General features: G+C 41.1%; 2 protein-coding genes across 3 annotated transcripts; both read left to right on the forward strand.

The window, feature by feature from the left end:
• The first annotated feature begins 8,655 nt into the window (after positions 1 to 8,655).
• On the forward strand, positions 8,656 to 35,047 carry gabra2a (gamma-aminobutyric acid type A receptor subunit alpha2a). Its single transcript, XM_078277398.1, has 9 exons — positions 8,656 to 8,723; positions 12,465 to 12,577; positions 14,518 to 14,585; positions 25,057 to 25,277; positions 25,647 to 25,729; positions 26,393 to 26,536; positions 29,298 to 29,450; positions 32,844 to 33,046; positions 34,742 to 35,047. The coding sequence occupies exons 1-9, from the start codon at positions 8,656 to 8,658 to the stop codon at positions 35,045 to 35,047; spliced, it is 1,359 nt and encodes a 452-aa protein (XP_078133524.1).
• Positions 35,048 to 45,899: 10,852 nt separating this feature from the next.
• Positions 45,900 to 57,469, forward strand: gabrg1 (gamma-aminobutyric acid type A receptor subunit gamma1). Of its 2 annotated transcripts, XM_078277383.1 has the most exons (9): positions 45,900 to 45,976; positions 51,229 to 51,389; positions 52,615 to 52,682; positions 53,392 to 53,612; positions 53,922 to 54,004; positions 55,460 to 55,597; positions 55,730 to 55,882; positions 56,438 to 56,640; positions 57,188 to 57,469. In XM_078277383.1, exons 1-9 carry the CDS (start codon positions 45,900 to 45,902, stop codon positions 57,467 to 57,469), a joined length of 1,386 nt encoding a protein of 461 aa, XP_078133509.1. The 2 variants fall into 2 exon arrangements, with proteins under 2 accessions (XP_078133509.1, XP_078133510.1); XM_078277384.1 differs by lacking the exons at positions 45,900 to 45,976; positions 51,229 to 51,389; positions 52,615 to 52,682 and having other exon boundaries at positions 53,485 to 53,612; positions 57,191 to 57,469.
• Positions 57,470 to 72,089: the final 14,620 nt, after the last annotated feature.

A 72,089-nucleotide genomic window follows, 5' to 3' on the forward strand; every position in this document is an offset into this window, starting at 1 on the left:
CCCTTCCACAGGGCTTTGGAGTTGGATCATCATCTGTGTCCTGACCCGGGGGTCTCTTTCCCTCACCCAATGTCTTCCCTAACCCTGTCATGGCCTTTAAACAATGCGTTTAAGGACTTGTGATAGATGAGCTAAAATTAGGATTTTATGTGCACAGACACATGCTCATACGTGCATGCTTCTAATGCATGTCAGCCTACCCTCAGCCTGGTGGGTTCACCTTCCTGCCAGCTCATTGGAATCATTCATATGCATGACTTAAACAGTATATGTGCGTTTTTTGTTACTGTTTTTGTACACACTCTCTCCTGAATGAAAGAGCAGTGTGCTTGAATCTCCTTTTTACAAGATACTGAGGACTCCAACACTCCTGCATAAGAAATACTGGATGTGCAAGTCTGGACCTCATTCATGAATAGGCCACGATTTTGGAAGTTTAGCAGGCTACTTTACCAAAACAGTGTAGGACATTTTGAGCTAAGGGTGGAAGGTGAACGTGTATAAGTCGTCACCAGTCTTGTGTCACTAACCCAGTATTCCAGGAGCTTCCTGGGCAAAGCTGATCCAAAGATGGAGCACTCCAGATAGCCTCAGGTGGATTCTTCGTACTGGACTGAAGCTGTCACAATTCATCTGGCTTTAACATTCAGCTATAAGTAGAGCACCATGGCTGGTGTTGGCAGAGCCGTTTCTTCGTACAGGCGGGCTATGCAGATGCATTGGGCCCCTGTAGCCACTATGGGGCCCCCCAAGCTACAAGTTCAGCCCGTTCAACCTCAATATATTTAGGGAGAAATAATTTGTAGCCACTAGCAAGTAGCCTTCTTTGTTCTAAACATTTTAAAATAAACCTGTTTGAGGAAAATCCTGCATCTGTTGCATTTATTGACGTAGAGGAGCCTCATTGTTAACTTTTTTATTATCATTTTCTGTAGGTTTAAATTGCTTGGGTCAACTTGAGAGGTTTAATTTGAATTTGAGAGTGTTTTTTACGAATCTAGCCTATTTTCCTCCTAAAGTGTAACAGATTGATGCATCGCTACGGATCATCTTAAAGGTTTGAATCTCTCCCCCCCCCCGCCCCATCGTAGTTTGACAAAATAAGGGCCCCGAAACACGGCCCTGGGTGTTGGTGTCATCTATGAAACGGCTATCCAGGAGCTTGAGACAGGTTTGCTAGGATTTAGTCTATATCCACGACGTTCCACTTCAGTTGTTCTTTGTCTGGGAATTTAAACAGGACTTCCAGACAGGAAGAGTCTAATGAAAGACTTAATTCAATTCCAGTGTTTAAGTAGTTTGACCTAAACTAGGGAATAAAAATCAGGATATCTTCTTTTCTGCTGCTTCGATTTTTGACCATTCCCTTTGAAATCTGTCCCAACTTTATTAACGGACAACAATAGTCTATATTCACGACGTTCCACTTCCGTGATTGCTGCCGGAAATTCCGCTGGATCATGCGTTCATGCGATCACACGTTCCACCCAAACAAGTTCCTTCCTGAGGCTATTTTGCAGAAGCGCCGTTGCTCCATGCGCCGCCCAAGACGATTGTGATTGGTTTAAAGAAATGGCAATAAACCAGAGCACGTTTTTCTCCCATGCCAGAATGCTGTGTGGACTAGCCAGACCCTCCTCTGCAGCGCTGTGGAGAAACGTCTGGCAGTGCGAGACTGGGAAGGATTTGATTGAAAAACATTCAAAGAAAAGAATTTACATGAGTATTATGTAGATGTGATTGATGAATGAAAGTTAGATATGAAGCTTATAACGTAAGTTCAGCCAGGAAGACTATCTTACGTTCATCACTCATTCTCATTCCCCTCTGTCCTCTCCCTCTCCCTTATCAGCTGTTAGGGGCATTTACTGTCTTAGTTAAACCAACCAGATGTAGCTACAATCTCTATCAGCCAATCACATCATTGCTGTCGATATTTAAAATTTCTCCTCTCTGTTGCTGTCATTTTATGTTTGTATTTTTGTTTGTCTGTAAGTGTGCTGTGTCCATAACGTACAGTGTTTGTGACAAAGAATTTCAATTTGGGCACAATGAAGTCTAAAGTCTAACAGTCTCTCGTTTCAGTGTGAATCGTCCCGACCCTCGCCCTCCACGTTCACAGCCAGCGCCCAGGTCTGAGATCACCAGATCTCCGCATCCTCTTCATTCAGCACCATCACCACCAGTGTCTAGCAGTGCTGTAATGTAACTAAGTACATTTACTCAAGTACTGCACTTAAGTACAAATTTGAGGTATTTGTACTTTACTTGAGTCTTTTCTTTTCATGCCACTTTCTAGTTCTACTCAGTTACATTTCAGAGAGAAATATTGTACTTTTTTGTCTAATCTGAAAGCTTTAGTTAGGCTACAAGTTACACACACACACACACACACACACACACACACTCTGTCTTTTTTAATGTTAATGCAGGTCACTGTGACTGTGCCTATGACTAAACATTTACACTTGATGCCTGGATCCACTCCATCAGTCATCAGCACTGGCAGGAGAATGCACGTGCAGCCCGAGGCCACATCTGTCAACTCCCTGTTAGTTCTTCTAATCAAAATATATTCTGTCACGCCTTAAACTGCATGAAGGTTTGTGTGTAAAAAACAAACAAATGCTTACTTAATAACCTTTACCTAGCATGAAGCCGACTGATTTTAGCATATTCTATCCCTCCAGTTGCAGCTGTTTGGTTGGGAGTGAAGACAATTATCTTAATTTACTGGTTGATCTACAGCATGTTCCAACCCTCACCTTCAGCAAGACGATTTGGGTAATGACTGAACGAATGAGATCGCAATTACAAGTGAGATAAATGGGTTTCCTTCGCAGGGTAGCTAGGCTCACCCTTAAGGCTGATTTATGGAGTTCTGCGGAGGCTCCACACAGAGCTCTCGCCGTAGCCTACATAAGTGGCCTGAAGTTTATACTTGTGCATCGGTGTCTGCGTCGATCTCTTTAAGAGAATAGTAGGGCCGGCATGTGTGTGTGTGCGTGGGGAGTGTGTGGTAGAGCGAGTGAGAGAGTGTCAGGGATTATGGAGCGAGGACTCTAGAGAGGCATAACGGGAGAAACAAAGTGTCTCCCCTGTACTTTCTGACCACGGTCGGAAATCTGTAGCAGGAAAAGTTAACCCTCTCCTTGATTTCATGTTGTTTATGGAGAAGGAGAACCAGGAAATGAGTCGGGGGAAATGCAACGCTAACAAGCCACGGCCGATTGACGTGCGTCACCTCGACATGTAGTTAAATTTTTTTAAGGGGCACGTCAGGCTACTGCGTAGGGTCGCTATCTCCATGTTTACATACGCGGATATACCAGGACTATTCTGCATTGTTTTAAACATTCGGTATGATAATATTAGCCGTTAGCTTAGCGGTAAATGAGACATTAAATATAACTGCGGTCCTTTCTCCGCTCTGCTCTGAAGCAGTGGCGCTCGTGCACGTCTGTGTGTGGGTCGGATCCCCGAGGGCAGGGGGACGGGTTAGACCAGACCTGGGCATTGTACGGCCCCCTGGCCACATCCGGCCCTTTGGGCAGCCCTAACGGGCCCGCGTGAGGTCAATGAGAAGTTAGCAATCAAACGTAAATAAGTGTACATCATGCATGGAATACAACTGCATTGCTTTTATTTTGAAGGCGACTGTTTTTTTGTTGTTGCGTTTTTTTTGTGTGAAAGTATGCAGCTTTATCTTCTCTGGTTGCAAGTCACAATTAAAAAGACGTAGAAGAAGAACTGCAATGTGTCGGACCCCCATGTCGGCGAGCCGCGAACTGAGCTCACAAGAGATGTTAGCATGGACGTGAATGAGCTGTCACGGAATGCAAGACAGTCACGTTCTCGTATACAGGCGGCCGCCGACTTGGGAGCTACTGTCTTTCTAAACTCTCTTTTTAAGATAAACTGTCTCAAGTTCTCAATGCTTCGGTTAACATTTAGGGACCCTCGTTATGCTACCGTTGAAGTGTGGTGATATTTTGAGCCTTTTTAGTGGTATAAATAGCGATTTGTTTTTACTTTCCCTGTGCCCCGAATACTAGCATTGTAAGCTAATCAGCGGTCCGTGCTAGCTTGTTTCAAGCTACAAACACATTTGATTAGCATGAAATCGTGTCCTAGAGAGCGACAGAGTGGGTACACATCTGTTATTAACCCCTAGGGTTCGTTTTGCGCTGAATTGTCCTTTAAAGGATTATAATTTGAATCGCCACTACAATACCAAACACGCAGAGAAATACAACAACTTGACTGATGCAGAGCGGCCACGGACATCTGAAGCTTTGCTAGTTAAGCTGCAAAAGCAACAAGGCTTTTTAACCAGGCGTCAAGACCAGCTTTGTGATATCCCACAAAATCGCTAAAAACAGTAAGCCATTTTCTGAAGGGGGAGTTTATTAAAGAGTGTTTGGTGGACTCTGCTGCGCTAATATGCCCAGAGAACAACATTAAATTAATATTGAGCAGTATTGAGTTTAGCCTATAGGTCCGGTCCTTAACAGCAGTCCCTGTTTCTCATGTGGCCCCTTGGGAAAATTAATTGCCCACCCCTGGGTTAGACGTAGCCCAGGGGAGATGCTACTTTCAAATCTTACTAGCTTTTCAACATTACTAACCCTGTCTTTAAATGTCAACCATCTACTGAGCATTAGTGATATTGGAGTCCAAAGGATAATAAAAGACAATTGCCACCCAGCCACAGCCTTCACCCTGCTGCTGTCTGGCCTGAGATACATATCGGCTGTTGCACCACGAGACTAGAAAAGCTCCTTTCCTCAGGCTGTATGACTTCTCAACCTAACTCCACCATAAAAAGAAGTTTTATTTTGATTCTTGTGGAGCATAAAGGGACTACAACTTGCATTCCGTTGTGTAACCCTGTGTTAAACAATGACAATAAATTAACCTTGAACATACAAGGCTGTCCCACTGAATATGGCTGTTTTTTTGAATATCTGAGCACTTGACCTTTTGCAGGTCCATTGTTTTTATCTGATAGCAGTGTATTTTTCTTTCCTTGCAGCCACCCCCTGACATATGTTAACATCAGATCTTGGAGCATCTTTAGTGACACCAAAGCCCTGCTGGCAGGGCAGGAGATAGATGCACACCCAAAGGTCTACATATTTCCCTGTGTGTTTTGGAACAGGTAGTACTGTTCCTATCTTGTTTGGGAAGGTTGCCGCCGTCACTGACTATTACTTGAGACATTTGCGACCTTTCAGGTCTTGGTGCCTTTACAATTCATCTCCTGCTGTTGTGTGAACCCAAAGTGTGTTCACGCAATTGTGGAAATAGCAGTTACTCTATATTGCACTTATTGGTGTTGTTAAGTTCCAGGAAGTTGAGGACCAAAAGGCAGAGAGCAGGCAGGCAGGCAGGCAGGAGAAAGTTGAAGTTGAGGATTTATTAAACCAAAACACAAAAAATAACCAAGGGAGTCCAGAGAATAGCTGACACAGAGAAACACAACCAGAACAAACACACACATAATGATCTGACACAGAGAACAAAGGGAACACAACGACTAAATACAGAGGGTAACGAGGTAACAAGAGGCAGGTGACACAAGGGCTGGGAAACAGGTGGAAAACATCAGGCAATCAGAAGAGCGGGAAAACACAGGAAGTAAAACCAGACAAGACAAGACAGAGAACAGACTATCAAAATAAAACAGGAAACAGAACATAAAACAAGACCAGTAATCACACAACAGAAGGAAACAAGACATGACAGAAAACTAGGCTACAAAAATGACAAGAAAACAGACTACGATAAGACAAGACAAAACACCAAAACCATAACAAGTGTTAGCTTTTAGCTATAATGCAAAGAATCATATTTTTTAAAAAAGTGCTAGTTTTTAAAAATGGAAACAGAGGACAACCAGGGTTCCTCTGAGATAAATAATAATAATAATAATAATAATAATAATAATAATAATAATAACTATTTCTATAGCACCTTTAAAAACAATAGTTCACAAAGTGCTATATCCATGGAAATAAAGGACAAACAAATCAATACACATACACATTAAATCAACTCATACACACATAAATACACAACATTGTCATAGTGAAAAAGGACAGATGTGTCAGCTCTAAAAGGACAAAATGACAAACAAAAAACATGAAGAGACAAACTCCTAACTCTTTGTCGATACCACAACACCACATTATGCTATGCTGAAGGCCTAGGAAAAGAAAAAAACAAAACAATTGATATGCTATTGTCTGTACAACGCATTCTAATGAACAAGTCCATATGATATCGTACGAAAATGTATGCACACCAAAACGTATGATATCCTACATAATTAGGAGACTGCCGGCTGGTCACGTGACGCCGGCTGACTACGAGCTCCATGACGGCGAGTGGCAGTTCTTAGTTGTTTAAGCTTACAGAGCTTCATGACCCGGGCTACAGACCACCGTTGTATCAGCGGTAGTTGGTGGCTCAGTTACCCGAAAATATGTGACTTTGAGCTGGGTACAAAGCACCACAACAGCTGGTCGTTTCGGCGGACATTGCGGTTAAATTTAGTCCACAAAATGTGAGCATTTTGCTGCGACGAAAATTAAGATTAGGCACCAAAACGACTCGTTAAAGCTTTAATGCATAACTTTTTGATAGTAATGAACGGCCGTTACATTCAAGCCGTGGCCAAATGAGTTGCTACAAAGCTATTAAGACTATCAGCTCCACACAACTCTCTCTGTATTGCTCAGTATGACTGTGTTCAGAAGATTGTGGCGTCCGGTGACTTTCCTGCTCAGAAACTCAAGTGAAGATAATGACCTCTTCTGAAGAGTCCATCAGGTTTTTTTAATCCTCCGTGTCCTCCTTGGCTACTAGCAACTGCGTGGAGGCGGGGTGGGGGCGCGTGCGCAATCACGGAAGGCTTGTATCATGTGGATGCGCAGACAGTGTTGTTGTCATTACTTTGAATTCCTCATGGGGGGGGGGGGCGACAGAAACTACGCACTATAGCTTTAAGATTAGGAAAAAGATCGTAATTTGGATTAAAACACTCCTAAAGAACACACATTTCCTGGGTGAAAGGCTTTAGTTTTCCCCGGGAAGTGAACTCCACTCTCTGGCTTGAAAGTCCTGTATGTTAACGCCCACCTATCCAGTGGGTTCAAAACGTGAAACGAACTAATTACACATTAGTCACTTAACAGCCTTCTATTAAATGGCGTAGCCGTTATCTCTGTAATCCAAACAGAAAATGCATGGTTTACTCTCAAACACAAGGAGTAAAATGTTACAATTGACCCCATTGTCTTTATTTTATGTTGAAAAAGCCGATTAAAACTGCAAACAACCATTCAATCAAAATAAAACTTTCCTCTTATTTGTGAAATGAGCATGTGACTCGATTCAACTCCACCCCTCAAATAATCGCAAACGAGAATCAATAAGAACCTGAATCAAAAGGAAGAATCGGAACTGGAATCAGAATTGTTCAAATCCAAACGATGCCCAAACCTAGCGGCATCCATCACTGATAGAGTGACCCTGGAGACACTGATACAGATATACAGATATAGGGAAATATGACTCATGATTCAAGTATAGCAGTTGGAATAGTGAACAGTGGCAATTATAGTAACAATAAAGATAGTGGAACTATGAGTAGAAATAAGAGTTGTCACAATATATTTACACTTTCAAGCAATAAGTGTAAATAGCAACAACAACAAAATAATGAACCAAGTCAAATGTTATTGAAATAACATTATCAAAAATAGTAACTGCATGTTTCTTTTCATGAATTAGTTTTGGCTTTGCGAATTCTGCTTGAGGTCCTCAAAGGACTTGTCAGGATCTGGATTATTATGATCCCTAAAATTCAGATTTGGCAATGTTCTTCTCTTTTCCTTCTTTTTACATTTAATTAATTAAAGTAGTAACTAGCCTATATCACCTATTGACATCCATACATGTGATTTGACGCGCTTTTTTAAATGCAATGTGCACGTTGGTTTCCATCGTGCGCAGTGGTGCGCATTGATAAATATCTCATTAGCAGGAAATGGAGGCTTTCCGAGCGGCGGAGCCCTGCGCCTCTGTATTTATCCGCCAGTGTGCTGCTGTGCTACAGTAGGACGCTGCTCTTTGTACACTTTGCTCTCAGGTTAGTCTCTGGCTAAAATGTGGGGACTCCCTGTTGGAGGAGCTGACAGAATGGACGGACAGTAAACGCATCTCTCTGGGTTGCTGTACTCTCTCTATTTTTTTCTGCCGAAGGCTTTTTCATCTCCACTGTGTTTAGTCACTGTTCAGTCTCTCTTGGCAACCCCGGGGACACCTGTCGCGTGTCAGGTAGGCAGAATCAGTCAATAATGACACTTAATTGGGCGCATTGAAATATTCTTTTTAAAAAGCGCTGGAGAAAGCTCATTGTTCAGCCAGTTTTTGGATCGGGAGTTGGGCTTGCAGATTCTTGGATTAACACTGAAGAGAACCCCAGTTTTAAGTAGACTAAGCCGGTGTAATGTCTGTCTTTATGGAGGCAGATATCGGCGCTGGGTCCGTTTATTTGCAACAGCTGTAAGGCGGTTTGTGCCGTTTTTTACCCTGTAATTTACGCGCTCTGAAAGAAACCGTTTCCCGTCTTGTTTGCAGGTTTCAGCAATGAGAGGACGATGGAGCTCACATTCCATCTCTGTATTGGTCTCTTTGATCGTACTGTGGCAGACACGGTAAGTTGGATATCCGTGATATGTGTTTTTTTTCTTCTTTTTCTAATTATAAATTAATACCACCGCTCGGACGGCAGACTGACCGCGCGCACAGGCGGCGTAGCCTTAACGGCTCTTTGGCTTTCAACCGAAAGGCCAGTTAACGGGATGTTATGTTAAGCAACCTAGTAGTCTAACCTCAATCAGCCACGTTTACAATAGGATGTCCTTTCCATGACGGTTGCTCTGAGCGCAGTTCATCCCCACGTTCGAAGCGCAACACCAAACCTCGTTGATAAATCTATCTACTAAAGGATTATTTGCATATTAGGAAAAGATCACACATAGCTCAATGCTTTATGCAGTTCCATAAGAGTTGTTTAGACGTGCGGGGAAGTTCGGCTCCTCGATATTAGACAACGCATCCATTTATTGAGAGAAATCTCAACTTGTGGTGCACTTCGACGAAAAAGATGGTAGGCTAGTAAAAGGGCAACCCGTTTTCAAAAGTTTAAATCCTAATTCATATTAATTCAAGCAACACATTGGTACCCCATTGATCTGTATGGTATTACATGGGGTGTTTAGCCTACACCGCTTGTAGAAATAATAGAGCAGCTGTGATAATTAAAACAAGTTATCCCCCATTAAACTGAAAATAGGCCTAATATTCTATGGGAATTAATTTACCTAATTATTTGTTTTCCTTAAAAAAAAAAGGAGAAAGAAAAGACAAAAGAAATTCAGTTTGAGACTTTTGTGTTTAAAGGGTCAACAAATAGAAGATTAGGCATTTTGTCACAATGTTCTGCCTCAGTGCATCACAATCCTTTTATTTTTCATAATGGATTAAGTAGCCTAATACATTACTGTGTTAGATTTTTGTTAACAAGTAAATATTAGTGTTACTTCTTACTTTATAAATGGCTAAAGTAGACTGAATCTGTAACAAGCTGCCCTACCAACGCGTCACTCCACTCATGACAATTAAAAACATTGGTAACACTTTAGAATACAGTCGGCAGCAGAGTAATTCTTCCCAATTCTCAGTGTAAGGTGTTGTACGGAGTACTAACTAGGACAGTAGTCTATGTACTGATAGTACCTGCAGCTACAAGGCAACAAATAAAGTAAGGGAATACGGGGGGTAAGAATCTGTGGACTTAAGAATTATTCATACTGTTGGCATTTGTTAAATAACATTTAGGCCACAAGATCCAATATTACGGGGTTAACCTACCAAGGAACTCTAGCACTTTATAGATATGCTGTGATTTATTTCAAAATCACCCTATACCGCTTACCAACACTAGAGGGGTACAGATGATAACAAAATGAGGATAGGCAAACCACATATTTCCTATATAACTACAGGGCAATTTTATGTTTATACCTAATACAAACAGTGGTTGAGGGAACATACTGTAGGTATATATAGCCTATGTGTAAGTTGTAAAGTAGGCCTACTTTCAGTATTGGGTTCAACATTATACGTAATGACTCAAAGGCTTTGAGTCAACTGTGCCTGCCAAGCCTCCGTCCCTGAAGTCAGACTATAGCCACATGTCATTTTTTTAATGCCACGATATTTAATATGCATCGCACGCACGCACGCACACACGCACGCATTTGACTTGCGATTGGTCGGGCGGGTGTATGGGCGGGACTTTGATATTGCTGCTCCACCGCCTGATTACTGCGCAGACTGTGGCTTAAAAATTACAAGATGGCGGTGCTCCGATCCGGGATATTTTGCCTTCACTTCTGTACAGCGGGAGGACGTGGGGACGCGTCATCCATCTTTATATACAGTCTATAGCTGTGTTCGAAACCAAACCCTATCACGGAAATAGTGCACTATAGCCTATAGTGTGTTCGCCATTTTATAGTGGTGTTCAAATTACTTTCATTCACTATGTATAGTCCACTATAAAATACCCACAATGCACTGCTAATATGAGTGTACATACGATGTACCCTACATTTTACTCCTGTATACCACAATGCAACGCGGCCGTGTTTTTCCAGCGGAGAAGAAGAAGAAGCGCCTGCGAAAACCTGTAAAGGAAAAATGGAGCGGGTTTTCATTTCTAAACGATAGAAATGTAACATGCAACATATATAATATACAAGCTTTTACTCTCCTCCTGATTGTTGGTTTGTTTCAGGGACGTATATATTTTCAGTGAAGGTCTGAAATCTCGTTTGGTCGCTCCCTAGTTCACTATTTAATAAACACTGTATAGGGAATAGTGAGTGAGTGAACGAGGGAACGGTTTCGAACACAGCTCATGTTACACACGCACACACACAATGTTGGCAACTTTCTCAGCGGCTCCTCTGGCAGCAGCACAGCCTCTCTTCCTGCCTCTGCTCTCTCGCCGTGCGCACGCAGGCAGGACTCAGTTACTATGGTTACGGGCATCTGTGTCGCCAGGTCATTTTGTCAGGGCTTAACCCTGAATGTTTTGAGCGTAGACCCGGAAATCATTGTAAATGTAAGCCAGTGTGTGTGAATTTGATGTCAAAATAAGTGTAAAATAAAGATTCTACATTTTTTTACACAACTATTCATAATTAATCTGGAAAGTACACAACAGTTTTTAAAGTACACACCTACATTTTTCAATGGTTGAGACATGTACTTTGTATGTACATAAGGTGCCACAGTGCATGAAAAAGCATCAAAATAGAGCTTGTTTATCCCAAAATGGAACTCTAGTCATTGCACTATATCTTAATTCAAATATGATTTCATGAGCTATGGGTCTTGTCATAGCTTTCAAACTCAGCATGTCTCTGTTAACGATATTTTAACATCAAACTATTTCGACGTTCATCCAAAACTGAGCGGACCTAATGCCAGATCCGTAGGCAAACATGTCTCTATGGTAACCCTCAACAACAGCTCCACGGAAGACAGTCACAGCTGCCACTCTCTTCACCAGCAGATGTTGATGGTTCTCAAGGATAGTCCCGCTTTTGTACTAAGTAATATTATGTACCCGGCCGGTAGTTCAAAATGACTTAGAGAATAAGTTCTCTTTAAATTCCTCCCAAACACCAGATTGTCGCACACGAGGACATAGCCTACTGTTCGCCATAATAATAGAATTAGTACCCGTTCAATGGCATTCATTGTTTTTTGTTTGTTCATGTTTAACCTGAACCGGACCATAAAACAATGATGGCAATCATATCACATCCATACAGGGATAGTAGTATACAGCTGTTAAAACATAGTAAAATATATGTGTATATATAAATATATATGTATTTTCTAACACGCTGGTATCAGATTGGTTCTCGGTATTGGCCGATATGCAAGTTCAGGTATCGGAATCGGTATCGGAAGGAAAAAATAGTATTAGAACATCCCCACTTCAAATTAGGTTTTATGGTATAGGACATTATTTTCTTTGTTTATTTTGTAATGTTTACCTATGTAGCTCTTTTAAAATACACGTTGACGTAAGCTTCCTCAGTTTGATCCGGACCGAGACTACCTCTTTTGGTCAGACCAAATTTCGTCCGTTTACGTAGTCTGAAAAGCCTACGTAAGCGTAGTGAAAGCCCCCTTAGTCTGTAAATTGTAGAGCTTTTAATTCATTGAAAAAAATAGTTTGTTGGGATAAAATGTATGTGATATAGCAGGTAAACATTACCAAGATGTGTCATGACCCACAGTTCTTAGTAATCAGTATATTTCTGTAGCTGATTTAGAGGTGTGTGTCCATAATCACACGTTTGTCTTTTATGTAGGTCAAAAGCAGATTCCAATTCAACACGTAACTTCAAAGACATCACAACCTTCACCAAGATCCTGGACAGTCTGCTGGATGGATATGACAACAGACTGAGACCTGGCCTGGGAGGTAAGAAAGGGAAGACCATTCACTTACTTGGTGTGTGCAACAGTAAAGGGCTTCTCCAGTGATTTACTATTGCCCTAGTCTTGCTTTGCCAGACCTTCCTCCACAGTGCTGCGGGGGAGGGTCTGGCGAGTCCACACAGCATTCCTGGATGGGAGAAAAACGTGCTCTGGTTTATTGGCATTTCTTTAAACCAATCACAATTGTCATGGGCGGCGCTAAGCGCCCAACAGAGCCACGGTGCCTCTGCAAAATAGCCTCGGGAAGGAACTTGTTTTGGTGGAAGGTGTGTAAGTTCAAAAGTTGTTTTAGTCGTACAACAGAAAACTCAGATTGGACAGATAGTCTAGCTAGCTGTCTGGATTTACCCTGCAGAGATCTGAGGAGCAGTTAACCATAGTCCTCATAAACCCACCAGAGAGTAGAATTACAACACAAAGAAAGTGGACGGTAACGGATATCCGGGTGAAAAGAGCATGATCCAGCGGAATTTTCCGGCAGCACCGGAGCAATCACGGAAGTGGAATGTCGTGAATATACTACTATTGCCCTTTAATAAAGTTGGGACAGATTTCAAAAGAAATTGGTCAAAAATCGAAGCAGCAGAAAAGGAGATATCATGACTTTTATTCCCTAGTTTAGGTCAAACTACTTAAACACTGGATCCTACATTCTCCTTAATGCAATTGAATTAAGTCTTTCATTAGACTCTTCCTTTCTGGAGCAACGACAGTACATTTCCAGGATAATTGCCTCACATTCCCGATGTCCCTTACCTTCCGCTCTCTGTGTGTTGGAAAGAGCAAATGAGGTTTAGCCATGTATTCAGCTAATTCAAATAGCTCACGTTACTCTATTGTGTGAACGGTTAACTTCATTTAATATTGTATGTGGCATTTTCTTTTGCATGGGTGCAAATGTTCCATCAAAACAAGTTCCTTCCCGGCACCATTTAGCAGAGCCACCACCTCTGCGTCTGGAGCTTAGCGCTGCCCAAGACGATTGTGAATGGTTTAAAGAAATGCCAACAACCCAGAGCGTTTTTTTTTCTCCTCTCCTGGAATGTAGCGCTGCGGAGATAGGTCTGGCAATGCGAGACTAGACTCTTCCTGTCTGGTGAATACCCAGGTCTTTCAAACTCCAAACCTGCAGTTTGTAAGTCAAGCTTTCTGTTATAAAGTTTAAGTCTCCAAGACCAGGATGACATAACCCAAGGTTTTTCCTGCATAGAGGAATTTTTGGCACCCCCCCAAAGAGATTTTAGCCAGCCCCAAAGGAGCGCCAAAATGGTAAGAATTAAGATAAAAACTAGCAATTCAAATCCTCTTCGACTGTGTTGTTTTCAACAGTTGAAAAGCAGAACATGAAGTTGAAAAGGAGAGCTAATCTCAGTTTTACCGTCCAGAGTCTGGCTGTGTTGGACTCTCCTGGTGATTTTAACGGTGGTATTTAAATAATATTTATTTTTAAGCAGTTTTGTTGATTGGGGTGACATTAACTCAAGCGTAATCAAAACATTTTAAATCAAATTTTCAGAAATAACAGTACGCGGACCAATCATGCTTCCTGCCGTGCGTAGTCACCCCCCCTCCAAAAGCCCATTGAGCCAGGAAAAACCCTGCATAACCCTGATGACATCACTACGACATCATCATGGATCGTTTTCACACACAGAGTAGGACTCAATAGTAAACTGATTACCATGTGTAAAACGTCCAGAGCTTAAGGCATGAATGTACAGCATATAATCTCCATGAAAAAGATTTTTCAGTTGTTTTTTTTAACCAAAGCTTAAAATGATCAATAAATATAAACGTGCAGGCTGTTTGTAGCCAATTGTAGAGACTTAAAATCTTGCTAAACTGTCCAATGCCCCGTCCTCAGAGCAGGGACTTATAGCAGCTATGATTTTCTATGATGAATTTCACTCTTTGTCATCGCAGACCGAGTGACGGAAGTGAAGACTGACATCTATGTGACCAGTTTTGGTCCAGTGTCTGACACAGATATGGTAAGTCTCACAGCTCATCTCAGAATGCATCTTCTCAGGACCCGAGACAACACACACTAAGTGTAAAATGAAAAAGGCTTCAGCTCTTTGAAAGCCCCGTCTGCACACTCCAAGCTGTCAAAATAAAGGTGCAGTTAGAGATGTAACAATTCCACATTTTGCTGCACAATTAATTGTCTCAGAAATAACTGCGATTATTATAATAATAATAATAATAATAATAATAATAATAATAATAACACATTTTTATTTGTAGAGCACTTTTCATTGAAAAATCAATCCCAAAGTGCTACAGGAGTTTAGGAACAGGGTAAAAACAGATGCAAACCAAAGAAATAAAGATAAAGAAATAAAGAAAAAAATAAAGATTTACGCGAAAGCTCGCTCAAAAAGAGGTTTTTAGGCCCTTCTTGAATGAGTCAGTGGTTTGTGGAGCCCTCAGGTGGTCTGGGAGGGAATTCCATAGGCGAGGAGCCGCAGAGCATAAAGCCCGATTCCCCCATGGTGCGGAGCATGATGATTAACAATATAATTGTTGCTTTCAGTCAAATTTAAAAAGATGTATTTGTTTATTACTTTTTCAAACAAATTAAAGTTTTGAATGAATTCTGAATGAGTTATGTGACCCAGCTAAAATACAAAGACACGTAAACCATGCCTCTTTATTATCATAACTCCTTATTATCATAAAAACATTTTGTCTAACTGTATCCCCCACCCCCCCTTGTCATTTTCGTTGCTATGAACGTGTATAGGGTGCCAACAACTAACAATTGAAATAATAATAAAAATATATAGTCCGACCAATAATCACTTACATAATTACAATTTGGCAAGTCTAAACTAAATCAACAATTACCAGTCATATAGTCAGATAGACAGTACCGTTCGCGTATACAGGCAGGCGCCATCTTTGGAAAACAGTCTCGACCAGTCAAACCACGAACGCCGTGCTTGAGCTATGTTACTGGTTACTGGTTGCACGGCGTTCGTGGTTCGACTGGTCATGACTGTTTTCCGAAGATGGTGCCCGCCTGTATGTGCGAACGGTCTTAATAAACTATCTTTTTAATAAACTGTCTGTACACATACAAAGTTCTCAATGCTTCAGTTTACATGTATGGACCCTCATCATGCTACCGTGGAAGTGTGGTGATATTTTGAGCCTTGTTAGTGGTGTAGAAATAGCGATTTCTTTTTACTTCATCCATGCGCTGACTACTAGCGTTATAAGCTAATTAGCGGTTCACGCTAAAACTAGGCACATTCAATTAGCATGAAAACAATGTGTTATTAATCCCTAGGTTCAATTAATTGCGGTTAAACAAAGAAACCGCCGACAGTTATGTAATGATTGTAACAGGCCTAGGTGCAGTTTCAAACACATATCACTTGGTTTGAAAATGCTTGTAGGATTCTTGCTCCAGGTGTAACCAAGGAACTTGACAAAATTGCAAAATGTAATATGTGGAAGGCTCTGAGGCACCGACAGCTAAAAGAAATTAGGAAATGTCTCTAAGAGAGTAAATATATCAGGAAGATCGAGCTTGTTAGGAAAGACAATCAAATTCTTAGGATGAAATGGGGGGGATGTTTCAGTAAGGTTCATATCAATAGCAAACAAAAGTCAAATGGACTGCATTTATATAGAGCCTTTTTACCTCACCAGACAAAGCGGTAAACAATTTGCCTCTCATTCTCACACATTTATACTAAGGGCTGGGTACCAAATTCAGTACTATTTAGGCTCCAACCGAATTGCATCTAAAGTATCGAGTATCGAAAAATGCCTCGTCATTCAATACCCAAATTCAATACCTAAGGAGTAGATCTCATCAGAGTCAGTGAGCCAATAAGCACGCAGCATGCTTTTACCAAGATGTAATCATGTTTGATTGGCTGTCTAACTTTACACGTCGTAGCGACACGCAGGTAAAACTCTACGTTACACAAACGTAGTAGGAGCTGATATAGTATAGGTATAGGGAGGTTGGTGGTGGTGGATGGGTCAAACAACACAGGCCTTTCACCCAGGAGACCGGGGATCATGTCCCGCGTGTCACGTTTACTAAACCCAACCGTCCCGTTCTTCTTTACCTAAACCCAACCGTCGCTTTCTTCTTTTCTTAAACCTAACCGTCCCGTTCTTCTTTTCCTAAACCCAACCGTCCCGTTCTTCCCACGTGTCATGGAAACGTAAGCCCACCCACAAACTTTTCCTTAACCTAACTCCGTCAAAAGTGACGCAAATAGTCTTAGATTATCTTAGAACTTAGATCTTAGTTTAGATAAAGCGCGTTTAGATATGATACTAAAGGAGACTTTTAGCCACCCGCAGCGCTACCATTGGGCCCACCCATTTCAGGTCCGGGCCCGCCCATTTTGACCCAGGCCTATAGTGAGTAGTGAGTGATTTTCATTCTAGCAGTTCATCCAATAAGCAGCCCGAGAAAAGCTTTGAGTGAAAGCTTCTCAGCCAATCAGCAGCTTCTACCCCACGTGTGGACTCTTAAGCCTGCCCACAGGCTGCATCGTCACCAGCAAGTGATCCAATGAAATGAATGACGTTGGCGCGCAAGCTTTTCAAGCAAGCTCAATGAGACACACACAGACGGTAGCTATTAGCTAATATGAAACGCAAAGCAAAGTAGCTTGTTTTCATTTAAATTCATCAAGAAACGCTCCGAGGAGCAGGAGGACTAAACTCCTGCCATTTTAAGTAACGCGGTTACAAGTGACGAGTTACCATCCTGCTCGGCCGCCCTCTCCCCATCAAGTCCTCCCGCAGCCACCCCCTCACACCAGCAAGGCAAGTAGGCAACAGTTAGGCTAACGTTTAGCCGCTTTCCGACCAAGTAGTTACAGGAACGTAGTTATAGGAAATGTCCACTTCTAAACAGATCTAGTAACTACTCTCCCCCAAAACTGTGTCTGGCTGTAATAATTCCGTTTCAGTCTTTTTGTGTATTGAACGTTCAAAAGAGATAAATGAAGTTAGGCTTACTGCCAAGGTCTATGTCTTTGTCCGCTTCAGCACTGAGCTGAGGACAGCCACACAAGAGCCACACAGGTAGGCTACTGAGTCGCTGTCCTTTTTTTTTTTTTTTGGCTTATTTTAACTGGCCCATCCAGTTCTCTGGAGGCCCACCTACAATCAAAATCCTGGCGCCGCTAGTGCTTTTAGCTTCAATAACAACGGTAAAAGCACCCGACCAAGCATCCGTATTTTACGGGATGGGAGTGAGAATCTGTAGGTGCTACACATAGGTAACACGGTTAACCATGTTACCACTCCTTTCCGGAGAGAATATAACAGCTTGTCAGACGGAGGCGTTTTCGCCCATATTCAATGTAAATACAAAGTAAATGCAAAGATGTGATTAGACGCAAAAAGACGCAAATTTGAGGGGGCGGCATGTGGCGCGATGCGAATAAGGCGAACATGGAAAAATAACGCAGACATGTTAGTGAAGGGGGTTTGGTGGTGCGATACTATGAGAGCACTCAGACTGAACCAACACATCCTGAAAACCAAAACAAAGTCAATTCAATTTTATTTATAGTTAATGTAGCACAGAAGATGAAAAAAATACAGCTGGGGGGAAGGGGATTATTGTATGAGATTAAAGACATAAATTTACGAAAAAAAACCTCTGATATTCTCTGAAATTAAACCCGAACTTCCGGTTACTGGCGCTGTTTATCTGCATGTACGGCATTAACTAGCTAGCTAGCTAGCTTTGGTTGACGAGGTACTACCGAGCATTAAACAAGACATTTTTATTCAGTTCAATTTTAATTTATAGTGAATGTAGCTTTACAGCTGTGTAGAGCTGAGGGGAACTGCAGAGTGGGTCGTATTTCTCTTGGGCTGCCTCCCATGTTTCTTTCTTTATATCAAAATCAATTAGCACTCAAGGCAATATCAGAGTAATAAGAATACATGACGTGCCCACAGTTAATTAGAAATTAGAACCCTCCATTTTTTTTTACTATTTTCACTGCTCTAAGGAGTGACCGTTACAACCAAACTGACTACAAAAAACAATGCCAAACACAGGGTTTCTGTCCAGGACTCAACCTGAAGAAAACTGCCTTTAAGCCGACATGATCCGTCATAAAATCTCAGGGTTGCCTTGCTGGGCCAGTTTAGATGTGACGACCTACATTCAGCAGATGAAATCTTCCAGACAGAGAGCTGTCAGCTCTGCTGTCCTGTTGCTAATGGAAACCCAGCCACTCCAACCAGGACAATGACGACATGGCAAGGGTCAGACTCTCTTATTAAAGATGAGATTTGATCATCCGCTGCCATGCAGCTCTGATACGCAGCAGTGTGGTGTTTTACATATTAATGATCATTATCATATATTGGCTGTCCATCGTAAACTTCATACTGAAATTATTATAATGCAGCATTTTAATAGGATGGCACATCTTGTAGTCCTGCACATTGTATTATGATTGTAATGATGTTCTTTCAAAATCCATGCATAAATTACAGCGTAGGCTGTTTTATTTCATGTTTCCGCTATACTATCTTACACATAGCGTACCGTAACTTCTGATAGGCTACATCCACACTACTAGGTTTTCGTTTTAAAACGGCGTTAAAACGATCTCCGTCCTCACGAGCGTTTTGGCACTGTTTCAGAGCTCCATACTAGCATGTCTGTAAAAGCATATCACAGACCATTTACATAGAATGGGTTTGTGGAGATGTGCATGAGGCTGATCGCATATCAGTTGAACAATAGCTTGCCTCCTGCACATGTAGGCAGCAGTAGCATTATGGAATGCAGAATTTTACTGCAAAACAGCTCCTTGCATCGACAACAAATAAACCGCTGTAAGTTGTTATCCATGTTGAATCAACCACCTGTAGCCAAGGCTGATTTTGTCGTTTGTTTTCTTCCTGAAAAGGGTCACATGATAGGGGCATGACGAATCGGGGGCACGTTGGGACTGATAAGATCAAATCGGGGAGCGAATGTGGGTGTCATTGTTTACAAAGGTCATGTGGGTTTATGTCAGCCAAGACTAAAACGCGACCCCAGAGTTTTGTCTGCATTTTCAGCATTGTTTCCAAACGTCACCATCTTAGGGGCTCCGAAACGCCGGAGTAATTTTATAATTTATACTTTTTATTGATCCCCAGTGGGGAAAATAAAATGTGTTGTTAGAAGACACTACACACAGGCCTGAAATACACACACATGCTCAGGCCCTATACATGCACAAATGGAGAGATGTCAGAGTGAGGGGGCTGCGACTGCTAGACAGGCGCCCCGAGCAGTTGGGGGGAGGGGTTTCAGTGCCTTGCTCAAGAGCACCTTGGCAGTGCCCAGGAGGTGAACTGGCAGCTATCCAGCTACCAGTCCACACTCCGTACTTCGGTCTGGTCATGGACTACAACCTGCGACCCCCCCCCGGTTCCCAACCCAACTCAGCTACTGCCACCCCAAAGTAGAGTAGAGTGGATGCAAGACGTAAATGTGGCAAAAGATATCCATTTTTAAACAAAAATGTATAATTTTGGATGTAGCCACAGACTATACACAAGGTCAACACAGGAGCTCCTGGACCTGGATTTGATTCATCAAGGGGCCAGCCTTACTTTATAGCTACACTGTAACGCTTAATGTATGTACAGCTTAAATTAGTTAGTTGGTTGAAGCCTCGTATTAGTTTAAGGTCAACTTTAGAACACCTTTTTTTTTCACAGAACAAGGGCTATGGATTTTGTCCCCTTTCTTTTACAGCATAGTTGTGCTATGAATTTTGCCCAGTATGGACAGGAGGAATGATTCCAGGGACCAGTAACTTTTTAACCAGGACTTTTTCATGTCTTTTAATATAGATTTCCAGTGTGTACACACAGGGAGACCCCTCCCACTGAACTGCTCTAATGCACATACACGGTATATGACACACACACACACACACACATATAGTGCGTTTCACCATCTTTGTGGTTTTGACATAATGCATTCCCTAGCCCCTTACCCTAACCTTGACCATCACAACTAAATGCCTAACCTTAACCCTTACCCTCACCCTAACCATAACCTAATTCTAACCCTAATCCTAAAACCAAGTCTTAACCCTCAAACAGCCCTTTAAACTTGTGGGGTCCAGCATATTGGCCCAACAAAGCTGTTGGGACCCCACAAGTATACTGGACTCCCGGTTTTTGGACCCCACGTGTATATATATACATACACATGAGTATATCTATAGTTAAACAAGAACACACACACACACACACACACACACACACACACACACGAACACACACAGCTTCCTGCCTTAAAAGCTTTCCTTCGTTTTTCCATCACAATCCCAGCCATCAACCCTTTTCCCACCTGGCTCTTTTTCAAATATTTAAATGGCACAGAAGCGAGGGGCAGAGGGATGGAAGTGGTTGTGATCGAGACAGCACCTTCAAAAGAAAGAAAAAAGAGAGATGGTCTCATGTTTAATTCATGCCATGTCTCCAACAAACTTGCAGCAGATCATTTCACCCCACCACCGTGTCTATCTTCCCTCTGCCTTTGATAACTCGGCTCTGATACACACACACACACACATTACAGTATGCAAGAACAAACACACACACACATACGCGCACCTCTTCCCTTTCCGTGATAGTTTGGACCGCCCACTTGCTACGTCCTCTGCCTCGTTGTTTGGGAAGGTTTCTCATTGCTGGATTATTTATATCCTGTCTGTCCATGTGACACAAATACTGTTTATTTACTGCTTATTTTGTATGTTCTCCATTCTGATTAAAAGATGAAGACATTCTAAAGCCCCCTATTTTTCAATTGTCCGTTACAGCACACATATCTGCTCTGTAAACGACTTGCCCTGTGGTTTTCTTAGAGAAATATGTGCGCACAAAAGTCGGAAATAACTTCCTTGAAGGCGGGTACTCTGTTGAAGTTTACAACTATTGGATCTGCCATAACCAATCGCTAACGTTTGGTAATGACGTCGGCTTAGCATCGCTAGCGTTAGCCTTAGCCAACTCCTTCACCACTAACGGAGCGAGCTGGAAAATCTATCTTTTCCCGAACCCCGTGGGGAGGAGGGCCACGACATCATGGCCACCAACAAAACTCAGCAAAGATTGTTCTTGCTCGGGCTTTAACTTGTGGATATTCGGCAGCGTTGCAACAACGGACCGAATGGCTTCACATGCATCTTTATCCGCCGGACCGCCGCCATTACGGAACTCAAACTAGCGCACGACCTCAACGTCATCGTTCTCAGCCACTCCCTCTGTTCGCTGATTGGACCGGTAAAGATTTGGCCAGAGAAAACCCACGAATATACCGCTTAAAGCTGTAGTGCGTAGTTTCTGCCACCCCCATGATGATGAAACTGTCGGCGCGTCCACATGACACAAGCCTTCCATGACCGTGCACTGCCCCCGCCCCTCCTCCACACAGCTGCTAGTAGCCAAGGAGGACACAAAGGATTAAAAAACCCAGATGGACTCTTCAGAAGAGGTCATTTTCTTCACTCGAGCTTCTGCGCGGGAAAGTCACCGGACGACACAATCTTCTGAACACAGTCATACAGAAAGAGTTGTGTGGAGCTGATAGTCTTAATTAGCTTTGTAGCAACTCATTTGACAATGAGTAGAATGTAACGGACGTTCATTAATATCAAAAAGTTACGCACTAAAGCTTCAAGCTGACCAAAGTGCTGTACAAAGAAGCACCAAGGTGCTGATAAAAACATTGAAATGTTAAAAAAATAAAAAGTAGAAACAAAACAACATACAAAAAGCCATCCCAACGACCACAACAATCAGCAATTTAGAAATACAGAATTATAGACATGACAGAATGAGCCATTAAGTATGTTAAAAAGGCCAGAGAGTAAAAATGTGTCTCAAGCCTAGATTTAAATACAGAAATTGAGTCCTCGAGTCACTATTCTCTGGACTCGTGACTCGACTCGGACTCAACTCAGGTAACTCAACTTCTCTGCAGGGTAAATCCAGACAGCTAGCTAGACTATCTGTCCAATCTGAGTTTTCTGTTGCACGACTAAAACTACTTTTGAACGTACACATGTTCCACCAAAAGAAGTTCCTTCCAGAGGCTATTTTGCAAAGGCACCGTGGCTCCGTCCGGTGTTTAGCACCGCCCAAGACGATTGTGATTGGTTTAAAGAAATGCCAATAAACCAAGAGCACGTCTTGGCCAGACCCTCCTCCTCAGCGCTGTGGAGGAAGGTCTAGCAATGCAAGACTAATATTATAATAAAGCGTTACATTTTTTTCTCTGCAGTTATTATTTAAACAAATAATCAAAATCGGAGATTCTAATGGTAGCAAGGATGGTTAACTCACAGGTTGTTATGTACATGTACTGTGGACTAATAAAAGAGAGAGAGTGGGGAGAGATGTTTTCACACTCTTGAAGGGACTGAAGGTCCTCAGTGATATTGAATTAAACCGCAGCTGACACTGCCTCAGGAAGCAGCTGGGTCTGAGACTGACAGGTCTGAACCTGGCCAGGTGTCGCGCTCAGCCAAGCGATCACAAAATCCATCTGAAGCTGAAGACATGACAGGACAACAGTCAATGGTATAATTTTAGGGCTGTCAATCGATTAAAAAATTGAATCTAATTAATTACATACTCTGTGATTAATTAATCGAAATTAATCGCATACATAATTAACGGTGCCTGAACCGATACTTTTTAAGAAAGTAAAAAAAGAAAAGAAGAAAAAAGGGTACTAAACAACAGTTGGTGACATTAAAGAACGGCTTGTTTATTGCTAAGGCCATATGGTCAAAATGAAATGATTTAATAATAATGTATAACAATAACAATAACTTATTTCAGTAGTAAATTGCTGTTGAACCATCAGATGAGAAAAGGACATTTACAGTAACTTCAAATGCACCACGAGGCTGTAGTTTACCAGTTTCATTGAACGCACCGTCAGTGTTGTTTCTCCGACGGCAGCTGCAGATTGTTACATCCCGGTGTTGAATCCTCTACAGTAAAACACAGTCACACTTTACGCCGTTTAGCATTAGCTGTCAGCATTGTAACCGTGTTTAATCCAGCTACTAGCTAGCGGTAGGCTAACGTTAGCTGCTGTCGAGTATAGTGTTAACTAGCATCACGTGCAGCGGTGTTTGTGTTACCTGTATCGTCTTCAGAGCATCAGAGAGAAGTGCAGACATATCAGTGGCACCAGATTTCGGTAGCCAGGGTTGGCAGGAAGAAGATTTTTACAAGTAAATGTTCCAATCAATGATCCAGGCAGAACATTCTCGTCTCCCTCCTTCATTTTACAGTCCAATGGTGGCTAGAACGGCTCCGGGTCAAACGTCAATATGGAATAGATTAATCTGCGTTATTTGTTCTCAGATTAATTAATCGAAATTAACGTGTTATTTTGACAGCCCTATATAATTTACAAGGTATTACTCAGTGTTACTGAGATGATCATGCTCAATTTTAGTAATATACTTACTACATACATACATACTACATACGCATAACATTCAGAGAACATTATGAGACATGTAAAAGAGAGTGCATTTAAATGATCAGTTCACCCAAGTTACAAAAAACCACAGTTAGGGACTGGGACTAGAAATGGGACTAGTTGACATATGACAGTTGACATATGACGATATAAATACATCACTGCCTCTATTGCTGCCACAAGAATGTTTTAAAAACACTATGAGGGTAAAAAAACGAAACACAAGCACTGAACTGTCCGGGAATTTGTGTAACAGCTGACTGTCAAACAACGGTCTCTTTGTCTCTTTTTCAAAGTCAAAAGTCAAAGTCAAACTTAACTTTATTATCCCGCAAGGGAAAATTCATGAGGTCTTACACATCTCCTTGCAAGAACAAGGAACACCACACTTTAAAATATGGGCAGTACGCACAGTATAATATACCACACATACATAAAACATAAAATCTTTTTCTTTCTCCGTGAAATGAAGCTGCCTTCAAGTGCGGTCGTGAACATCAAGATCTATACACGATCTGCCGGAAAACAGTAATTGTGAAACATACAGTAAAGTCTACTTGTGCTTCATTGGGAGGTTAAATAAAACAACAGGACGTGACACAAATGGGCCATTTACACCAACCGTTGCACAACCCTGCGGCACATCGCCGGATCGCTGTTTCCTGGTCTGAATACAGCCTCAGGGTACTGCAGCTCACAAATTTACAAATCCTACTATGGCCACGCCAAGACCCGCCCCTCAATAGCATTTATTGGCCAGGGCGTCCATGCTTACGCAAGGTAACGTAACCCGATTTGTACAGGTCCTATCCCCTGACCAATCGGCTATCCTAACCCCAACCAATCGAGCTGCTTCGTAGGGCGGGTCTTGGCGTGGCCATAGTAGGATTCGTAAATTTGCCCACAGCTCCATTTAAACCTGCTTTCCCTGCCCTGTCTCTCTCTCTCAGGAGTACACCGTTGATGTTTTCTTCCGTCAGAGTTGGAAGGATGAGCGGCTGAAGTTCCACGGACCAATGAACATTCTGCCTCTCAACAACCTGATGGCCAGTAAGATCTGGACCCCTGACACCTTCTTCCACAACGGCAAGAAATCTGTCGCCCACAACATGACCATGCCCAACAAGCTGCTGAGGATCATGGAGGACGGAACCCTGCTCTACACTATGAGGTAGCTGGTTTTACCATTCAAGTGATAATCCACGTTCATTCATCCAGTGTTTCCAGCTGTATGTTCCTATTCAGTGTTACTTGTATAGTATGCTAAACCCTGGTTTGTTTTAATTGGTTTTAAAGGGGACATATCAATATAAAATAAATATAACATAAAATTCACAGCATGTGCACATACACGTTGGTATCTAGAGTGCCTACAAAGCCATAAACTGTGAAATAAGACAACACTTAGTTGTTAACTTAAAAGTTTCTATGCAACACTTAATGCCAAAAATAACATTCATTTTGTTCTTTGTATTTCATTATTTTAAACAAACTGTGTGTGTGTGTGTGTGCGCGCGCTTGTACGTGTGTTTACTGCCAGGCTAACGGTTCAAGCTGAGTGCCCCATGCACCTTGAAGACTTCCCAATGGACTCTCACTCATGTCCTCTCAAGTTTGGCAGCTGTAAGTGCAAGCAGATTCACATCCTCCACACTGTGCATGCCTCCTAAACCTTGCCGTCATTTTCACCTTAAAAAGGATATGTTCACTGTTTTCAACACAGACTGCACTGAAATGTTGCTTGTAGCTTATTATTTTTCCTTTTTCATTCACCAAATTTCAGTTAAAATTTTGCACACAAGCATCTGGTTTTTCTACCCAGAACGACAAAACTTGTTGTAAAGTGTCATTTTTTGAGACAGACCCCAATAGGTCGCACTGTAACATTTGTACTCTAATCTCTGAATTACAATGTTCAAATATATCCAAATGTGGCACACATAATGTTTGACTATTTAGTGAAGGCACAAACATGAGTCAGGAAGCAGTCTGCAAAGACTACAGAACGACACTAATAACCAACTGGCCAATTAATTGTGGGCTGTGCATTGCACTGACCTAGCAATCAAACCCCTTTTTAAGGTCACACACAGCACTGTGAACTCTGGAAACAGAGAACAGAGGGGTTGACTTTCGCAATGCAACATGAAATGCATATGAATTGATATGTTTTGTTTAGCTAACATATAGAAAACATAAGAGGCTTGTTTTAACATGCTGATTTTAATGCAGGAACCACACCTCTGGGTTGAGACTGTGTGTTGAATGTTGCTCTCTCTGCATCAGATGCCTACACTAAGACAGAGGTTACTTACATCTGGACTCGTAATGCCTCCGCGTCAGTGGAAGTGGCAGTTGACGGATCCAGACTCAACCAGTATGACTTGGTGGACCAGACCGCAGGGGAGGAGACCATTAAATCCAGCACTGGTGAGCATCATGCATCGGTTTCAAGCCAGTCGGACAAACAGAAGTACCCAACCAGTGCCTGGACAAATGAAAAGGTTTCATGACAATTGCTCAAAAGCTTGGTGCAATCCTTGGTGACCCTTGGTGTGTCACTCAGCAAAGTGTAAATGTCTGGTGTGAGTGGTGTTATATAGTTTGAAAGATAAGGTAACTTAACAACACTCATCCAAATTTGAGTTTGGACTTAAAAACACTAATTCTATAGGTAATCAAACAGATGCACAAGACCAACAAGATGTTATCACACGCAAAGAAACAAATCCATTCATCAAAGCCTACAAGCTTTGGAAGCAGGCAGCAAGTGAAAGCTTTCTGATCATCTGAAGACATTGTTAGATCCCAAACACGCTAGAGTACACCGTTATCAGCCCATTGTCAAGAGAAATGATGCATGTGTCACTCTGACAGCTTAGAACTGTGACCTTGTCATTAAAAGACTAGAGCTTAAAGGGTTTCAACGATCCACTCGAGGAGAGGGTAAGGATGCCGGTGCTAAATAAGGATGAGTATGGGCCTGTATTTGGACAGTAGTAACAGTAAGGGTGCGATTTGTGAAAAAAAAACAGAGAGGGGGGATGTTTTTTGATCATGCAACAAAACAAAACATGCAAGAATTAAATCCCCCTTTCAATACCATGGATATAGAGCCACTCCGCCAGGCATGTCAAAACACGTATTTATGAACCTCTATATCTAATGGGGAAAAAAAGTCTCAAAATGAAATAGTATAACGTGGTGTCAACATAACACTTCACGGCGAAACCAAAATGCTTTCAGCCGAGAAACACTGGGAGTGTTTTAATCCAAATCATGATCTTTTCCCTAAACTTAAGTAATCATTTTAATGCCTAAACGTATCTGTCATAGCCGCATGACGCTCACTTTTTCTGGCTAAACTCCACTACCACGGCCCCCGAAAGGACCGTCATCTGGCGGTGCCTGTAGCCGGCTCGCAGTCACCTGTTGGCGGCTGAACAACTGCCACAAGAGCTATGCAGCGGCTAAATACAACCAGCAACTGCCGCTCGGATTTTAGCGTTCTATGGCACTCTGTGTTCATGTTACAGCGCTTTACTTAGTTTTAAATACTTCTATTTTAGGTATATAATGTGGTCTATTGGTGAAGTAGCATTGATCACTTTAAGGGAGGGGTAGCCTACATTTTGTCCCCACCGGGGATAAAAATAATTCAGCAGAGGGATATGTAGACCAGAAAGGGGGGCATCCCACGCATCCCCCACTGGCAAATCGCACCCTGGAAATGGTAAACCCAGAGTTATCACAAGGATCAGTCCACCACTGACGCACCACCTCCAGGTCCTCTAGCAATCTTGCGGGTGCAGACGCAGACATGGCAACCAAACCAGAACGAGCAAAAGCTATGCAAAGACTACATGCCCAACAAGCAAGACTCGATAAACTGGAGAGCGAATGGAAACACAGACCTACAAGCAGAAATCAAGCAGATGAGGCCGAAATTAAATTAAAGCAAGAGAAGGAAAACCCAAAGTTCCACCAGCTACAAGTAGTCAGAGAAGTGAAGGTGGCAGCAGCTCGGCTGAGAGCGTACAATGCTATGAAAGTGTTGAGGAAGAAACTCACCACAAAACCCTTTAACATCTGTGCCGGTTTGAGAATTTTTTACACAGCGCCAATTTTCTTTCTTTTTTATCTGTGTTTTATGGCATTAAGTCCACTCTCTTCATCCCTCTTTGAAGTTTTTTATTATTATCCTCAGCCTGGAGGAAGTAAAGGGTGGAAAGGGAATATGGGAGCTCCAGAAGCTCCCACAGTTTACAGCATCACAGGGCCAGAAGTAATTTGTGAATAAAAAAATAAATAAAAGTGAATTTTACACAAACCAAACTGCATCGGACTTCTCACAAAGACAGCTGAGCTTAAGTGATCAAAGAAACCACTGACAGGCACGCACACAACGCAGTATTTACTTAGTTTCATCAGGTTATTATTCTCCACATTGAACTATTTGTTTAGATATACTCTTTCATGATGAATGCATCAAACATGAATATAACAATATGTATACCTGACATTTATTTAGCATTTAATCAATCTACTATTTCTGTAGCGTCTAGTGCATTTGTAGGCCCGTAACTGTTATTACATAATTGCCAGGTTTTTTTTTTTAGGTTTCTTTGTTCAACCGCAAAATGGTCATTGTTGATTTTGTTTACATATGCAAAATTGTAATTATATAAATGATTTTTGGTTGGACTGTTGAGCTAAATCCATGCTAGTTGTTGGCACTTGACCCTATACACGTCCATAGCAATGTCCATATGCTGTGTATTTGTGTTATTACATTATCTGGGTCATATAACAGTGATATAACCAAAAGATGTGTTCTGGAATTCATTCAAAACTTCATTTTGTTTATAAAAAAAAAAAAAAAAAAAAAAAAAGAAGTAATAAATAATATTTAAATTTGACGGAAAGAGACAATTATATTGTTAATCGCAGTTATATTGAATTGTTACAGCTCTGCATGTGTCACCATCCTCACTCAACTAAACCTCTCGGTGTTTGGAGTTTTAAGCCCCCAACGTCGTCTTCCAGGCAGCGCTGCCTGGAAGACACTAGGATTAGGCAATGGTTAGGGTTAAGGTTAGGTGCCTTGAAGTCGACGGTCGCAGCGCTGCCTTGAAGTCGACGTTGGGGGCACCATCAAGCAAACCTCTCTCTCTCTCTCTCTCTCTCTCAGGTGAGTACACGGTCATGACAGCTCACTTCCATCTGAAGAGGAAGATCGGCTACTTTGTGATCCAGACTTATCTGCCCTGCATCATGACGGTCATCCTCTCCCAGGTCTCCTTCTGGCTCAATCGAGAGTCGGTGCCAGCCAGAACTGTCTTTGGTGAGTTTTTTTTACTCGCGTAACTGTAATTGAGCAGTTTTTTTTTTTTTTTTACCTTTTTAAAGTCGTTTTTAAAATCTGTAGTTTTACTTTTACTTAAGTGTGTTTTGTTTGAAGTATTGTACTTTGCTACATTTTAAATCACATCCGTTAAGAGTTAAAAAAAAAAATAGCTAAGAAAAGAGCTCTTTAACGTTGGTTTGGCAAAGTATCTGTCAACAAACTTAAATCAAAACGGCTTTGTGCTCTTATCAAATCACAAAAGACTGATTTAATTAAATAGGTATAATAAGTATAAATATAAAAAAGTATATCTATCCTGGCTACTGTAAAAAAGTAACTTTTACTCTGAGTTTAAATGAGCTACTTTTTACATGACCAAACTTGTATACCAGTAATTTTACTTGTACTTAAGTAAAAGGTTATCAATGTAATAGTACTTTTATTTAAGTAGAGTATTTTTGTACTCTTTCCACCTCTGGTTGCTCAACCCGTTGTCACTCCGAACTCTAAAATACGGACATTTGGGCAGTGGCTGTCAGCGTCAGAAGCAACGCAAAAAGCGCCCTTCAGTGTGTTTGTAGAACGCACCAGGGAGAGCATACGGTAGCGAGTAGTATGAAAGGCTGAAAATCTGCATAGGTAGGTTGGCTGGGGTGGCGGATGAGTCAAACAACACAGGACATTCACCCAGGAGACCGGGGATCGTGTCCTGCGTGTCACATTTCCTAAACCCAACCGTCACTCTTTTCTTTTCCTGAACCCAACTGTCCCGTTCTTCCCGCATGTCATGGAAAAGTAAGCCCACCCACGACCTTTTCCTTAACCTAACTGCGTCAAAAGTGACGCCAATAATCCCGACCAAGCACGTTTACATAAAGCGCGTTTAGATATGACGCTAAAGGAGACTTTTAGCGTCAATAACAACGCCAAAAGCACTTGACCAAGCGTCAATATTTTACGCGATGGGAGTGAGAATGTGGTTGCTACCATAATGCTGTTTGTAGGATGACATGCAAACAGCATTTGTGTTACACTCGAAACTTGAAAGTTTCTGGTGCACAGTGTATTATTTTTTCAATAATTAACAATTCAGTACATTTATTTCTATGTATTTATTCGTCACATTTTGTTTAAGTTTGTAAAAAGTTAAGAAAGCAATTTTTAAGTCAAGCCTGATGCTGCCTTACACATTCAAGAATAATCACTTCTCACACAGTGAGGCATACAGCTTTCTAATTCCACGCCGGTATCGGATCAGTAATCTGTATACCAAAGCCCAGGTAATGGTATCCGTACTAAAAAAAGTTGGATCGATGCATCCCTAATTTGAAGTATAGTCTTGATGGAATTACTTAAAAACTAAAGAACACAGTTTGAAATGGGGAAAGCAGAGGGATTTGCAGATTGATGTACCAGGTGTCATTTCTAAAAGCCTAACCAGGGACAAGGACTGCAAATTAGCCTACGGCTAGAAGTCCCAGATACATTGCATCGGTTGCACTTTAGATGTAACAATGCCTATATGTGTTGCCCCTGACAAATAAATTGATGAAATACCCACGTTGTAACAAGGAAATTACACTGAAACTCTTTCCAGGTCAGAAATCGCAGCACATGATATGATATGGTATAGGATACAATTACCTTAATTGTAAAGTGGAATTGTAACGTTGTAGTTTTTAGTAATGTGATTGGACTGGACACTGGAGTGTCGTTGTTCATTCAATATTAAGCCACTGTGTTGTAGGATTCGGAGAATGTCGGACCCAAATGCAGAGACAGCAGGCAGTGGTGAGCTTGAGGATTTAATACCATAAAATCCATACAAACAAAAGGAGTCCTGAATACAGCAGGCAAAGTAGTCCAAAATGTAGTGGAAGTCAAAAACAGGAAACAGGAACACTGAGACCGAAAGGGTAGACCACACACACACACACACACACACTCCAATACAGAAACAATGATCTGACACTAGACAAAGACAACACAGAGACTAACTACAAGACGTAACCAGTTGAAACAAGGAACAGGTGACACTAGGGCTCAGGAACGGGTGAAACGCATCAGGGTGGGGCACACAATCACAAAGGCGGGAAAACACAAGGCAGGAAGTAAAACGAGACATGACAAGGGAGAAAACAAAACAAGAAACTGAAACACATACACAACCATGACAAACTGGTCCATATTACAGTACACAGTACAACACACACAGGCTCAACAAACAACTGTTGTATGCTGTACAGTTGTCATATATGGTGATACTGCTCTATGATGGTTGGTTAGTCCTATGCTTGCCAAGGTAGGTCTAATATACTCAGTTGGCAGCGGAAGGGAATCAAAAGATTTGTGAAGTGCCACTCAGCAAGAAAATTAATCTCCCACTGCTTCTTACAACATCAAAGAAATTCATGGCTGAAGCCATCTCATTGTTGCAAGTTGAAACTGTGTATTGCAGCTATCAGTGCTGTCTGTTGCACAACAACACCAACACAATAGAACACAATTCATGACATTATTCCTGCGATAAATATGAACTTAATGAAACGGCTAGTCTATATCCTTGACATCCACTTCCGGGATCGCTCCGGCGCCGCAGGAAATTCCGCCGGATGCATGTATTTTCACCGATGTCCGTTTCCTTCCGCTTTCTTTGTGTTGGAATTTTAAACTCCGTGGATTTATGAAGACTATGGTTAACTGCTCCTCAGATCACTGCCTGGTAAATTGTTTGGTTGCTGCTAACATCGCTGCAGCCCGTTGTTTTTGCGTGTGACCGTTTCATTTCTAGCAACCCGGGTGTCAAAATGGGCAGTTAACAACAGCACAGGCGAAAAAATAAAAACATCCGTCACGGAGTGGACATTTCAGAGGAGAAAATACTGGCGTTAGCATTGTTGCCAGAGAAGATAGTACTTCAACTAAGCATGTTTCCTTAATATCTGATGGCATATTACAAAAGCAACATATGTTGGGTACGATTTAGATTCCGTTCTGGTTTGCAAACTGTGAGGAGCATGAATGTGCTCGATATACAGTATTCATTAAGTCAGTCAGGTGACACCTCTGTTTTCAGATGTTTACACATAGAACGTCCATGATGGAGTCAGATCTGGTTGAAATTCAAATAAGATGTGCATGGCCATTGTGTGTGTGTGTGTGTGTGTGTGTGTGTGTGTGTGCGTGTGTGTGTGTATGCATATGAGAAATGCAACTTCAAAAGGAAAGCACAATATCCTCTTACAGTGTGTAGGGATGTGTCCACAGTGTGATAAAGTGCTTTTAAATATGACCTGCAGCTCAAATAAAATGTCCGTGTGTCCCCTATATCAATCATATCCCTGCAGTTACTAAATATATTTTCTCTATGCTTTTGCCCTCTCTTCCCAGGTGTAACTACAGTTCTCACCATGACAACCCTGAGTATTAGTGCCCGTAATTCACTGCCCAAGGTGGCCTATGCTACTGCTATGGACTGGTTCATCGCCGTCTGCTACGCCTTCGTCTTCTCTGCGCTTATCGAGTTTGCTACAGTCAACTACTTCACCAAGCGAGGCTGGGCCTGGGACGGAAAGAGTGTCGTCAGTGAAAAGGTACAGCTGTCCAACACCTAGAGGGAGCATTCCTCTTCAGGATCAATCATACTGTAAAGGCCATCATGTTTCAGTCTTGCCTTTGTTGGGAATGTACAGTACTGACCCATAGAGCTGTAACAATTCCAAATTTTGCTGTACAATTAATTGTCTCAGAGAGAATTGCCATTAACAATCGACTTGTCTCTTCCAGTCAAATGTAAAACTATTTATTGATTTGTTACTTCAAGTTTTGAATGAATCCCAGGATACAGCTTTTGGTTGTATCACTGTCATGTGACCCAGATAATGTAATAACACCAATGCAACCCCTATAAAGTAAACAACGCCTCCTTATTATCATAAAACAGTTTTTCTAACTGTATCCCCATTGTTATTTTTTGTTGCTATGAACATGTTGAGGGTCAAGTGCCAACAACTAACAATAAAAAATAATAATAAACAGATATAGTCTGACCAATAGTCACTTATATAATTACAATTTGGCATATCTAAACAAAATCAGCAAAAAGTAACCTTAGGTTAGCAAGAAACGGCGATTACGTAAAAAGAAATTGACAATTAGAGAATTATGTAATAATTGTTAAAGGCCTACTTACCCGTTCTCATTCCTAACTCTTCAAATAGGGACGCTTGGTCAGAAATCCCCCTTTAGCGTCTGTATGGGATGCAGTGGGCATAGCAGCAGCTCGACCGCGGCGCTCTAGGACAACGGTAGCGAGTAGTATGAAAGACCTAAAATAAGGAGGCAGGTTGGGTTGGTGGATGGGTCAAACAACACCGGGGTTCGTGTCCTGTTCTTGTCCCGCGTGTCACTTGAACGTACATTTTGTAACCCCACCCACAATCTCTTTTTCCTAATCCTTACTGTCCCGCCGCATGTCAGTTAAACATATATTTTTTGAAATTGCGCCAAATCGTTCCAGACCCAGAGCATCAAAAAGCGACGCCAAGAGTCCCGATGCTAAAGACGACGCTTTTTTGCGTCAGTAACACATGCCAAAGGCACCTGACCAAGCGTCACTTTTTGACACGCTGGGAGTGAGAATTTGTGTCCTCTCTAAACCTTTCATGCACAACAATATCAACTGAGCAAGAAATAGTATTTACTTCAAAAGGGCTGCGTCTGAAATTTCATACTAACATGCTATTTAGTAGCTAAAACAGTATGTGAGATTTTTTTAGTACGTCCGAAACCTTAGTATGAAACCAATAGTACGTGAACCTCATACTATTTCCGGTGAAATATTACAGTATGCAAACACTGGACACTACGCCGGCATAAGTATCCCACAATGCAATGCGGTAGTAACGACAACACTCATACAGACAAACGGACAGAAACCGAGAAGCTCTGTAACGTCAAAAACGCTCCAATTTACATTTCTACATATAAAATCGGAGATTTTATCACCTGCGACTGTTGGTCTAGTTGCTCACTGTTTTCAGGGATTCAAGCATTCGCTAGAGCTTAGCTCGGCATGGGGTTACCATGGTAACGCGTCTCCAACCGGCAAGGAGGCTCTCAGGATGTGACGTTGAAAATGACAGCTTAGGGCGTCCCAAAAGATACACACTATTGTTTATTTACGCAAAAGTATATTGAACGATAGTATACATATTGAGCATGTAGTGCAGAGTATGAGATTTCGGACGCAACCAAGCTCTCTAACCCTGAGGCATTTTTCCCTGCAGAAAAAGGAAGCGTCAGTCATGAAGAAGAACAACGCCTACGCTGTAGCCGTGGCTAACTATGCTCCCAACGTCACAAAGGACTCCACGCTGCCCACCATCTCCAAGTGTGCTCTGAGCGATCCCAACCACAAGACCACAGCGGAGCTGAAGCCTGAACAGAACAAGAAAACCTTTAACAGCGTCAGCAAGATCGACCGCATCTCCCGCATCATGTTCCCCGTGTTGTTTGGGAGCTTTAACCTGGTCTACTGGGCCACCTACCTGAACAGAGAACCTGTCATTGTAAACGCGGATCCTTCCAAATGAACTGTTGGAAATCACTTCAAACACAATTCAGCCCATTCAGGACTAACATCTGTCGGTATTCATTTTTGTCAGCCAGAAGCTGTTTTACATGCACGGAGAATTCCCTTCTCCCTTCTGTCCTTGCTGAGTACAGTTTGGGATTATTGCAGGTAAACATAGTAACTGGGTTTCGAATAATCCTCAGAGTTCGTATTACAGGAGTAAGCCAGGCATCTTTACCTGGTCATTGTCAAACAGGATACTTTTAGTTTCAGCTGCCCGAACTGAGAGAAAACCAAACGTGTAGTTCTTCTTGGATCTCCAAAACAAAAACAAAAAAAAAGACAAATGAGTTCAAAATAAGAGAAAAAGACATTTCCTGATTTAAAAGCCATCGTGGTGGACTCAGTCTGTTCCTGTAGTCCTTATTTGTTTGTTTCCAGAAGCTTGATAGGTAGAGTATACATTTGGCCTTTCACCTTGTGTTGTCTTACCGTGGACCATGCAACTTTTTGTGTATTTCTGGGTCAAAATTTTTTTGTCACTGTTAGGATGTTTGTTAATTTTCTCTGTGCTACTTTTGACATTTTTGTTGTTTTTTCCCCACGTTTTTGAAGCTTTTTCCAACATTATTGGTCACTTTTTTCAACGTTGTTTTATCAAGTTTTTTTCTTCAAATGCTATATGGATGGAACATGTATGGAACCATCCATGTTATTTTATTTGACAATTTGGTTGAAAGAAACTTAAATAGTTTCTCTGATATAGAAACTTTTTAAATTGGGTTACATTTGACCCGAAGACAACAGGAGGGTTAAGAACTGGGTGGTGGCTGCTCGGAAAAGCAAGACTACTCCATCCAACCCAGAAGTCTCCCTGCAGAAAAATACATTTCCTTCTAATTATGGCTTCCAAAATGTTAGAATTATGATAGGATACTATTTCATTTCTTATATATATTTTAAAAAAAACAACTAATTTATCAACACAGTCCATGAAACGGTGCATAATCAACACGAAAAACTGATTATCTAAGGATCCTTTTCTCATAAATGTGTGATGTTTTTGTGAGCTGTACTACTGATGGGTTCTGGAAGTCATAATTACAGGAAAACCTCTCTGAATTTTATGTTAAACACTTTAGAATCTTAACTTAGCAGTTTTGTCATTAATTAACTTCTGCATTCATGAGACAGAAGGGAGTTGAGAGGCAGCAAGTCAGCACATTGCTCTTCAGTGTAGCGGAAAGATATCTCTAGGGAAAAATCTGAGTTTGCCTGGTTCTGTGGGGCGGGCAGGTTGTCCCATTACCATCTATACCACATCTGGCTATTTGCTGGGAACGTATTCCACACCATTGCTTCGCCACAATCACTGCAGGGTTACATGGTGCTTTGTTGCTCACTCTGTAGCTTTTGTACAGCTTTTTAGACTTCTGTCTTCCCCCACATGGACTGTGTCACACTGGGGAAGATGATTCTGACTGGACACAAATGTGTGAGAATAGGTGTCAGTGCGTATGAAATATATATGTATTCATGTGTTTTGTTTAAGTGTCTTTGTGATTATTGAAATTATTTTAAGTATTTTTTTTTTTAAGTTTTATTGCAATCTTTTTTATATGCAATGTAGCAGGAACAACCTCCTAGAAGAGCATACTGTGTCCGTAATACTGCATTCATTGAATTTTGTGTGGTCTTTGTGTGACAGTTTAAAAAAAATATGGGAATTATAATGTACATGAACCCTGTGCTTTGTTTAACCCACATTATTTTTTTCTTCTATTGATCACTATCTTTTCCACTTTGACCACGATTATTTAAATGTTGGAGTGTGGAAGCTCTTCCTGACTCATGTGATTGCTAATACAAACTGATGTTCAGTGATATTCACTGATAACGAATCTCAGTGTCTTTCTGCTTTTAGCTGGGCAAAACTATGATATACCTTCAGAGCCATCGTGTGTGAAAACAAACAGAAAAGAGGCCAAAATTGCTAAGAAAAAACCCTGCAGGGAGCCAAAGAGGTGCACCTTCTAAAATGTGTCTGTCTGGCCTTGTCTTATGGCCTAGTGGGTGTTGATGGTGGGTGGGTGACCCCTGATGATTGTCAGCTATTTGTTAGTCTCGCATTGCCAGGCCTTCCTCCACAGCGCTGCGGAAGAGGGTCTGGCAAGTCCATACAACATTACTGGATAGGAGAAAAACATCCTCTAGTTTATTGGCATTTCTTTAAACCAATCATCAGGAAGGAACTTGTTTTGGTGGAACGTGTGTACGTTCAAAAGTTGTTTTAGTCGTGCGAGAGAAAACTCAGATTGGACAGATAGTCTAGCTAGCTGTCTGGATTTACCCTGCAGAGATCTGAGGAGCAGTTCACCATAGTCCTCAGAAATCCACCAGAGTTTAAAATTCCAACACAAAGAAAGAGTAAGGTGACGGACATCCGGCCTAAAAAGGACATCCCGAGGAATTTCCGGCGGCAAGTGGAACGTCATTGATATGGACTAAGCTCTCGCCAACGACTAAAAGCCAGAGATTTACTCTTGTCCGGTCATTTCTTTTCTCTTCTAAGCTTCCTCCTTGTCCTCTTCGGTCTCTTTGCTCCTGCAATGATGTCCGTAGAGGCTGCTGAATCTGGTTGCGTTGCATACTCACCCGACTCCAATTCTGGCACTACACCGCCGTTTGCCGCTGGCATTCCCCCCCAGGCCCCGGTCCTGATAACCTTCTTCTCCCAAGCTCCCATGCCAGCAGTGTAGACGCATCACTCCCCCGGTGCTCTGAGCTTCCAGTCCTGACCTGACAGCTCGGATAACTGAGCTAACCAACTGACGGCAGCTACAGTTAGCAGCAGTTAGCAGTTAGCCTTAGCACTAGCCACTTTAGCAACAAGTAGAGTTTTCCGTTCGTCAAGAAACTCCGTAAATCACCAAGAGTCAAGGCATAGCTGCCGGAGGGAGTCAGAGGGAGAACATTTTCTCCATTAAATATGATGCAGTTTTGCCAGTTTTAGTGACGTGGTGCATTAAAGCACTACCCACATCCCCTGGGAGATCGATCCCGCTCGCCAAAGTTACACAGGCGTTCGAGTCGCGCAGTGGGAATGACAGAGGCACCATTCTCCCTAATACAAGTCAGTGTAGCATCAAAGTGATTTTGCAGCTGTCATTTTAAGGTAAAATAGTTACACGATGTTGCTTTAAGTGACCCCGTATGGAGCATGGCGTTCTTTCTTTGCAACACTCTGTGTGGTGGGATTCTTTTCTTTGGGATTTGTTTTACTGGGAGAATCTTGCAGAGATGGTTCAGCCACACAACTCCAGTGGAGTTCTGATCAGCTCAGCCTAAATACTGCCATCCCCAGTTTGGCCCAATATGTAATCTAGCAAACTTGTCGCTCACCGTCTACTATACATATCCTACCACACCCTGCTGTTGCTACCTGTGAACCCCACTCCTAACCACCTACCCCATCATCCATTTGTGTGCTCTGTGCCTTCATGCTTTCACATTCAAAGTTGATATTAGTGCGCCACCTCAAATGGATGGATGGATGGATGGATGGACAAAACGTATTAATTAATATGAAAGTCACACACTCAGAAAATTCTATTTTAACAGAAAGTACATGTATGTATCTCATTGACTGTTAACAAAGGTAACAAAGTCCCATATTAATCACTTATGTTTCCTTTGTATTATTATTCCTTTGTGTTCCTTGTGAGAGTGGCATCCCAATGTTTTTTTAAATAAACGAGCAAGCCGATCGATTGCTGAAATGTTTATCCTCCGGGCTGATTGCTCCTGGCACTTCATCTCCATTTATTTTAATGTGTAACCTGCAAGATCTCTGCTGGTACACCCTGAAGACAGGAAGACTGGAGTGGTTTATGACACCAGAGCCAGAATCAGGTTTATTGTCAAGTATTATGTAGTATCAAGTATGTTTTCACATACAAGGAATTTTCCATAGTGTGTCGGTGCATGACAATGAACATAATAAGAAAAAATAAAAAGGGAGTATACTACAAAGGTTAGGAAACATAAAATGTAAAGAGCCATATAATGAACAAAAATGAGTATTTTATAATGTCAGAGAATACAATAATCTGCAGTGTTATAAACATGACCTACCGCTTACGGAAGGTGCGTCATCCGTATTTTAAAGTGACAGAACACTAAACCAAAGTACACAAAATATACACTTCTAGTAAACGGCAAGTGGAAGCATTATTAACCATGTTACACTGGGGCTACAATCTTGCAACGTGGAGCTTTTAACCCAATTTTAGGTCTACTCCATACAAAGGTGTCCAGATTTTCTTAATACACAAGTCAGCAGGCGACGGGGCATCCAAATCCTCACAGTGCTTAGAGCCGCAGCAGCATTGCTGAGAGTGGAGTCCTGCTGAATGGGTAGTGTTGCTGAGGAGGGTGTAATCAGGCCCAGCACAGCATCGACTGCACATCAGCACATTTACCCTCCTGTCTGCACTTATCCACCTGACTTTGATCTGCACCAGCAGCACCTTTACCCCTACTGCTGGCTAGCCTTTCACTGGGTGTCATCGGCCCATTCACACTGAAAAAAAGAAAGAACACAAGCTTTGCACACATCGGCTATGGACAAATAATGTTTTAAATACAGTCTAAACTAGGGCTGCACAATATGAGGAAAATATACAATATGTGCTCATGTTGAATATCGCGATAACGTTATTTGCGATATTAAAAAAAAAAAAGATAATCAAATTCACCCCGTTCTGAATTTCTGGTGCTTTCAGTATTCTGCTAAAATACAACAGATTGCTTGTTGATTTTAAAACACATGAATGGAAACCATTTTCAACAACCTTTTTTATTGGACAAATTGAACATTGAATTGAGTATGAAAGGCACCACTAAAAATGAATTGACACTTTTTAAAATGCAGTTTTCTACTGATAAAAAAAATCCCTGAGTGTCTTTTGCGTAATGTCGCAGCCTTTTGCGATGTGTTTAATGTGACAGTCAATATTTCCATGACGATAAAAAAAATTATATTTTGTGCAGCCCTACTATAAACTATAACCAAGCAGGTAGGAATATGCTTCTTTTTAGCTCTACTTACAGAATGTCTCAAGCTTGGGTCAAGCTACCCACAATACAAAAACAACCATTTTGAAACCATGCCCTTTTATGCAAATGTGATTAAAATACCCCTATCTTGTTTTTCCTCTGAAAATCTGCTCTGACCCCGAGGCCTCGAAGGAAACAGATGTGAAAGAAGCTACCATACAATCACTGAAAGATGATGGCATGCAAATGTGAATAAATACTCTGTAATGTAATGTTAATAGTTGTACCCCAGTGTGCTGATGTAAATAATACCAGTGAACTGTAATAACTGCTGAAATGATTATCCTCTGGGCTGAATGCTCCTGGCACTTCATCTCCATCTCTTAATATGACTCAAAATATATGGGATCATATCATTTCATAATTTAACTCTTCTACACTTTTACCTAAAACTGTATTCCTAATATGACCTTTATATGTTGACATTTGCAACTTGTGTTTACATTTTAAACCTTTTAAAATGCTTGGTTGAGCATGTTTATGTTTTTTTTATAGTAAAAAAGCTATAATTTTTCTAATCGGATTTTGTGTTTTTTGTGTGTTTTTGGGTCCAGTAAGTTGATCCATTACGTCAAAGTGAAAAACTAATTGTCAGGTCATATAGGTGATGTTGTGCTGAAAACAAAGATACCAAACATTGGTATGGTAAACATTTGTTTATGTCGTATATAAAGAAAAATAAAAAAGTACTCAAAAATGGCCAAAATAGCCCAAGACTCCTAAGGGTTAAAGAGGTAGTGAAACAGGTTGTATGTGTCAATAGGCTGTAATATCTACATTAAAGTGATAATAGGACTGTACTTGTTTACATTCAACATGCTCAAACCTTGCCGTGTTAATAGAACATTACTTCAGCTGTCAACATGCCTCTAATTATTTAATTACGCATACACACAGTGATTCTTCTGTCCTTTAGGAGAGTGTAAGGTGGCGTAGCCTATCTACGGCCTGACAGTAGCCAGAGGCCGGAGCTGTCCACGCCATCACAGGCTCCCTCCACATCCTCCCCGTCACATCCACCCTACCCCTCTGCATGCAGGGCTGCAGCTGACAACACATGTCGTGGGAGCTTACACCTCAACAAGGCATACAAGTTAAACAGAAAAGTAAGTGAGGTGTGGGCACACTTGATATTACAATTCTCAGTTAAACTGAATCATTTTGAGAGTTTAAACAGAGAAATAAAGCTGAAAAAGATTTCCGGGATTGCTCCGGTGCCGCCGGATATTCTGCACGATTTCAAACTCCGCATGACATCATTTCGGTCTGATGTCTGTTTCCTTCCGCTTTCTTAGTGTTGTAATCCTAAACTCTGGTAGATTTCTGAAGACTATGGTTAACTGCTCCTCAGATCTCTGCAGGGTAAATCCAGACAGCTAGCTAGACTATCTGTCCAATCTGAGTTTTCTGTTGCACGACTAAAACTACTTTTGAACGTACACACGTTCCACCAAAACAAGTTCCTTCCTGAGGCTATTTTGCAGAGGCACCGTTGCTCCATCCGGCGCCTAGTGCCGCCCAAGACAATTGTGATTGGTTTAAAGAAATGGCAAAAAAACAGAGCACGTTTTTCTCCTATCCCAAAATGCTGCCTCGGTCTATTCCTCCACAATTGTCCTCCAATTTCCTTCCAGTCTGAGGAGTAATTCTAGTTGGAGAAAATGAACATGAATTCTGACAGACTGAGGTCACACAAATCAGAAACTTATCATTGCAGGCAGTGGCAAATTTGAACTAAAAATGTGTTTTTTCATCACATCACTGGATTGCATACCCGTTAATGATCTTGCTTTTGTTTTCGAACTCAACGAAGTAATTAGCACGAATGCGCATATCACATATCGTATCTTTGACACAGTCAGCTTCTCGGTGCAAAGTAAAAAGCTGCCTACTGTATAGCAGATGATGAGCTGCATGATCTAAAATACATATACAGCAATAGCAACTGGCCCGGGGGATGGCAAAGCTGTTCACAATGGTTTTATCATGTGTGAATAATCTACCTCTCTCACCTCTGCAGCCTCAGTCAGCAAGACAGGACGCAGCCCTGCGTCCAGAAACAAATACAAAGTAATCTGATGGGAACAATAATATTATGGAATATTTTACAGCATGTGAGTAAGGCAGATTTTATCCGTTTATTTTTATTTAGACTGCAGAATATTTGAATGTTGCTGCATTGAATAGATTTCTAGAATAACGTTTTTAGATATGCAAAACATAAACCCAGTTAAGGTAAGGGATAAGGCTTCTTCTTGTCAACAAATCTCATGTGCAGAGCAGACCCAAGCCAACAGTGAATGTACAGTATCTACTAACAGGTGTTGTGTGCATAGGTGTAATTTACAGAGGGGATGGGGGTTACAACCCCCCCAAAAATGAAACTGGCCAGTGCAATCCACCCCAAAAACCTATTATAATTTCCTTCACATAAATAAAAGACATTTACACCATAAATTGATGCAGAAAAGGCTCAAATTGTTGCAAAAAATTTCACCAGAATGCAGAAAATGAAGTGTTTGACGTTCAAAATTTCAATTTTGCTCAAAAGTGGAGATCTCAACCCTTCCAATGTTGAACCCAAAGTTATGCCCTTGGTTGTGTGTGTATCACAGCCTGATATATCTTCTTCCTCTGTGCCGTAGAGCTCCATTGTTGTTTGAAACACATCAATGAGCCACACTGTTACACTGGTAGACATGTTTCATTACCAGGAACACACACACTGGAGTTTATTCTAAGGCAATCCCACATACACCGTCCCGCTGCCACAAATACTCAGTAGACTTTCCCCTGGAACAGAGGAACTGTTTTGACCGTAGGGACCAGGGTCTGTATTCAGTTCTGGGGGCTTTATAGTAGGTAGTACTTTCTGAAAGTACAGGAACCTTTGGGGTGAGGTTTGCAGGAATGACCGTCGCTGATTGGTTGAACACAGCGCACGGCCACTTCATTCGTATAACAAGGAATGACTCAGATCGATGTATGACCATTTTAGGATGAGGGAAGAACATTTCTCATTGTTTGAGAACATTAAAAGTAAAGTTAGGCTTTGCTGTCGGCTTCCTGACTCATTTTCTAAAGAAGACAGAGAGAAAGAAAGCCAGAGATCAGGCGAGCCGTCGAGGAAACACTGAACTGCAAGCTGCAGAGTGTGTTTACCCCTGCCAACCCCAGCAGCCCTCATCCTCTCATGTTGCTTTAGCCTATACGTCAGCGACCTCATCTTCCTCATCTTCACGGGTCTTTAGACCACGGTGGAAACGCACACAGCCATGGGCAGAAGGAACCTTCTAGTTCCTTCAAAACAGTTCTGGGGACTTAAAAGACCCCAGAACCCTGTCTTGCAAAAGTGGCTAAGAGCACCAAATGTGGATTAATCCGCCGCTGAAAATAGTCCCCAACAAATGCACCATTTCCTCTTGTTTGAGTCACGTTTTGGCATTGCCCAGAAAACGTTATTCTGCGAGGTCTGTTAACAGAAGTGCTGATGAATACAGAGTGGAAGCTTTGATGAAAAGATAAAAGCAAGTGGGATTTCTTGAAATTGGTTTCTCTCATATCATCTTCGTCATGCTATTTAGGCACGAACAATTAGTTGATACAGTTACTTAGCAACAGGAATAATATTTTTCCCACATGAAGTTTACGTATGAAATCCATTTAAGTTATGTGTTTCTTGGTGGCAATTAAAAAGAGCTGATATTGGCTTAAACAAAGTAAGTATGTTTGGGTGTGTGTGTGTGTGTGTGTGTGTGTGTGTGTGTGTGTGTGTGTGTGTGTGTGTGTGTGTGTTTGATTGACAGATGTCTCCACCTATCACAGTGTGCTGTGGTCGCTGTTTGCTCGTCCCACATCTGTTTCATCCAGTTGTCTACTCTCTTTCATCCAAATTCAGATTTTTATGCTTCCAATAACTGATAATGATGATGATGATGATGATGATGATGATGATGATGATGAGTGGTAAAGCTACATTTCAGCCTTCAGAAACACAGTGATGTCACAGACAGGACACAGAAGACTATAGAGTATACTGTATCAACGCGTTGTCATAATCTGGTTGGTATCGAAGAAAACGTACGCACAACAATTCATACACTGTAAGAAAAGAAATCCGGATAATCTCCTGGCAGAAAATTACCAGTACCTTTTCCCTTTAAGTTTACGGACATTTCTGTCAAACCAAAAATCAAAATTCCGAAACATACACACGTTCCACCAAAACAATTTCCTTCCTGAGGCTATTCTGCAGAGGCACCGTTGCTCCGTCCGGCGCTTAGGGCCGCCCAAGACCATTGTGATTGGTTTAAAGAAATGCCAATAAACCAGAGCACGCTTTTCTCCCATCCCAGAATGCTGTGTGGACCAGCCAGACCCTCCTCCGCAGCGCTGTGAAGGAAGGTCTGACAATTGTGAGACTAGAACACAGCAGACAACAGACAAAAGGCAAAAAAGCAACGACCAAGAAAATGAACAAGTAACATCAGTAGGCAATAATCGATTATGGTCTGTCACTGCACCGATGCAGAATCTTCCACGTCCGCATTGCTATGCATCAATGCCATGCTCAATTTCAACACCCCTAACAGACAGACAGTCTGTGGACAGTGTCCAGCAGTCACCAGCATGTGGGTCTACGTAGCAGCTCTATAATATACAGAGAATTTTTACAGTGTGGTATTAGTACTTTTACTTAAGTAAAGGATCCGAATACTTCTTGCACCGTTGAATATAACATCATAGTTTATCAACTACATGTGTTTTGCGAGCAAAAATCTTCATTTGTAAAGTAACTAGTAATAACTAAAGCGGTCTGATGAATGTAGCGGAGTAAAAAGTAATATTGCTTTCTGAGATGTAGCGGAGTAGAAGTAGAAAGTGGCATGAAGAGAAAAGACCAGTGGTGTAGTCTACGTGATACGCAGTTATACGCAGTATAGCCACTAAGAAAGCTCCAGGATTTCCATATACCCACTTAAAAATGCCCAATGACACGCAACAACATACTTTCCATTACAATTTGGATATATTTTGAATTGTCATCTGTGTTTTTCTTCTTCACATAAAGGTATTTCCACCGTAAACTGGTGCATACAAGAGTATCAGAATGCAGGATATTAAGTCGATGCTCTAAACTTCCCTGGGGGAGGACACCCAGACCCCCCACTATGATATGCCCCCCCCCAAAAAAGGCAGATTTTGGCCAGTATATATACATACAGTACAGTATACCCACTACAATACATTAGACTACACCACTGACTCAAGTAAAGTACCTCAAACTAGTACTTAAGTAAAAGTACCTGAGTAAATGTAGGCTAGGCTACTTAGTCACATTCCACCACTGGTTTTCTAGTTTGTATAACAGTAATATAAACCCACAACCATCAGTCAGTCGTTAGCCTAGTCTATGTAAAAAGGAAATAGACGACCGTGTGAGAGCAGCGTGTCAGAGCCGCCTGTTAGCGGCACTGCAGATGGACTAAAGCAGAGTCAGCTCTGCCACATCCTCCCCCTCCTCACACACACACACACACACACACACACACACACACACACACACACACACACACAATGGACGAATTTCTCCCATCCTAGCGTCGCTACAATTAACCATCATCGGCTGCATTTAACCTACACGCGACCTGACGATAGAAAACTCCGATTTTCTCTCTCTCTCTGTCTCTCTCTCTCTCTCTCTCTCTCCCGTGGACAGTGTTAAGTTGGTTTTCACAGCTGTGGAGCAGAGAATGAAGCGGCTTTTTGTCAGAGCTGTGCCGGACAAAGCCATGAACCCCTGGCTGCTTTTGGCTCTCCTCGGACTCTGGTAAGTGTGTCTATATTGATGTGAAGGGGGCAGGGGTGTCTCCATCATGATAAGAGGAGGGAGGTTTGACAAGGGGAAATGGTTGCAGATGTTGCCGCCTCCTCCGACAGGAATCGCTGCATCTTAGCAGTTCTACCGGTGATCACAGTGCAGCGGGTCATTGTGTGAGTGTGTGTGTGTGTGTGTGTGTGTGTGTGTGTGTGTGTGTGTGTGTGGGGGTGGCTTTAGAGGAACACATTTCAAATGAAATGTTTGTTAAAATGAACCAACCTTGAGCCAAATATATCAGCATTTTCCTAACCTGTGCGGAACCCATTTGATTTGATTCATAGAGTGTGTTTTTGGGGAAGAAAGAACAGGGTGGCTTTATTACACCTGCATCTGAGTATTTTTCTAGAGGGTCTGTCACAGGGGCATAGGTTTTGTTTCAACATTAGGGGGGAGGGGGGGGGGGGGACATAACCAGGGGGTCTGGGTGCCCTCCCCCAGAAAATTAATTTCCTGTGTCAAAAATCGTTGGGAACATACTGTACAAGTTAAAAGCCCCCTGAATGGTTATTTGTACCTTTTTTGGGGCAATGGGTTTCATATTTTTTGAGGGGGACAAATCTACCTCTTCTTAGTATGTTGGGTGTGTGTGGGGGGGGAAGAGAAATATCCCCTGCATGCTCCCTGGAAATATACGCCTATGGTCTGTCATATGGCAGAATGTCATGTGGGCTATTGATGGAGGGGTGACTGATGATTTAGTACCTTGGAAGATATCACTTCATCACCCTCACCCTCAGCACACACCCCCCCCCCCCCCCCCATTTACAGGAAACCTCTGTCAGTTGGCCACAGAGGTGTAAATTTTACCCTGCTAAGGACAGGCCTATATTCCTCCAGATGACAAATGTGAAAATATGAAGCAGAAGCTGCTGATCCGCTGAGTAGACTGTCAGTTCTGTATTCAACACATCATTCTGCAAAGTGAATTCTCCAGACATTCACACAAGGTCACCCAACAAAGTCAGATTTGGAGCCTGTCTTATTAATTAAAAACAACAAATGATCTAAAACAAAATCATGGCATTTGCCAGATTTGTTACTATATTTCAAAATAAAAGTGCAAAACAAATTTTAAAAGTTTACTTTTTGTTATTCCATTTACCAATGTGCCTGTCTTTCAAATGCCATCTCACAGTTTATTGATTTACAGTTTGCATTTACTGATCTGTTAAATTTAAACAGACGTAGTGTGTGGCAGGACTCAGAGTTGTACTTAAAGTCAGATGTGTTCACTTTGTATACATCTGACTTTAAGTACAACTCTGAGTCCTGCCACATTCAGAAGTACTCGGATGATACGGCTGTTGTGGCATGTGTGCGAAGTGGACGGGAGGAGGAGTACAGCGTCCTTGTGGAGGATTTCTGTGACTGGAGCAATAGGAACTGCCTCCTCCTGAACACCACCAAGAATAAGGAGATGGTGGTGGATTTTAGGAAGTCAAAGCCAACCTGCTAGCCGGTCTGCATAAAGGGGGAGGCCATTGAAGTTGTGCAGACCTACAAGTACTTGGGTGTGCTTCTGGACAGCAAGCTTGACTGGTCCACAATACAGGAGGCCTCAGGAGGCTCAGATCTTTTGACGTTTGTAGCGACTTGCTGCACATGTTTTATCAGACTGTGGTGGTGAGTGTCCCGTTTTATGGTGCAGACGACTCGACCAGCTGGTCAAAAAGGCCAGCTCAGTGCTGGGCAGAAGACTGGACTCATTAAGAACTGTGTTGGAGGGGCGTGCATGTAACAAACTGCACGCCATAATGGGTAATGACAATCACCCCCTCTATAACATCCTGGCTGGACAGAGCACCACTACCTGATGTGATTATTAATATCATGCAGTGTCATGCAGTGGTGGCATCACAGGCTTTCTTGGTTTTAGGTTGCAAAGCAACCACTAGAACAAATGACAGAAAAGTCCCTGAAGAAAAACATGCTGAGACAGACTGAACTGGTGCAAAAAAAGTGAATCACCACTAAAAAGTCTCAAGGGCTCCAGTTGAATCAACACATTGAATCGAAGCGAGAAGATTTAAACTTCAGATGAACTTAATCAGCATCCACCACAGCTCAGTGCTAAAGGCAGAGCCACAGTGTTACAGTAAGCTGGAGTTCTTCTAATGGCCCCCACTGAAAAAAACGGTAATGTTCTGTAACTGTTCTGTAATGAAATGAGTAAGATAACTCCCAACATTTAACTAGAAATACAAATTCCCGTTCTTGTCCCACATGTCACTGAAACTTACATTTTGTAACCCCACCCACCATCTTTCTTTAATCCTAACTGTCCCGTTCTTGTGCCGCATGTCAGTTAAACGTACGTTCCGACCCAGAATGTCAAACAGTAATGCCAAGAGTGTCGGCCAAGCGCGTCTAATTATGACGCTAAAGGAGACTTTTTGCCAAAAGGCACCTGACCAAGCGTCGCTTTTTGACATGATGGGAGTGAGAATGTGTTGGTATATCCACAGCAGCCATGTACAGCACAAATAAAACATTTTTGGCCATAATGTTGGTTTAGGGAATATTGATCTAACGGCACAAAGTGTAAGGGGTCATCAAATTCATTGGGAATAGTCCTTCAGGGTCCATTAATATCCATACCAAATTTCAGTTGTCAGTTGCCCAGATATCTTGTTCAAGGTGTTTGTATGGACACAGGCAGATTAACAGACCCACCCTACCATCCTTAAGCCCCACTGCTGGTGGGGAAAAAGTAAAAACATTGAGCAGACATGAATCAGATGAACATGGTATCGTAGTGAGTCATGTACAGTATTATTTCTGTTCAAGTGATAGCACAGAGTGGTAAGGTTCGTTTCTGCTGCACTAGGTTATTGTGCCATGGTTGAGGTCAAGTCCTTGGAATTAGAAGTCTAAGAAAGGGTAATTTAACAGCCTGGGCTGAATGCCAAGTCCTCAGGTCTCTTACAGTATCAGGTCCATGTTCATTATCAGAAAAGCAGCAGTACACCTTGGAATAGACTGAGAGTTCAGCCATGTGTAAGCGCCTGCAATAGACACAGCAGGGTGGCAGAAAACACACATAAAACTGCCTACAGCTGTTTCATTCCAAGTTACAATCCTAAAAATGCTCTTTTCATTTGGATTCACTAAGCATTCTGCTGCTCTAAATCCACTGGATGTTTGTGACTTATGCCCTAAAGCAGGGCTGTAGTACTCGAGTCTGGTCTTGGACTCGAGACGTTATTTCTATGGTCTCTGACTTGTCTTGGACTCGCTGGTATTTAGACTTGGACTTGTCTCGGTCTCTGCCAGTGGTCTTGCAAATATGGCTTTTGGTCTCGACCGAGTCCAGGTGTCTTTATTATGTTTATAATAATATTGGAGGGAAAGTGAAACACTGGCCACCTGATAACCAATCACACACTAGATTATCTTCGCACACCCTGCATCTGCGTGCCCTGCTAACGTTATTGCCATTCGTTTTCAATGATTCACACACACTGTAACAAACAAAGATGTCCGCCAATTCTGCCGTAATCAAATTTGGTTACAGAAATCACCAGGAATTTCTCAGCACTGCTCTTAAAAAGAAACACAAGGCAGACTGGAAATTCTGCAAAGCAACAATTTCGGAAACCTGTGGGACAACGTCTAACTTCGTAGGACATCTGCAGAGGCATCATAAGACTTTTTTTTCTGTCCTGGTCTTGGACTTGTCTTGGACTCGACAAAGGTGGACTTGACTACAGCCCTGCCCTAAAGCTTTTCCTAGAATAAAAATATGTTCTCTTTTAATACTTTACAATGTAGAAACAGAACATGAAAAGTGGCTTTATTTAAATGTAATCCTGACTATATATATATATATATATATATATATATATATATATTGTTCCAGTGTTTGCAGAGACAACTGATTTTGTTCATGTTTGCTGAAATAAGCACAAAATACTTGCATGCTTTATGAGCAAAATCTGGCTTTTGTCCTTGGAGAGTACTACTACTGTGAGGCTGCACCTTCTTGATAAAATGAGAATAACGATTTTTGGAAGAATTGAGATCATGATTCTCTCATTATTCTCAGGGAAAGTATTTATTTTCTATAACCAAAACAAATGATTGCTATTTTCATTATTGCATTTCTTGTCTGTAAAAGTGTCAAAGAAACCAAGCAAGCATATGGATTTATACAACATTTATTAAATTACCAACACTGTCAGCAACATAAAAGTAAAAGCAAAAGCAAAGTAAAAATCCATCTACATCCATATCAACCCACCATAGATGGTAAAAAAAGATTAATGACACGTCTCCACTTTCTATTAATCAATTATTAATAAGTGGATATGTTGCAGCCATTTTTTTCCCAGTGGCCACTCATGGTTTTGATGCGTAAAATCCCCATCCTGGCAAAAGGAATATCCAAACAAAAGTCCAAAACACCAGAACACTAAGAATAACCAAAGCGCTAGGAATCAAACTGCAAAGGGAGCGACGCAGATAAAGAAAGCAGACAAAGAAAGCACAGACTAAATACACAAGGTAATGAAGCTGGTAATGAGGGACTGGTGCCATGAGGGCTGATGAACAGGTGAAACACATCAGGGCAGGGCAGCCAATCACAAAGGTGGGAAAACACATAAGGCAGGAAGTAATCGAGACATGACACAGCAGAAAGAGAGACTACAAAATAAAACAGGAAACTGAAGCATGAAAACATACATAAGGATGGAACTAGGAAAACAGACATGGGTAAAACATAACCATGAACAAATAACAGGGAAACAGTAACACACAGGGAATGAATTGACAAAATAAAACAGGAAACTACTGAAAACAACAACCATGACACATCTGGCCCAACAACGTAACAACAGGACAGCTCGAACTGAAAACAAGGTTGATTATCTTTAATATGAATTTTTGATACATGGAGGTTTTATATTTGTTCAACTTTTCATAGAGCCTAGCCGCTGAGGTTCTTCCACCCTAAATGGAAGAAATTGGGTGCAGCACTGAATCTTTGCAGTATTGAAAAGCAATGCAAATATATACTACACTTAAGTTTGACCTTTTTCATACCAAAACAAACAACTTGCTGTATTGCTACTGCAAAGCCAATCCATACCTTCAAAAACACTCTTAACATATATTTTCTGGCATTCACAGACACCCACTGAATTATATGCAAATACTGTACATTTTTGTGTCTTACATTGTTTCTTTTTTCTAACCCGCAGTGCAGCCTTTGGGCCCAGTAAACAGGAAGAAGAGGACTATGAAGATGTGCCCATAAATAAAACTTGGGTCTTATCACCGAAGGTCTACGAGAGCGATGTGACTTTGATCCTAAATAAACTGCTGCTGGGCTATGACAACAAACTGCGTCCTGACATTGGAGGCAAGTCAAGTTCATCCTCTGCAAATTTGTGCTTTGTTTTAGCTATGTTACCACAAAATAGTAAAAGTGTGAAAAATAGCCTTGTGCAAATTACAACAACTGCTGCTGTCAGGGGAGAACCTTGTACACAACCTTGTTCAACTTTTTAATTGATTAATTCTCCTTACTAATGAAAAACTCATAAGTGATAAAAAGAAATGTTGTTCATCAAAACTAACATAGGTCGCTTTAAGGATCTATTTGCATAATGTACTAAGATAGACAATGAAATACATGAATAAAAGAGAGCATGTGTTTCTGTGCCTGTGTATTGTAACTTTAGTTAGTTATTTCATGGTTTTACACATCAGGACATGAATTTTGCTAAGTTGTCATGAAACTGTAGATGTTCCAACTTCCAGTGACACAGAGCACCTTTAGGACTTCTTGTCCATTTAGCCTTAAACATTAGTTTGTTTGGTTATGTATTATTGTAAAAGTGTTCATCCAGTTTGAGTGGAGCAGAACAGAATTCTAATTTATTGAGTGGTTGTGTAATAGTGACATGTTTTGTTGTCTAAAAAGAGTTTGCAAGTCAAAAGTTTCTGGAATATTCTGATCTCCACAAAATGTGCTTTGTTTGATAGTACATAGAGGGCAAATGAGGGTTCAAAGAGTCTTAGATATTGTGTTCCTAATACCAGATATATATGGAATAGCTTCTAAAGTACTGAAGTTATTGAGTTTAGAGCTGGACATTAAAACAAATAATAATATTATTTTTTTTAAATGCATTTTGTAATTTTTGCACAATTTGAAATGTCCAAACCTTATGCACTCCAGTCCTTGTCCTTTTTACACCTGCGTCCTTTTCACAGGGTGGCCCCTGGAGTGTGACACAGCTTAAATAAAGTGACATCACTTGGCACCAAAGATGCAGGGAATGAACCATGCTCGCAAATAGCAACGCAACTTGAATTGCCAAAAAAAGAAAAACCAGCAAGAGCAAATGATTGCGTTTTCTGACAACTCAGTGTGTATGCATCTAATCACCTGAACGCCACTGTCTTGAGCTTTAATAGGCAAAAATTGGGCTTACAGTAACCAAATTACGATAGGATGCTGCTTGTTGTTTCACTTTAGGTTCATCAGACAGACAGCATCTTTTTGGGCATCAGCTAACAAACACGTACGAAAGTTAATGCTGTCTATGTCAGTGCAGTGTGTCTTCTGTTATGTTTTTTAGTGAGGCCGACAGTGATTGAAGCAGCCGTGTATGTCAACAGCATTGGACCAGTGGACCCCATTAACATGGTGAGACTGCTTTTTCTGATTTCCCTTTGCTGATATAAAGGAAAATGGATTGATAAATCCCCCTTACTAATGTTAAATAACCTGCACATACAACCTACAATGTTGTGTTTTTCAAACTTGCGTTTTTACAGTATTAGGAAGTCATTGGGATTCATCCTCTGGGTACCATGAATGTCTGTAGAAATATGAAAAGCAATCCATCCCATAGTTGAGAGTGATAGTACATTCTTTCAAAGTTCCTTGGCAGTGGTATTTTAACCCAATGTCCAAAGTTGAGTTTTTCCAGAGCTTTCAACCTCCATCCAGTGAGATGCCATTGAAAGTGCCAGACAAAGCCAGTTAGCCGACCGCGATTTGAGATTTTATTTGTTTGATTTAAGCCAAATTTAATGGCAATTCAAACAATAGTGATAGAGAGATTTTAGTCTAAAAAAAGGTCAGGAGATCACCAAAGTTATTAGCATTTAAGAAAAGTCAGCTGATCACTAAAGTAATTAGCATTTATGAAAAGTCAGCGGATCACTAAATTATTTACAATTCATCCTGAGGCAAAAAATGAACGTCTGAACCAAATTACATAGCAATCCATCCAATCCAATAGTTAATTAACTATTTACTCTGGGAATTCTGAAAGTAACCATTTAGATATCTTCTGTATATTATTTTTTAATTGGCTTTATTTGCATGTTTTTTCCGAACTCTTTTGCAGGAATACACCATTGACATCTTCTTTGCCCAGACATGGTATGACAGCCGACTGAAGTTCAACAGCTCGATGAAGGTGCTCATGCTCAACAGTAACATGGTAGGCAAAATCTGGATCCCCGACACATTCTTCAGGAATTCCCGCAAATCAGATGCCCACTGGATCACCACTCCCAACCGCCTCCTGAGGCTGTGGAGCAATGGGAGAGTCATGTACACACTGAGGTAGGACAGTTATGTAGCCAGTTTGCTAAACCTTTTGGTAGCCATTTCAAATGTTGATTTTAATAAACATAATCAACTCTTCAACAATCTTTGTTGTTTGTGCAGCTTTAGTGTGTGTGTCTGTATTTATATCATGTAGCTCTGTTTTAGGTCTTGTTCTCTTTAAGTTTGATTCAATGGTCTTTTTGCATTTGTTGATGTAATTACAGAGAAAGCATGAAGTACCTTTACTATGTTCAGTCACACTTGGGAGGGAAAAAAACAACGCTGAGACTTGCTTTTTCTCTGTCACAATTCTGTTTTTGTCAGGTTGACTATTAATGCGGAGTGTTACCTTAAGCTGCATAACTTTCCAATGGATGAACACTCGTGTCCACTGGAGTTTTCAAGCTGTAGGTGGTCAAACATTTTCCCCTCCCCATTTCGACTTCAACTTCCGTAACTTGCCCAGAGGGAGAAGCTTCTGTGTGGGCTAGCATAGTTGCTAAGCCATTGTTCCTTCTCCTTGCCAAAAGGCTCATCTGCTTGAGGCTGCCCTCTCTAAGCCTGTACCAATCTATCATCTGCTCCACCAGCGGAGGGAGGAGGTCACACAGTCCCATTTTCTATGACAGACTTAATGAATTATGCACCTTCTCCCTGTCTGATTCATGCTGTCTGTGTCATCCTCCATTCGTCTCCTGCATTGTACTTTAGCCTCTCATGTCTTGTCATGATCTTAATCTTCCACACAGTAGTGAAAAATGCAATACCATTCCATGGAGTTGAGAACAAATGTCCGGACCAGTGCAGTCACACTAAATTTCATCAAATGAGCATAAACCAGTGGTAATTTCATCGACAAAAACTACTAAACGACTAAAGAAACCTACCCTGAAAAACAACGGCATTTGTCAAAAGGCCTAAAAAGATGTACATTCTTCTTATTAGCAAGTATTATCTTGCAGTTGTGCAAAAAAATGCTCTCCTAGTAGCAGTGACAGCAGTAGTGTGACATTGTTATACCAACGCACATCTAAAAAAGAGGTGTGATCAAAAGTCAAAGCATGTGACATTAACACCAGGGACCTTGGACTATGTCCTGTCTTCTACTACATGTCAATACTGGTTTCTTTTAACCATTAAGAAAATGCTTCCCATAATTTAACCATGAACACAGTATTTCCCTAACCGTAACCAAATGGTTTTATTTGCCTATAATACAATGGCCTTAACCACAGAGGTGGCATATCAGAAAACCATCATGGGAAGTTTTAAAACAATAATACGGGCCATTTTAAAGTTTAAAGTGTAGTTTAGGTTGTTTGAGGACAGAGGACGGAAACTATTTGTTCAGGCTGTTCACATGAACAAAAACTAATGCACTGTAATTCGGATGTCTTACACATATTTTTTGCTGTATGCACGACATTGACTGCTGCTGAATAAGAACGCTCTGGACCGCGTAGGGAGGAGGTTGGGGGGAATAGGTGAGTCGTAAGACACAGCGCTATTAAGACAGGGAGCAGAGTTCGCATCCCCATGCAAACACAGGATTTTGGCTCACATCTGCACAAACACCCTTCTACTGGATATTAGGCTACAGGTATGCCTATCAAAGCTCAAATTACCCACCATACACAGACTGTTATATGCATTGGAAGACATCTTGCTCATTTGAAGAAATTTCTTGAGACTGGGCAGGCCCGTTCCATCTGGAATGCGCCCCTTTGCCTTGTCATGGTGCAATGTTTCCTTGTGATGTACAGTACACTGAATGACAGATCTATAGGCATCAGAAAGGCTTCTAATTAATTTATTATGTGTCTGTCTTGGGGGGGTGGGGTGGGGTGGGGGGCTTTCTGTAGATGGTTATCCTAAGAATGAGATAATGTACCGGTGGCAGAGACGGGCGGTGGAAGTGGCAGACCAGCGGTACTGGAGACTCTACCAGTTTGCCTTCGTAGGGTTGAGGAACTCCACTGATGTGGCACACACCCAGTCAGGTAAGAGATTAAGGCCAAGGCCTCTTACATGTTGCCGGTCTCCAGTTTTACATGAAGCACTGATATATCAAAAATTCAGACTAAACCAGACCTTTGTATGTGTGCATGTCTACCCTATTGTTAAACTTTCAGGAGAATATGTAATCATGACAATCTTTTTTGACCTGAGTCGGAGAATGGGCTACTTCACCATCCAGACCTACATTCCCTGCAGTATGATCGTGGTCTTGTCCTGGGTCTCGTTCTGGATCAACAAGGATGCCGTCCCAGCCCGCACATCTCTAGGTCTGATATGTTCTTCTATTTCATACAGAATTAAACTGAGTCAGAGTCCAAATGTGCCTGGTTCCGTAAATGGCTGTACTGGAAATCTGATCAAATCACACCCACACAGTCCTGATGAAACAGATCACCTGAGTTGTTGATAGTGAGCCTGGTTGTTTAACTTGATTGTCGCTTATTTAGTCATGAATAATACTGCCGTAGAGAAATACTGAATATTTGACGTTTAGTGGCTTTAAAGTTGTACTATGTAAGTTTCAGTGATTACCCCAATGCCAGGAAGAGGTAGTTGTTTAAGACGTAGGGTTAGGTTTAGGGGGTTAGGGTTTAACTGCCCACACTAACCCAGTTCTACCTTTTCGGCAAGGAATACCAAAGGGACAAGATTGATCTAACATTGAGTCCAACTTTGACGAAAGCCTTCATTGCAATGGAACTTCTTTGGCTGTTACATAAATATTCTGCCAAAATCATAATGTAGGACACACACTTGAAATAAATGTAGATGAAAAGTATTTGATATTCCATTGAGGAATTTGTCTCTGTGACTCCATTTAGGTATCACCACAGTGCTCACGATGACAACTCTAAGCACCATCTCCAGGAAGTCCCTGCCCAAGGTTTCCTACGTCACTGCCATGGACCTGTTTGTCTCTGTCTGCTTTATCTTCACCTTCGCTGCCCTCATGGAGTATGGCACTCTGCACTACTTCACCAGCAACAGACAGACCAAGAAGTCTAAATCCAACAATAACACACAAGTACCTACCACTCATTTTCTTTCATCTTCTTTCTTTTTTACCTACTGAATTGTGTTTGTTTTCAGTCTGTTCTCATGAGACATACATACATACACTATAGCTTCGAAAAGTTAAGCACTGTAATTTGTAAGCACTCATATTTCTTGCTGTATGCACCACAATGTTGCTGTATAAGAATGTTGTGAGCAGAAGGAGGTCAGGGTGGTTGGGTTGCCCTAACCCTAACCCTTAGTAACCCTAACCCTAACCCAGCGCTTTCAAGTTGGAGGAAACCATATACTTTCACCCAGGAAATGCATGTTCGTTCCTCAGGAGTGTTTTAATCAAAACCTTCTTTTCCCTAAACTTAACCAGTCGTTTTAGTGCCTAAACTAAACAGTCGTCTCCACATGACGCTCACTTTTTCTCGGCTTAACTCAATGGCCACGGCCCCTGAAAGGACCGTCACCTAGTTTCGTAGGATATCATACAAATTGGTGTGCATCATTTTCTGTACTATATTGTACGAACCCGTTCATGAGAATCCATTGGTGTGTTTCCTTCACAGCAGAAAGCACCCAGCATGGTGAATATCCGACCTGGCACGTCCCTGCTGCAGATGAACAACATTGTACCCTATCACGAGGAGGCTGACTATGCTTACGAGTGTTTGGATGGAAAAGACTGCACCAGCTTCTTCTGCTGCTTCGATGACTGCCGCTCAGGTGCTTGGCGCGAAAACAGGATGCATGTGCGGGTTTCCAAGATCGATTCGTACTCACGAATATTCTTCCCCACTGCTTTTGGCCTTTTCAATCTGGTTTATTGGATTGGTTATCTGTATCTATAAAACCATTACCTCAAAGAAGGACAACTGGAGTTTGACATATGCAAGCATTTCACATTAGCATAGCTGCTCTTCTAGCATCAGAAGTAATAGCTACTTAGCAAACAAGAAACAATATTAGAGAGCCCCTATTATACTCCTTTTCAGCGTCTTGGGGTCTACACGAATAGGATTACATGCTTTGATGTTAAAAAAACATGTTTCTCATACTGCCCATTGCTGCAGCGCCTCGACCTGAAACGCTTTGTCTGAGCTCCTGCCCCCCCCCCCCCTTTCCCCAAAAGCCCAGGCGTTTCAGGCAGTTTAGAAAAAGTGCTTTCTGTGGGAGAGAAAGCTCCGTTTGGAGTTAAATTTGTACTTTATACATCTATTAAACACACAAAATACTATATAACACACTAACAGACATGACAAATCCAAAAAAGCATAATTTTGAATTTTAAATTATGAATTGACATTGCCTTGTGTTTCCCCGTGCCCGGGATGAAGTATGGCAAATGTCCCTCAATCTGTCCAACACCTTGTTCCAGAGCAAAACAGGTCAACAGTTAATATGCCATAAAGTATAGTATGGATATTCATTGTCCCCAGTGGATTATACCTAATGATTATGGTGACCTATTGACCTTTTAATCGTTGCCGGGGTATTGATCCCATTTTTTATGACCGTTTAACCTTACATCACCCTGAGCTAACTGAAGTCCTTTCCTCGTGGTATTTAGTACGTTTACATGCACACTAATATTCCACTTTTAAATTTATCATGCCAGTAAAATTATGGTTTCTGATCATTTTGGATTAAGGTTGGCAAAATACCCGGATTTACTTAGCTCTAATGCCTACGACTCTCTTAATGCACCTTTTATCTTTTCTTATTCTTTTTTATCAATGAAAAAGCAATGATACATTGATACATTTAGGCCTCATTTGTACCCAGCATTCTGTCACTTTCACCGGTTAAAATGACAAATGTTGACTCTGTAACCCCTAACTTGCAAATATTGGAATTTCAAACCTCATCTGGTAGAATAAGCGTATTTGATACTGGATTCAGATTTGTTGACATGCTGTCAAACCCTATACCTACCCATAGCAGATCTGACCCCGGAAATGTTTGCACAAGTAAAACTCCAGTCTACACAGAGGAGATATTGCCATCAAACCTGAAAAACATAGCCCAAACGTTTGTTTACTCTTTGCTACCGTGCTATTGATATTGTTGAGAAGCAGGAAAGTGGAAGGGAGGAATATGTTGTTCTCTCTCTTAAAGGTATAGTCCCTGATTTTCTTAGAGAGGCCAATAGCTCTTATGCTTTGGCTACATTGAACGCGTAACGTATGCCGAGCTTTTTAACTGGCTACACCTGCTGCGCACACACGGCGTAGGATTGTATGATTCACAGGAGACACAGTGAGCTTTTGCTTTGGGAATGTCGTTGTTTCTTCAGTTTTTTTGGAGCCGGCACAGCGCTGTGAAACATCAATTTATTGTTGGCTGTTATCAAATGACATGACGCAGGTGTGGGAAACAAGAAATTAAAACAGCAACTATCAAAACGAAACTGCCAGTTCGCTCACTGACAGTCGTTAAGATGTTTCCTGTATATCGGTAGTTTAATTTAAAAAGACATATCAGACACTGTATGATCCATTTCTGTGTAAAAGGATCGCACACAGCTCGCGAAAAAAATAAAAATAGAATACTGTCCTATTTTTAGGTTTGTAGAGGGGATCTCCGCAGAGCATACGCACCACTTACGTGCTGCTCACGTGCCCGGTGTAGCCAGTTTCATTGATTATAGTGGAAACGTAGTGTTGGAACTTCTGCTCTGCATACGTTACGCTTGCAATGTAGCCGGCCCATTATGATGTATATTCTGTTGAGAAAAACAGACTTTTTTTAGTTTGCAGGAATTTGGAGCACTATTGGTCACTATAACTAGGGTTGGGCATCGTTTCGATTTTAACAATTCTAATTCTAATTCTCTCTTTCGGTTCCGGTTCTTATGTATTTGAGGGGTGGAGTTGAAACGGGTCACCTGCTTATTTCACAGATAAGAGAAACATATTTTTTTTGATTCAATGGTGATTTACAGTTTTACCGGGCATTTTCAACGTAAAATAAAGCCACACTAGAGCACCGCTTACTGTGTTCCATGGCTGCAACGCAACAAGCGCCTGGAAGTATGGTGGCCGCTACGGAAACCCGAACTTGCGTGTGGTAAATTTGGAACAGAAGATCGAATTCGAAACCACATTTTCCAATCGACTCCAAAAAAAAATTATTATTCCATTGGAATCGTAATTTTTGAAACGCTTCCATGTTGGAACCAGTTTTCGATGCCCAATCCTAACGATAACAACCAGGGAGCATATCTTTAAATATATGAACAGCTCCATTGTTCATAGGGTTCTATTTTTCTAGGCAACACCTCACAGCAGTATGATTAGTGGGGTCAAACTGGGCCAGCCTCTGCTCAGAAGTTACTGCATGGAATAACTTTGTAACCTCTGTCCACTGGCATATTGTCATGAATAATGATGGTTGTTTTTTCAGCAGCCAGATTTTATACTCTGATGTATATGTTACAAAAGTAATCAAATTTTCGTTGATGAAATAAATGTTCAGGCAAATGCTTATATACTCTCAAAAACACCAAATTTGAATTTGAAAATTTCTATCCCTAAATTGTAGATTTACTTTCTGAACAGGTTTGAGAAAAGAGTGTCCTTTACTATACAGCTCACAAATGACTTGAATTTTCTTTTATACAGTTGTGTTGCATGTGAAAGTCTCACTGTGTGGACAGATAATGTTGCCACCCTGTAAACAAACTGAAACTCAAGAAATGAATACATACTGAAATATCTCCAGCAACATCTTCTTAGAATTACTTTCATATTCATTTTCAATATAGTGTGTGAATGTCAGCCAATATCGTAAAGAAACAATGAACTACGATGTACTTAAAGCTATAGAGCGTAGTTTTCTCTCCCCCATGAGGAATTCTAAGTAATGACAACAAAACTGTCGCCGCATCCACATGACACAAGCCTTCCGTGATCAAACTGTCATGAACCTCTGCAATTATTGAAGAATATATCTACCATTACATTATTTTTTTTCATTTTAAGTTACTGAGCATTTCATGTAAATAGTATTTATAAAAAGATTCAGCTTTCAACCCTACACATACTATTTTTAGATCTACTAACTAGCAGATGGTATCCTGTGCGTCCATATAGACTGCTAAATCCTTGGCTTTTTTTTCCTACTATTACAAATAAGAGAAAACACAATTGAGCACTACTTCAGGTATTTTTTCACACGCCCCAAAATGTAGACATGGAACAGATACCAAGAGGCGAAAAAATGATACACCAACCTTCGGTCATTACTTAACTACAGACAAGAGGTTCTTGAACTTTTCACATACACCAAAGATACGGTCAGATACAATTTAGTAGCATGTCCTGTACAAATGTCACGTTGCACATCCGTCTCCACATATGTAAAGCATTAAATACAGAATAGGTTTAACCCATAGTTAAGATGCCATATCTCTGACATGTGTTTTAGAAATTGCAAGGTGAAACAGCCAATAATTAACCCACATGTTGGTTGGTTAAGGATTAAGATTTTTTTCGACCATGCAAGTATCGAACAAGGAATGTATTGAAAGCCTCATTAATCTATGCAAACATGAACATTGTTGCAACTGTTCTCTTAGGGTGTGAAAATCCCCTAGTTATTTGCTTGGTCTGAACAAGGGATGTACAATTTGACTGAATTGACTATTGGCCAGTTTAACCCTTGTGTTGTCTTGAGGTCGACCATTAACTTGTTGTCCTTCCGGTTCAAAATTGAATTTTTTTAAACGTTTTTGTCAATAAAGCTTTCAAAGCTTTCTTTATTCATGGTCAATAAACCAAATTTATATGACATTATACCTCATTTTTGAGGTTAAAAAAAAGCAGAAAGTATGAATTATTTTTGACTAACAGTTAAGATCAGAGGATGTTGAGTGGATCACAGACTGATTTATGTCAGTTTAGTCAAGATACTGTTTTACAACCATTTAAACAGTTTTTTTCAAATGCTATAAAATTGATTGAAACACCCAAAATTCAATGAAAGTAATCATTAATTGTACCTGCATAGAACGTTGTATGGAACCCATACAACGTATATCCATGCATCCATGTTCATTTTCTGCAATTTAGTTGAAAGAAACCCCTATTTCTGATATAAAAACTTTTTCAAACGGGTCACATTTGACCCAAGGACAACACAAGGGTTAAATATCCACAGTGTAAACTCTGTCCACACACTGCAAGGCTACAATATCAGTGTTTCGCTCAAGTCTCTACAGCCAAAACACAGTACAAAAGATCCTCTTACCCGCCCCTACCTCTGCAGCAGTGAAACCCTTCATTAGGTTTTTGCTACCTCCAGTCACATTGTTCTATTAACTTCTACGTAGTAGCAAAAACAAAAAGGAGCATGTGCAAATGACAAATATTCTTTAAATGTAGAAATAATATCAGACTTGGTAAACCTGTTAATACTGTACCAAAAGGACATTCTATAGATACCTGGGTTAACATTTTTTTGCCTAATTCTCATCATGACCATGCTATTAAATATAGCATATTTGCAGGAATAAATCCAAATTACAAGCTGAATGTGCTTAATATTTATAATGCCACAGATTATGCACTGCATAATAAATGCAAGCGCCATTTGTTGTTCAGCGCTTCTTTGCCAAAATATCACTGCTGCTTTTCTGATTATATTATTTGCAGAGTATCATTTCATAAAATTTTGAAATTGCACGTTTTGAAAAAGCTGTCTTAGGGTTAGCACTGATGGCCTCTGCCTAGACATGGTAGGATAGTCCAGTAGTCTCTATAGGGCTTGGCTTAAAAAAAGATTGTTTTTATGATCTATGTTAAAAGACGAAGTATGTTTAAATCGCTTTTTTTGTAAAGTGTAACTCAAATTATTAATTTAAGTGTATTCACAAGTTGCTCTGTAACATGTTATGTTACAGAGTTACAGAGTTATGTTACAATTATGTTGCAAATTATGTTGCCCTCCGTGTAGGTAGCCATGGACTTCAAAATCAAATGCTGTATTTTTCAGCCCAACAACCTCAACATGTTCAATGATCATGTGATTATGAGAGTGAGGTTGTTTGCTGTACTAATTATTAATGGTTGGCATATTGCTATGTATTGCATTCAACTCAAGCCATATAAACACATCTATCATCTGTGTACAATGTCATTCTCTGTAAATGTTGTTCATATTGTATCGTGACTACTAACTCAATACACTGTGAAAATAAAGCAGTGCCTGGAAAAAGGTCCAAGTGGTGTCAGACTTAATGTTGCAGTAGGAAACCATCTCAGAGACAGTAAGAACTATTTTATAGCAGTAATTCCCAACCACGTGTACGTGTACCTACAGGGTACTTCTGCAGTTGCCAGGGGGTACGTGGAAAGGTTGGGGAGAAGCTCAACTACTGTAGTTTGAACATTTTGAAATTATGATTTGATAAAAGGAATATATCCACACATTAACATTAATTCAACTGTACCCCCTGAACACATGTTGCAATTATGTGAGAGAAAACTAGTTAGCTAGCACAGACGTTTAAACAGGTAGCTTAAAGTAATGAATAAATTATAGAAATTCATAGCTAAAACTAATGGCTAAACAGTTCAAATTATTAGTTATTAGAGCTGGATAAATGGTTGAAACATTCAGCTTTACTCCAAGTAGTAGGAGCCTAGGTTTGTAGTAGTATAGTTTCGCACAGCATTTTGGGATGGTAGAAAAACGTGCTTTGGTTTATTGGCATTTCTTTAAACCAATCACAATTGTTTTGGGCGGCGCTAAGCACCAGACAGAGCCATGCTGCCTCTGCAAAATAGCCTCAGGATAAAATTTGTTTTGGAGGAACATGTGTACGTTCAAAAGTTTTAGTCGTGCAACAGAAAACTCAGATTGGACAGATAACCAACCTTAATATTAACAGTTAAATTGTATAAACAACCTAACAATAACCACTTTTATATGATAAAAAGTGTTATACATTTGAAACATAAATTGGGAATCGATGAAGGGGTACGTGAGTTCATCCGACAGGGCTTTGGGGATACCTCAGACCACAAAGGTTGGGAACCTATTTGATGGATTGTCTCATCTTTTAAATCGCTTCTTACAACTCATGTTTATGCAATGACCATTCAATGGTCATTTTTTGTAGAGTTATGACTTACATTGTAGAGACTCTTGTAGAGTAGAGACTCTATGATGATGACTGATATGATGTTCTTTGTTCTTTTTTTCTTTAATATTCTATGTGATGTATTCATATTTGATCTGTTTTGACATTTACCTCTTATTGTTTTCAATTTTACATTGACAGTCACTTTGCTAAAATGTGCTGCTGTATACAGTATATAAAGTTTTGTTATTACTCATACAGTCAGTTTTGCTGAGTTGATATTCCGGAGTTATGCATCACACCCGGCATGAGCACATCTTGTCAGCAACTGTTATCAGAGAGTTACGTAATTATTTGGAATACAGTATTACCAGATTGGAAACAAAGTTCACCTCTGGTATTTCTTTGGGTCTGAAAAAGAACTACAAGCTTCTAATGGTCGACCTTAGAACATATTCTGCTGCGTATTAATAAAACCACAATCACCACTGGTACCAATGTCTGAATGCTGAAACCAGTACTTAAAAGCTTACACCGCAATTATTAAATAGTCAATGCTGGCTCCGTTAGACTTTATTGGACTGACCCTCACCTTCCCTCTGGAAATATGAAATCAAAACATATTTCCCAGAAGTACAGTCTCAATATTTAACTTTGTTCCAATGTGCATGTTGGGCTGAAGATGAGTGGAGATCTTGTATGAATTCACCTACCACATCTGGTTATTGAAGGATGTTTTTCACTCAAATTTGCTGACACAATTCTAGAAAAGAAAGAAAAGGTAAGAAATCCTGGCGAAATAAAAAAAAAATGCTTTATCAGAAAACTCAGGGTAGCAGATGAGGGATTCATCTACAAGTGGCGACATGCAGTGGGTGAGCCATATACTGTACTCCTTGTAAAATTAGTATTTCAATCAGGAGAGACTTCATTTAAGAGTGAAATAAGTTTATAGTCTGGCTATCACCAGACCAACCTCAATCTTTTAAGATTGAACATAAGTCTGGGGAGTCTGCTGTGTATTTTCTATTAATACATAGAAAATATTTCTTCTTAAATGACTGTAGGCAATTGGATAGTCCTTCAACCAATCAGACCAACGATCCGGGTGACGTAGCAGCGACAGCGGCATCAATGGGATGCTGCGCTTTGGTGGCCGCCGCTATGTTGAATATAAACAAGAAGCTGCTTGGTCGCTTCTCTATCGTCATCGTGTTAAACCCACCAATAGCACGCCAGGTGGATAAGCCAGTTTGTGATTGGTCCCCGCAAAATTGTAACGGAAGCAGGCTAGATAAACGTACAGGTTTCCAGCCTGAGCTGCAGGGCCAAATCAAATCGCCAGCAGATCGGGCTGGGTTTACCCAGTCTAATAAGTTTAATAACATGGTTCCATGGGCATGGCTTGAAGGGGGGCGCAGGGTGGCACCCGCCCCCCTGAAATATGATTGCCCCCTCCTTTTTATAAATTAAACTACCCAACAATATAACGGCCTACAAGTACAGCTAAAACGATTAGCCGATTAAATATGATTTAAAAAAGGCATTTTGTGTTAATTGCACTCAACTAAAACTGTCCCATAGATACAAACATATGTGTAACTAATGTTATGCAGACTGCAAATTGAAGGTATTTCATAAAACAACAACAACCCCAATACAATATCTAGTCTGATATGTTGATATGGTATCAGAAACACTTTTTTCAGATTTTTCTGCATTGAGTACTTTTACTTTTAATACTTTAAGTACATTTCCCTGACGATACATATGTTTTACTTGTAACAGAATAGAGTAGAGAGAGAGCGAGAGAGAGAGAGAGAGCGCGAGTGAGAGAGAGAGAGAGAGAGAGAGAGGGAGAGAGAGAGAGAGAGAGAGAGAGAGAGAGAGAAAGAGAGAGAGAGAGAGAGAGAGAGAGAGTGAGAGAGAAAGAGAGAAAATGTGAGGCAAAGAAGTATTCCTGAATGAACTTACACTAAGCTTCATTAGTAAAATGTAGAGAATACACGATTACAAGAGAGACAAAGTATCAACGCTACAAAGTAGTAGAAATACAGAATACATAGAATTAAACAGAAGTAGCAAAATGACACTATGCTGTTCTTAGGATTTCAAAAAGAGACAGAATGGAGTATTTATGGAGTATGCAACTTCCAGGCCCATCATCCCATCTGACAGTACTTGTTTAAGCTCTGCAGGTTGGTGCTGCATTGTATAGTCCCTGTATGCTATTTTATTTCTTTATTTCTCTGATGTGTTTGTGAATTGCTTTTTTAATTACTTTTTAATGTGTGTGGTTCTTTTTGTGCCAACACTGCAAATCAGTTTCCCCTTTGGGGAAAATAAAGGTAATAAATCACAATTAACATGGCAAATAAATTCTCAGGCATTTACCTGAGATTACAAACAACTAAAAAATACAAAAACTGCACTACATTTAACCCTATTTCAATTTTTTCTTTTCTCTTCTTTTCTATCTGTTTTGAAATATTGTTAGTACTGGCAAATATACTGCACTGTAAACTGTTGAAGAAAAATGTTAAGTATTTGATTAACGATAAATGAGATCTCCGGCACATCTCTGGAAGGAACAATAACAACCATAAACACTCATTCCTCTCTGAATATTACCCCAGCAGCCTGTTGGAATTTCATAACTGCTAACTTTTTCCTTTTTCCTTGATTCATTTTTAATTGAAATTTAATGATGAAACATTGGGTTCCAGGGAAATGAAATATTTTCTACATTGAAATTTAATGATGAAACATTGGGTTCTCAGCTGCTGGGTACAATATTACAAAAAGCTATTTGGAAGTTGGGAGACACCAAAGATAGAGGGGATGAAAATGTCGCCAACTGTCGTCTCCTGGCGAGACGTGACTAGGGGTTAAAAAGATGTGTTGAAGTTGAAAAGCTCCCACCTTCTGGCTGAAAGATGAGATACATCACAGAAATATTGTGTTGCTACAGTAGCTCCCTGCTTAAACACAGAGCATGGTCTCTACCAGTCTTGCATTGCCAGACCTTCCTCCACAGCGCTGCGGAGGAGGGTCTGGCTAGTCCACAAATAGCCTCGGGAAGGAACTTGTGTTGGTGGAACGTGTCTACGTTCAAAAGTTGTTTTAGTCATGCAACAGAAAACTCAGATTGGACAAATCAGACATCTGATGAGCAGTTAGCTGTTGTTTTAACTGAGACACATAATGTAATGTTTCTATTTTTTTGATTAGTTGAGCTACTCTTAGTCTATACAAAGACATTTTCATCAGGACTAAGTTAACTGCTCCTCAGATCTATGCAGGGTAAATCCAGACAGCTAGCTAGACTATCTGTCCAATCTGAGTTTTCTGTTGCACGAATAAAACAACATATTTTACAGCGGCACCATGCCTCCGTCTGGCACCCAGGACGATTGTGATTGGTTTAAAGAAATGCCAATAAACCAGAGCACTTTTTTCTCTCATTCCGGATTCCTGTGTGGGCTAGCTAGACCTTCCTCCACAGTGCTGTGGAGGAAGGTCTGGCAATGCGAGATTAGTTTATATTCAACTCCCTTGCTGTCAGTCATATTGGAATCAGACATGACTGACTAATCCACGGAGGGTCAGAGGTGACCGTGGTCTGTGTGTGTGTGTGTGTGTGTGTGTGTGTGTGTGTGTGTGTGTGTGGGAAGTTGCTATTCCACTTGTTCATCTCAGTTCTGTGAAAATCTCGTTTTTGGTGACATGCTGTGTGAGCAGCTGTGGAAATGAGACAGGGAAAAAAGACGTGCAACTAGAAGCAGGATTGTTTTTTGGTGACAAGCTGCACCTGGGATGCAGTCCTCAATTCTGAGTCCTTTAAAAAGAAATCTGTAATTTGTTTTGCCATGCCTAAGGCTATTTTGCAGAGGCGCCGTTGCTCCATCCAGCGCTTAGCGGCGCCCAAGACAATTATGATTGGTTTAAGGAAATGGCAATAAACCAGAGCATGTTTTGACCAGCCGGACCTTCCTTCGCAGCGCCGTGGAGGAAGTTCTGGCAATGTGAGACTAAGTTAGTGTTAACTGCACAGTCAAGAAGGGACTAATAGAGTTTAAGACCTGGATCAGAAAGTAACTTTTTATTAGTTGTGCTAGCAGCATAGATCTATGGATGGCAGTGTCCAGTGTCAGTCTGTCAGCCCTCTTGGTCTTGAAATATCTCAACACTTACTGGTTGGATTGCCATGAAATTTTGAATGAATGAATACTGCCTGTGGTGATCCTCTGACTTTTCCTCTAACGTCACCACGAGGTTGACATTTGTGTTTTCTTTAGGGCAATATCTTGACAACAAACTCGACAAGTACTGCACGTATTGCCATAAACTTTCACGTTCATGCCCCTCTCAAGATGAATTGTAAGAACTTTGGTGATTCCTTCATTTATTCATAGAGACAATCAGTGTTGGGTGACTTTTTACCCGAAAAAACAGTAAGACAGTAAGAGGCTGCATGTGTCTACGACAATGCACGGACCATCGTGGCTGCGCGACCGGTACAAGTCGATACAGACATTACATAGTATACACTAACACCGTGTAACGCCGATGACCTGCTGATGTGCATTCAACCCACGCTGGACTCGTTAATATATATATATATATATATATATATATATACATAATGAATCAGCCGTCACTCTGTGAGGAGAGAATCCAGTCTACAGTGTAGTTCAGACACTTCACTGATAAACCAGAGATTGGCTTTATGGTCAAAGATAGTTTTTGTATAATTAATTAATTTGTCTCTGCCAGAGACCCCTGCTTTTTAAAGTAACGTAAAAGTAACGAGTAAAGTAAAAAGTTACTTTCCATAGGGGGTAATTAAGTAAAGTAACAGATTACTTTTTTAAGAAGTAACGAGTAACTTCCCCAACACTGCAGACAATGCACATTAATCAACATACAGACGAGATGTTTTGGCAAGTCACTTTTCCTCTACACATTCACGTGAAAATAAGATGCAAGTGGTGCCAGTTAGAGTTGGTTGGTGGCTGTAAACGGCATCCAGATCATCAAACTACTATGTAGGTTTTCAGTTTGCTCTACTGCACAAATGATGATGGTGCTCAACCTCCCAGAAACGGTGCTGTGCTGTGAAGTGACTCTTTAGGTTATCAGAATTGAATCCATTCAATCAAATACCCTTTTGAAAGTCTGATTAAATTATTTCATCCCATTCATGTATGTGGGGTTGCAACAAGAAGTGTCATGACGCCTGTTGTTTTTGTTTTGCACATTCTGCCTCTCCGTCCTAGCCTGGGAACCAGACGAACCTGCTGAGCTCATGTTTCATTTGCTCTGGCAGATACGTCTGGCCTCCTTATGTTCAGCCAGTGTGGGGGTGGAATTTGGCTGTCGCCATCTTGGCAGTGCCTTTAATTGTGCATTACTTTAAGCCTGAAAAAAAAAAAAATTTCATCCCCCCCTACAGTTATTATGAAGGCAAACGCAAAAAGTCTCCTTTAGCGTCATATTTAGACGCGCTTGGTTGGGACTCTTGGCGTCACTTTTTGTCGCACTTGGTCAGGACGTACGTTTAACTGACATGCAGCACAAGAACGAGACAGGTTTAGGAAAAGATCGTGGGTGGGGTTACAAAATGTACGTTTCAGTGACACGCTGGACAAAAACAAGACACAAACTCCGGTCTCCTGGGTGAAAGTCCTGAGTTGTTTGTCCCATCCACCACTCCAAACAAGGTAGACTAGAATAGTCGATGTAGTTAGGTTTAGGCATGGGGAGTGGGGATTGGTTAGGGTTAGGGTAATAAGGCGGGCCACGAGGCACGTCCTCTGACGTCGAAACGTCTAACGGATCCGATCCAGCATCTACCCCCAAACAGCCTCCCTGTGTGGATTTTCGGTCTTTCATACTACTCACTACTGTTGTCACAGCGTTACAGCACCGCGGTTGAGCTGCTGCTCTGCCCGGTGCGTTCCATACAGACACTAGTCAATCCCTCCAGAAAAACACGATCATGCGATCGCATAATTCAATGCATAATCAGCCAAAGTCCGCATATTTATGCGGGGGCCGCATTTTTTCAAATACGCCGCACCTTCGCTGCATAAATTGCCGATTTCCACGCAAAATATGCGGGGCTTGCATGATTTCATAATCCCCGCATTTTCGTCACATATAGCTTAGCAGAAAGTAGAAAAATGTTGCGTTTACGTCACACAAGAGCAGCCATTTTCCCCTGTTGCCATGGGAACGTTACGAAGTGACGTTACGAAGTGACGTTACGAAGTGACGTTACGAAGTGACGTAATTACGCAACGTGGACATCATCGAAAAGCTGCAAACCCCGCGATGAAGCCATGATCAAACCGCAGTTTTTGCAAGTTCCAGAAATTGAATCGCATAAAATTGCATAAATATCCCACATATTCTATCGCATTTTTCTGGAAGGACTGGCTAGTTGATTTTTACGTTGGTATCTGACGCTGAGAGCCACTGAGCCAGCGTATTTTACGAGTTGGGAGTGAGAACAAATAGATTTTTCATCACTCTTTCTCACCTTCCTGCCTGTCATTCCCCGATTAGTTTTCTTGTTTGGACTTCCTTCTCATGCCTGACTGTAAACCTCAGTGTTAATCTGAACCTCGCGAGCAGAGACTAAATATAGTTCCATCAACTTGCGTGTGTGAGTGTGTATTATTATCAGCGAGGAAATACCACACACTGTGTGACTCCAGCTTTGTTTGAGTGTTAATAATTGTGCTGACAGTTCATGCTTAAATGAACACAGAATAAGGAAACCAAAGGCACACTCACTCACTTCCACAGCTTCATTTACAGAGGGAAATCAGCCGAAAAGCTTGAGAATAACAGATAAAAGGCACTTTTCCTCTTATGTAATACAACAGCTTGTCCACATCTCAAGCATGGATATAAAAGGGAAGTTGCTGCCTGTCACTGACACTTTGTTTTTGTCCTTTACATCTGAGCTTTAGCTTACTCACACAGCGACGACTTTAGCTCCCCGTACTGCTGCTTAGCCAGTTACTTAGCTACTATTGTGTTATTACTGATTAGCTGTAAACTTAAATTATCATACAAAGTTGATTCTACCTGTTCATTTGTTATTCAGTAATATGTTTTTCTTTAGTCAAGTGGAAGGTGATTTAATTCCTGAGGGTCCATGTCTTCACATGAAACTCTGCACAGAAGATAAGCGCTACAAATTAATTTAAATGTTAATAGAAAAATCATTTGTACAGTTTGTCATAGTATGCCCCCAGGCATAAACAAATGACTCAGCCTCCTTTAGCCCAACAGCCAAGGGGCGCTGAACAAGCTAATTACAAATGTGAAGTGTCTTGGGTTCGGCTGTTCACTTTTGTCATAATTAAATTCATTTATTTAAGTATAGTTGTTGGAAGTCTTGGAATCAGATATTGTTTTTAAATCCCCATGGAGGAAAGAGCAACACATTTTATTTCAGTTAATTTACACAGTTGTACCTTTTGACCATTACAGAAAGTTTCTGCCACTTGAAAGACTGAAACTAGCTTTCGCCATTTCAGTTTAAGAATTCATTTTATAATTGAATGTACACCTATATTTTATACAACAGAAAAAGTGGACATACTTATGTCAAGGTTTGAGTAACAGCAGGCTTGGAGCGAGGAGGCAGCAGGGCGATTTTAAAGGTTTAATAAACTAAAACAGCTACAAACAACAGGTGTCCTAAAGCTAGCAGGTAAAAAACTGGCAACCGAGATCCAAACAAAAATCATTACACTGAAAACTAATTCCGACCTTCCACCACACAACTTTTCAAGCGATTCCACTGTCGCAGACTAATTTCCAATATGGGAATGAAATCCTGAGTCTTGCTAGAGTTGGGGTGCTCCCGTCGTCTCAATCGTTTGGTGTAAGGTGGTCATGAAGCTCAGTCCCAGTCTTTTTCCCGTCTAGACGTTCCGACAAAATCAAACACGTTTGATATTAAGTAAGTTTTGATCCTTGGTAGTGAAGTTAAATCATGTGAAGATTGTCAACAACCAATGGGTGCGCTCCCTCCAGCATCAAACCGGAAGCAGGGAGCGGCTAGAGCCAGTGTTGTTTATTGTTGCTATGGCGGTGCACTTACTCAAGCGCTATAGAAGCGAGTCATCCAACGGGAGTTTTACCGGCGGATAAACGCGGACCTCTGGGTACTGCTGCCATTATTTTGCATGTACGGCAGAACAGAAAATCTGCAAACTTTCCCTCAAGTTACCATCTAATGCTAGCGGCAGCTAGCTAGCTTGGTTACATTTTTCCAAACAAATCTAGTTGTAGTCTTGCAATGTGTGACCCTGCAAGATCCCCAGTCTTTACATATTATGACATTCTTTAACGTTAGATGTGAGATG

This window comes from Sander vitreus, chromosome 20, assembly GCF_031162955.1.
Source record: "Sander vitreus isolate 19-12246 chromosome 20, sanVit1, whole genome shotgun sequence".
NCBI lineage: Eukaryota > Metazoa > Chordata > Actinopteri > Perciformes > Percidae > Sander > Sander vitreus.

Coding starts and splice junctions, on each gene's coding strand:
- gabrg1 (XM_078277383.1), top strand. CDS start 45,900: ATGAAGCGGCTTTTTGTCAGAGCTGTGCCGGACAAAGCCATGAACCCC. Junction 55,598..55,729: donor TGTGGCACACACCCAGTCAG/GTAAGAGATTAA, acceptor TTAAACTTTCAG/GAGAATATGTAATCATGACA. Junction 55,883..56,437: donor CCCAGCCCGCACATCTCTAG/GTCTGATATGTT, acceptor GACTCCATTTAG/GTATCACCACAGTGCTCACG.
- gabra2a (XM_078277398.1), top strand. CDS start 8,656: ATGAGAGGACGATGGAGCTCACATTCCATCTCTGTATTGGTCTCTTTG. Junction 12,578..14,517: donor ACTGAGACCTGGCCTGGGAG/GTAAGAAAGGGA, acceptor TTGTCATCGCAG/ACCGAGTGACGGAAGTGAAG. Junction 33,047..34,741: donor AGAGTGTCGTCAGTGAAAAG/GTACAGCTGTCC, acceptor TTTTCCCTGCAG/AAAAAGGAAGCGTCAGTCAT.